Below are 72,089 nucleotides of genomic sequence, written 5' to 3'. Positions count from 1 at the left end.
GGGCGCGTCCTTTGTCGCTGTTCCGACATTGTCTACCTTTGCAGGACACTGTCTGGAGCCTGCATTGCGGGAGGGCTGGCTTGGTTTTCCCAGAGTACTTGAAAGGAGCTCCCCCTTTTTTTCTTCAGCATTTTAACAGTTTTATGCTCTTCGGGAGATCTGATTCTCTTTCCAGCTTCCGTAGAAGTGCTTGGAATGTCAGTTCTATCCCTTCCTACAGGTGCCAAGGCACCCACACCTATAGGTGGGGTGCAGAGGAGAGGGGAAGGGAGGTAGTAAATATTCCGAGATACTAATATTTTTCTTTGAGGAGCGAAATGAAAACACGTCCGCTCCACTCAACGGCTAAATTTGCCAAAATATATTGGGGCAAATATTCATTCTACTGTGGGACCAAATTTTTGAGCTTAAGTGTAATTGAAGGGTCAATTTTCTTCGGGGTCATTTTTCATTATGAAAAACAATCCAAATTTTGGGTATATTTTCATTTTAAATTTTTGGGTTTTGTGCTTAAACTCTCCAGATTATTAAACTTTCCATAGTCCAACTTCAGTTTTTAAGTTGCTATATGGGTGCAAAAAAAAAATGTGCTCTTTAATCATCTGCATGGCTGCATTGCACACTATTTTGTAGAAATTTTGTATTAATTGAACTTTAAAATTTTTATTATTGTTTTTTGGAAAATAAGTACCTTTTCTTAATGCTTTCTTCCTCCCTCAGGCAAAGTTTTTTTTATATTTTTTAAGTCTGCCCTAACTTATGAGACACCAACACAACACAATTCCGTTTGGCAACTCACCGAATGGCCTTATAACTTTTTGTATATAAAATTTTCAAAACTCCAAATCATTTGAGATACAAAATGCTAAGAAGTGTCGGCCAAACTATTAACAACTTGGATGGACTCAGGTGCAAATTGCTGCAAATGAATAATTTGTGAGTTCAGTGTTCAAAATAGTTTTTCATTTTGCCGTGCATCTTAGGTTGGAGACAAGGTAAGGAGGAGAAGGAGCAGAAGGCCTCTTTAAGATGCCGACAAAACTCACCCCTTTGTGTAGTATACTCCTGCTGAACTCTAAATATTATGGCCAAAAGTGGCAAACATTAAAAAGTAATTGCGGCAGAAATCATTTGAAAGTCATTTGCCAAAAAATTCATAAACTCGCAGTTAGAGTCCGAACACCCTTGTTGCAGTGCAATGAATGCAAAACTTTTACGTGCCACATTCGCTGCCATCATAACCACCAACAGCAAAGCCATTTCATCAGCCTCAACGTTAGCACTACAAATATTAAATGGCCGATTACATTAACAGATAAACACTCGACTCAGAGTGCAGTGAAGCCATTTCAAGCGTATCCGTATCCGTAACAGATGCAGCAATGGCCGCATCACATCATCATCACCATCACCCATCGACTACGAAGTGATATTCTAAGCTTGTGGTTATGATTTTTGCATCCATAGCCAATGCATTCAAATTACTTTGGTTAAGTTTGATATGGAGACAGAGTGAGAGGTTTGTACTAGAAAGCGTAGGGATGTTAGTTTGATAGTAAGTCAGAGTGTGGTTGCCTTACATACAGTGTGCCAACATTTTTCCGAGTGTAAAACTGCTTTTCACACAGCCTCTGTTTAGCATATTTTTTCCCATGTTTTTTTTTTTTTTGTTGATTTCAAATGCCAGTTCACCACTTTATAGGCTTCGGTGGTGTGCCAACAAACAAATACACTGGGGATGATTTGAATATGTTAAGCTTAGAATTTTAAGGCAATTTACTGAGATTGGTCTATATGGGGGCTAAATCAAGATAAAAACCTATATAGCCAACATCCGAACATAGCCTGTCGATGGTAAAAAATTCTCCAATCAACTTAATATTAGGGCTTTTAATGTCTAGCAGGAAATTAACAGAGCGACGGACGGAAGAGCATGGGTAAATTCGTCTTTGAATTTACTAAGGGCCAATAATATATATAATGTATTGGGCTAATGGATATTTCGATGTGTTGCTAATGACAGAATAATCTCTTGGCCTTCGGTATGGAATGAGAAACTAGCTGTACCCTGCTCGCTTTGCCGCACCTTCATTAGCACCACTCAAAAAAATAATTTTCTTTCTTACTACCATATGTTTCTTCCCAGTACTATCTGTTTATCTACTACCAAATACCTTTTATTGAACCTCATATATCATGATTGTCAAACATTCACATTGTGGGATATGTTTTTAGGGGTGGACAATCTCTAATCCTCGTACCTTATTTTCAATACCATATTCGTAATATACTCCCGAATATCATTTATTTGAGACCCATATTGTCATGATCGTCTATTATGCTCATTTGGGACGATTTTGGTATGGGGCGGCCCCCTTGGTAATTACAACCAAGATTTAATATTCGATATTCATATTCGCACTCTACTCTAGAATACCCTTCATTCGTGTCCCATATTGTCCCGATCGCTCCACTTTTAATTTTGGTACTTTTAGTGCGGTTTTAGACTTCGGGCGGAGCCCTATGTACGTGGATTCAATTTTTGATATCATACTCGTATTTTTCTCCCGAATACCTTTCATTTGAGTCCCATATTGTCCAGATAGGTCCACATCTGATTTTGGGGCGGATTTGGGCTTGGGACGGGTCCCTAGGAACTTGGACCCAATTTCATATCATATCATATTCATACTCTACTTCCAAATACCTTTCATGTGAGTCACTATTGTCCCGATGGGTGAAAATTTGCAGAGTTTCTTTCTTTGTCCATTAACAGGTTAAGTTCGAAGATGGACTATATCGGACTATATCTTGATATAGCCCCCATATAGACCGATCAGCCGATTGAGGGTCTTAGGCCCATAAAAGCCAAATTTATTATCCGATTTTGCCAGTGGACTTTCTTCTTCAATTTGGCCCCGATCGGTCCAGATTTGGATCTAGCTGCCATATAGACCGATCTCTTAATTTAAAGTCTTGAGCCCATAAAAGGCGCATTTATTATCCGATTTTAACAAAATTTGTGGCAGTGAATTGTGTAAGGCCCTTCAACATTCTTCTTCCATTTGGCTTCGATCGGTCCAGTTTTGGATATAGCTGCCATATAGACCGATCTCTCGATTTAAGGTTTTGGGCCCATAAAATGAGCATTTATAATCCGATTTCGCCGAAATTTGGGACAGTGAGTTGTGTTGGGTCCTTCGACATCCCTCTTCAAATTGGCACAGATCGGTTCAGATTTGGATATAGCTGCCATATAGACCCATGTGCCCATAAAAGGCACATTTACAATCCGATTTCGCTGAAATTTGACACAGTGACTTATGTTTGGATTTTCGACATCCGTGTCGTATATGGTTCAGATCGGCCTATATTTGGATATGGCTACCAAAAAATACCAATACTTTGTTCTACAAATGAACATTCCACTAAGGAACAGGGGCAAACTTCTCACAAATCAATGAGTGCAGTCTGATTCAAGTTTAAGCTCAATGATAAGGGGCCTCCTTTTTATAGCCGAATCCGAACTGCCCGCAGTGCGACAGAGAAGTTTTACATGGCATAGTACCTCACAAATGTTGCCAGCATTAGGAGGGGAAAACCACCGCTGATTTTTTCTTATGGTCTTGCCAGGATTCAAATCCAGGCGTTCACCGTCGTTGGCGAACATGCTCTGCACTACTGTGGCCTCCAACATTGAACAATGACTTGTACTTATTAGACCGTGTCGAATTTAGTCCAAATCGGACATATTTCGATATAGCTGCTATGGTGGCGTAAGTTATGCATTTTTCACCGGATTATGACGAAGATGGTTTATGTATATACCAGAGTTGATGGGTATCCAAAGTTCGGCTCGGCCGTCCTTTTACTTGTTAATGCCATATTCGTATTTAACTCCCAAATACAGTTCATTTGAGTCCCATATTGTCCCAATCGGTAAATATGTCCTGCTGGGGGGTTTTGGGAGGTGAGGAGGCCTTTCAGACATCCAGGAATAAAGTTTTATTTCAGATTTGTACTCTTTACTAAATACCTTTCATTTGATACCTATATTGCCCAAAGCGGTAAAAATGTCATGTTGGGTGGTGTTTTTGGGGGTGGGGGACCCCTAACACTTATGGTACCATTTTTATGCCAAGTGCGCACTCTACTCCTAAATACCTTTCATTTGATACCCATCGGTCCCAATCGGTAAATATGTCTTGCTGGGGGTTTTGGGAGAATAAAGTTTTATTTGAGATATATACTCTTTTTTAAATATCTTTCATTTGATACCCATATTACCCACAGGGGTAAAAGTGTAATTTTAGGTGGTGTTTTTAGAGGTGGAGGGCCCCCGGCACTTTTGATGACATTTTAATGCCAAGTTCGTACTCTACTCTTAAATATCTTTTATTGGATACCCATATTGTCCCAATCGGTAAACATGTCCGTTCGGGTGGGTTTTGGGATGAGGCTTCCCCCTAGGTTATTTGACCACGAAATTGTATACCAATTTCGTGTTTTTGTGCAATCATCTCCGAGATCTGGCGTTTTTTTAAAATGGTAGTATGGGAAGGGTCCGCCCCCCTTCGGCTGTCAAACAATGTAGAACCTTTTTTTACCCGTGTCTCAACCTCTACTATCTGTGAAAAATTTATGAATATCGGTTCAGCCGTTTTTGAGTCTATACTGAACAGACAAACAACTAACTAACAAATAAAGAAAAAATAAAGAAACACACGAACAAATAAACAAAGGCCAACTATTGGGTTGCCCAAAAAGTAATTGCGGATTTTTTAAAAGAAAGTAAATGCATTTTTAATAAAACTTAAAATGAACTTTAATCAAATATTCTTTTTTTACACTTTTTTTCTAAAGCAAGCTAAAAGTAACAGCTGATAACTGACAGAAGAAAGAATGCAATTACAGAGTCACAAGCTGTGAAAAAATTTGTCAACGCCGACTATATGAAAAATCCGCAATTACTTTTTGGGCAATCCAATATTTAATTTTTATACCACCACCATACGTTGGAGGTTCACTAATCTAGTCATTCCGTTTGTAACACCTCAAAATACTGATCTGCTATATCATAGATATATACATTCTGGATCGTCTCGACATTCAGAGTCAAACTAGCCATGTCCGTCCGTCCGTCTCTCGAAATCACGATAGCGGTCGAACACCTAAAGCTAGCTGCATGAAATTTGGGGGTCGTTGGGGATTGCAAGTGGGCCAATAAATTTGGATATAGCCCCCATGTAAACCGATCCTCGAATTTGAATTCTTGAGCCCCTAGAAGCCAAAATTTTATCCGATATGATGAAATTTGGAACAAAGACTCGAGTTGTGATTTCCAACATCCATGCCAATTATGATCTAAATCGGTATATAAACTGATATAGCCCCCATACTAACCCATCTTTGGATGTGACTTCTTAAGCCCCTAGAAGCCAAAATTTTCATCCGATTCGGCTGAAATTTGGAGCAAGGACTTGAGTTATGACTTTCAACATCCATGCCAAGTATGATCCGAATCGGTCTATGAACAGATATAGCCCCCATATAAACCGATCCCCGGATTTGACTTCTTGAGCCCCTAGAAGCCTCACTTTTCGACCGATATGATTGAAATTCGGAGCAAAAACTCGAAATGTGATTTCCAACATTCATGATGTAAATCGGTATATAAACTATATAGCACCCATATTCACCGATCCCCGGATTTGACTTCTTGAGCCCCTAGAAGCCTCACTTTTCGTCCGATATGATTAAAATTTGGAACAAAGACTCGAGTTGTGATTTCCAACATCCATGCCAATTATGATCTAAATCGGTATATAAACTGATATAGCCCCCATACTAACTTTGAATGTGACTTCTTAAGCCCCTAGAAGCCACAATTTTCATCCGATTCGGCTAAAATTGCCAAGTATGATCCGAAACGGTCTATGAACAGATATAGCCCCCATATAAACCGATCCCCTGATTTGACTTCTTGAATCCATAGAAGCCTCAATTTTCATCCGATTTGCCTGAAATTTGGAACAAAGGCCTGAGTTGTGACTTCCAACATCCATGGCAAGTTTGATCATATAAACCCATCCCCATATAAACCCATCCACGGATTTGACACAATTTTCATCTCATTTGGCTAAAATTTGGAACATTGACTTGAGCTATGACTTCCAATATCCATGCCAAGTATAATCTGAAACGGTTTATAAACAGGTATAGCCCACATAGAAACCGGATTTGATTTCTTGAGCCCTTAGAAGTCTAAATATTCACCTGCCCTTGCTCTTTGTGTATTTACACAATGAATCAGATCATAAAATCTCTCCGTATAGTGGACCTAACCAAAAAAAGGTCCATATTACACCAACTTTGTGCTTAATAACCTTATAGGACTGCACCTATTTGATTTATCTACACTGTGCCTCCTTTAAAACCCGAAATATTCCCAAGCCTTCCAAAAAGGATAAAATCAGCAAATTTCAAAAAATGAAAAACTAGAATTTTAGTCATGTTTTCCAAAAAATTTTACTCCAGCCCATGACAGGATAGGCAAAGACTTTGAGACTACCATGAGGGAGGTAACGCAAAAGGGATGCTAGGTTTGGGCATAGAGTCCATGCCATCCGAACAAGTGTTGTGCCAACAGCTGTGGCGTTATTGTCGGTTGATGTTATGCCATCTGAGTGCCGATTGCCTATTGGATGGCATAACTTTGGGATAAACATGGATTTCATTCAACACATCACCACATTGGAACATGGACAAAATTTGGACATATGTGTCAATTTAAATAAAAGTGTATGTGTGTGTGTGAGAGAGAGATTTGTATTTGTGAAGACTTGTCACACACTTGTCGTAGATAACAATGCGTCCAAAATTTGTAGACGTGTTAAAACGTAGTAGCCCTAGTTTTGAAATTTTAAGTTTTATGCTAATTTTAATATCGACACCCTAAATTTTTGTTTTCCAACTTTATGCCTCGGTTATGTTTTCATGTGAGAAAATCACCAACTAATGGTGGAGATGAGATAAAGGACTAATTTGCATACTACAATAATAAAAGGTAATTTTGCAATGTGATTGCCTTTTAAAAGGATGAAGAAGGAAATTTATCGTGTTTTTCTAAAATGGTAACTAATCATAACATTGAATGTTTGAACTACAAATTTTCCCTTGAAGATTCCATTTAGACAACTGGGGCAAACTTCTCAGATGTCAATGAGTGCTGTCCGATTTATGCTCAATGATAAGGAACGGCGCATAGTGGTATAGAATCGAAAAAAGAGTTTGAGATAACTCTTTGGAACGGTAGGTTAGGTTAGGTTGAATGGGTCGCCCACCAAAGGTGAGTTCACCCGGAGGCCAGTTTGGCCCATTGTGATACCCTAGAGAGAGAAAGGGAAGAAAAAGGAAAATGTGTTATACACGAATAAAAAAAAGACCTGTCTTTTGTCTTTGGAGGAGGAGTGGAGAAACCAGAACGGAAAGTGAAGAACCGCCCTTCGCTACGCAAGCACGGACCTACCCACGCCGAAGCCTGTGTTAACATCCCTTCGGAACCATCCTGTTCCCTCAACAAATCTCAGGAGAGATACCAGAGGTACTTTTGCAAATTCACCCAGATCACAGAAGAAACGACTCCCCAGAAAATAGAACCTTCGTCTCTGCAGACCCGGACAGAAACAAAGCAAGTCTCAACCTCCTCATCTTCATCGAGGCAACTCCTGCAGAAGTCATTGTGCAGTATCCCAATGCGCGCCGCCATGCGTCCTATGGCACAGTGTCCGGTTATGACCCCTGTCAAAGTACTCATCCACCTCTTATCGAACGCCAGCAATTCCCTCGTCCTCCCACCTACCATGTCCTACCTCGCCACCGACGCCGCCCTGGCCTTCTGTGTTCAGTTGCTCTGAATACTGGTCCGGCCGGCGCAGACGAACTCCTCCTGGCGCACTCGTCCGCCCTCTCATTTCCTGGAATCCCCTCATGCCCTGGAATCCATGTCAGCTTCACATCATTTCGTTATGACATTTCAAGTCGATCAAGGTATGTCCGTCCGTCTGTCCGTCCATCCGTCTGTCCGTCCATCCGTCTGTCCGTCCATCCGTCTGTCTGTCGAAAGTACCTTAACTTTCGAAGAAGTTAAGCTAGGCGCTTGAATTTTTGCACAAATACTTCCTATTAGTGCAGGTCGGTTGGGATTGTAAACGGGACAAAACGGCCCAACTGGCGAAAGACTGGAAGACCACTCAAAAGAAGACTTGGGCAAGATAATTCAGATTGCCCAAGAATGAAATACATTGACGACAGGATTACGATTTCACTAGTGGAGTCTTTCGAATATAGTTGTCCTCTTCGGGAAAGGAAATCAGCCCACGAAAAAACCCTGGATGACCGGTGAAAGAGGTCCGCAGATTTTATTGGGATGAGTATTGCACACGGCTCAAGGAATACAATAAGAATACCAGAGCGGCAAAACGTGCCTCCTGGAAGCTATTCTGCGGCCAGGTCGATAGCGTTAATGATGCCGTCAAGATGAAAAGGTTTTTCTCAAAAACCCATGTCCAAACTGAAACGTTAGTAGTTAGTGAGAGCAGAAACAACGAAGGACATGTCGAGGCTTTTGATGAAAATGCATTTTCCACAGGATACGAAGGGACTCACGGAGACACCAGAACATTGGAATAATAAGGACGATCAAAAGCTAATCAAAACGGAATTTATGGAAAAGGAAGCTTTGAGGAGTTTCAAACCATTTAAGTCACCTGGACCTGATGCACTATTTTCGGCGTTATTACACAAGGAGGCCGACTATTTGGCGCCTCATCTGGTCACTATTTTCACAGCGTGCCTTGGACTTCCATATACTCTGGAAGCTTGGCAGGAGGCACGGGTGGTGTTTATACCCAAGCCCGGCAAGGCAAGTTTTGCGAAACCAAAAGCCTACAGGCCTATTAACCTCACGTCGTTTCTATTCAAAACCATGGATCGCATTGCGGATACCCTGATATAGAGTAGGACTTTCAGCGAACTGCTCAAATACAAACAGCATGGCTATGTCAAGGGAAGGTCGGTGGAGACTCTGTGCACGAGGTTGTGCATAAAATAAAAGAATCCTTCGATGCCAAAACGTACACCCTGGCGGTATGCATTGACATTGAGGTGGCTTTTAACAATATGCGGCACACTGATCCAATCCTTAGACAAGTGCCGGTTGGACCCGGTCTTTAGAGACTGGATAATCCACATGCTAAGGAACAGATGAAATAATTTGAAAGTGCCACAGTGCACGCCACAGGGGGGTATTTTATCGCCACTCCTTTGAGTCACCACCTTAAATATCTTATTACTTATGCTGACTGAAGAGCGATTTGAAAACGTCTGCTATGCAAACGATGTTATTATACTTCTTAGGGGAAAGGATCCGAACCAGCTATGCAGAAGGGCCGAAAGGATCTTGCATATGGCATATGACTGGGCTAGTCCTAGGGGTCTCAATGTTAACCCAGAGAAGACCGAAATATGCCTGTTCACGAGGAAAGCGAAGGTGGTCCAATTTGACGCACCACGTTTCCTCAACAAAACGATTTCGATATCTGACACGATCAAATACTAAGGAGTGATCTTGGACAGGAAAATTTCGATATCTGACACGATCAAATACTAACGAGTGATCTTGGACAGGAAATTGAATTGGATGTGTTATAGTCAGGAGCGTACCGAACAGGCTTATAGATGTTGGGCACTATGTAGAAGGGCCATAGGCTCGAAATGGGGCCTGAATCCGAGGATAGTCCACTGGCTCCACAGAAGCGTGATTAGACCAATACTTACTTACGCCTCAGTAGTTTGGTGGACTGCTTTGGAGAAAGAGTGCAACATAAGGACCATACAACAAGTTCAGATAAGGCGTTGTCTTGACATAGGCGGATCGATGAGGACCAGGCCCACAAGGGCACTGGAGACTATTCTAGGTATCCAACAAATTGACATACAGATTAATTGTGAGGCACCCACTGCAGCTATGAGGCTTAAGGCGATGGGAGAATGGATTAAGGATGGGAGCAGTTCATACTCGTACCATCGCGATATAATCGAAATCTGGAAGAAAAGGAAGAAGTTTCCGATTGGATACCTGAGACGACACTTGAAGTCGAGTGCGAGGAACTGTTGCCAGCGGCACTGTCTTGTACTGACGGAACCTTATCTGGAGGCCACCGTAGCGCAGAGGTTCGCATGTCCGCCTATGACGCTGAACGCCTGGGTTCGAATCCTAGCGAAAACATCATAAAATTTTTCATCGGTGGTTATTCCCTCCTAATGCTGGCGAAATTTCGGAGGTACCGTACCATTTAATATGACAGCCATGTAAAAACTTCTCCACAAAGAGGTGTCTTATTGTGGCATGCCGTTCGGACTCGGCTATAAAATGGAGGTCCCTTATCATTGAGCTTAAAACTTGAATCGGACAGCACTCATTGATATGTGAGAAGTTTGCCCCTGTTACTTAATGGAATGTTCATAGGCAAATTTGTATTTTTAGATGATCATATTACACGGATAAATCAAAGCTGGGGGACAGAGTGGGCCTGGGGTCTACATTGAGAACCTAAGGACTGAGATCTGTTTTAGACTGCTTGACCATAATACGGTCCTGTAGGTGGAGATCCGGGGGATCACGGAATGCGTTAGGTGGTGTTGTGCACTTTTCAACCTAACCAAATCTATACCCTCCACCACAGGATGAGGGGTATACTAGTTTCGTCATTCCGTTTGTAACACATCAAAATATTCATCTAAGACCCAACATGGTGTTTGTATTCTTGTTCGTTTTGACATTCTGAGTCGAATTTCCATGTCCGTCCATATGTGTTATACCCTTTTCCTTGCGAAAAAACAGTTTTTTACACTTTCCTTTAGGGAAGGGTGGTTTATTGCCCTTTTCCTTGGGGAAATGTAGTTTTATTACCCTTTTCCTTGGGGAAAGGGAGTTATTTACCCTTTCCCTTGGGGAAAGGTAGTTTTTTTACCCTTTCAGTTGGGGAAGGGTAGTTTTATTGCCTTTTTCCTTGGGTAAAGGGAGTTTTTTACCCTTTCCTTTGGGGAAAGGTAGTTTTATTACCCTTTCACTTGGGGAAGGGTACTTTTATTCCCCTATCCCTTGGGTAATGGTAGTTTTAATTCCCATTCTCTTTTGCGAAAGGGTATTTTTATTGCTCTTTTCCATGGCGAAGTGTAGTTTTTTCTTTCTCGGGGAGGGATTGTTTTGCAACCCTTTCCCTCGGTGAAGGGTTGTTTTATAAACCTTGCCCTCGGAGAAGGGTAGTTTTATTACCCTTTTCCCTGGGAAAGGGTAGTTTTATTACCCATCCCTTTGGGGAAGGATAGTTTTATTACCCATCCCTTTGGGAAAGGATAGTTTTATTGCCCCTTTCCTCAGGGAAAGGGAGTTTTTTACCCTTTCCCTTGGGGAAAGGTAGTTTTATTACCCTACCACTTGGGAAAGTGTAGTTTTTTTGACCTATCCCTTGGATAATGGTAGGTTTAATACCCATTGTCTTTTGCGAAAGGTATTTTTATTACCCTTTCCCCATGGCGAAGGGTACTTTTATTGACCTTTCTCTTAAATAACGGTAGTTTTATTGCCCTTTCTCCTGAATAAGGGTAGTTTTATTATTCTTTCCTAGGGGAAGGGTTGTTTTGTAAGCCTTTCCCTCGGTGAAGGGTTGTTTTATAACCCTTGCTCTCGGGGAACGGTAGTTTTTTTTTACCCTTTTCCTTCGGAAAGGGTAGTTTTATTACCCATCCCATTGGGGAAAGGTGGTTTTATTACCCTTTCCTTTTCGAAAGGGTAGTTTTATTACCCTTTCCTTTCGGGAAGGGTAGTTTCATTACCCTTTCTCTTAAAGAAGGGTTGCTTTTTAATCCTTTCCCTCGAGGAAGAATTGTTTTATAACCATTGCTCTCGGGGAAGGGTTGTTTTGTAACCCTTTAACTTGAGGAAGGGTTGTTTTAAACCCTTTACCCTGGAGAAGGGTAATTTTAATACTCTCTGTCTGGAGAAGGGTAGATTTATTACCCTTTCCCGTGCGGAAGTGTAGTTTTGTTACCCTTTACATTAGGGAAATGTAGCTTCCTTTGGGGAATAGTAGTTTTGTTACCTTTTCCCTTGGGTAAGGGTAGTTTTGTTACTCTTTCCCTCGGGGAAATTTTGTTTTATAACGCTTTCCCTCGGGGAAGGGTTGTTTTATAAACCTTTCCCTCAGCTTATACTGCTAAGGCTTATACTGCTAAGGCTTATACTGCTAAGGCTCTTTTTTATGCACGGGACAGAGCAGGGTGAGTTTTTCATCTTTGGATTTGCGTTATTCTTGTCAGATTGCACAGAAGTGTTTTCAGGTATGCCGCATCAGCGCTTGAATTTCAATCTTAAATTAGTTTGCTGCTGGCCCATCGACTCCTTCTGCCTTGTTTTTCTTCCACAAAGTTATTACTAAGTGTAGTTTTGTTACCCTTTACATTGGGGAAGGGTAGTTTCCCTTGGGGAACGGTAGTTTTGTTACCCTTTCCCTTGGGTAAGGGTAGTTTTCTTACTATTTCCCTCGAGAATTTTTGTTTATAACCCTTTTCCTCGGGGAAGGGTTGTCTTATAACAATTTCCCTCAGGGAAGTGTTGTTTTTAGTAACCCTTTCCCTTGGACACATTAACATTAGGAGAAATTTAGCTAATCGCTTGAACTTTTGCACGGATACTTCCTATAAGTGAAGGGTATTTGGAATTGTTAATGGTCTACATCAGTCCACGTTTTGATATAGCTGCCATATAAACAGATCATGAATGTTGACTTCTTCAGCCTGTAGAGAGAGCATTTCATATCCCATTTGTCTGAAATTTTGCATAAAGTGTTTTGTTTTGAATACCAAAAACTTTGCAAAGTATGGCGTACATCGCTTTATAACATTGTGTACGTAGTGTTTTTGTTATGACTTTCAACAACTGTGCCAAGTACGGTTCAGATCGGTCAAGAACCTGATATAGCTCCCATACAAACCGATCTCCCGATTTGACTTCTTGAGCCCTTGGAAGCCATAGTTTTTATCCGATTTGGTTGAAATTTTGCAAAGAGTGTTATGTTATGACTTCCAACAGCTGTGCCAAGTATGGTCTGAATTGGTATATAACCTGATATAGCTCCTATATAAATCGATCTCCCGATTTGACTTCTTAAGCACCCACATTATTTATTCGATTTGGCTGACATTTAGCATGCGATGTTCTGTTTTATCTTTCAATAACGGTACCAAGTACGGTCCAAATCGGTCTATAACCTGATATAGCTCCCATACAAACCGATCTCCCGATTTGACTTATTGAGCCTCTGGAAGCCATAGTTTTTATCCGATTTAGCGGAAATTTTACAAACAGTGTTATGTTATGTTATGACTTCCAACAGCTGTGCCATGTGCGGTCCAAATCGGTCTATAACCTGATACACACTCCCATACAAACCGATCTCCCGATTTGACTCCTTGAGCCTCTGGAAGCTATAGTTTACATCCAATTTGGCTGAAATTTTGTGCATAGTGTTATGTTATGACTTCCAAAAGCTGTGCGATGTACGGTCTGAATCGGTCCTTAACCTGATGTAGCTCCCTTATAAACCGATCCTGTATCTTGACTTTGTGAGGCTTTAGAGGACGCAATTCTTATTCGATATGGCTGACTTTTTTTTTTTTGCTACGACTTGTTTGATATACGTGCTAAATATGGTCTGAATCGGTTCATAACCTGATATAGAGCCCATATAAGCCTATCTCCCAATTTACTTATTCAGCCCCTATAGGGTTGCAATTTTGCACAATGTGTTCTACTATGGTCTCCAACATCCTAACCAAGTATGACTCAAATCGGTCCATAACCAATTTTTATCCATTATCCTTTATTTGTTCATCATTGAACATAAACTTGAATCGGACAACACTCATTGATCTGGTGGACATTTGCTCCTGTTTCTTAATGGAATGTTATGGGAAAATTTGCATCCTTTGTTTGCCTATAAAGAGATATCGGCCAAAGACCTTTACAAATGTGATCCATGATGGTGAATATATGTGATTCGGCCCGACCGAACTTAGCACTCTTCTTTCTTATTTTTACTTTATTGGGAAAAACTATATGTATTTTGATTTGTTACAAATGAAATGATTGGCTATAATAATAAACATTATTAGTTGCAACATTGTTTTTATGTCCAATCAAAGGACTCTGACGAACATCTCAACTTTTCTGTTAATCTGCTCAAAATGTTTATTTGATTGAAAACCAAAGGTTCATTCAAACTCTCTTCCTACTGCTGTATTTGATTGTCAAACAAATCACATTTCTTACAAACAAATTAATCATTATGGCAAAGTTCAGGTCCTGTTGAAGTCCCTTTGCAATATATCCCAGCAAATAAGCCAAGCAGTCATCAATCGTCCAACCCCATATCCAAGGTATTGGCCCAAACTTTACCAACTATTCTTGGTGGAGAATACGAACAGCCATACACACAAACATGCACCTTACTATACACTTGTTTACATTATATGCAAGTCTGCGATTATGTTTACCTCAGATTTGCCTTTTTGCCAGGCATGTAAATTGGCAACATAAACAAACTTAAGGGCAAAATATTAGCAAATCAATGAGAATTCCATCATCTACGTCTCCTTGGCAAATGTACAGGCAACTCGTTTGCTGAAAATGAACATGAAACTAAATTGAGGAAAATTGAGTGGTAAGAAAGGAATTTGCTCTCATTCCCCTATCCCTCTAGGCTCTGGCCCGCCCAGCAAAGGGCATCAAATCAGAGGGAATTGAGTAAAATTTTCAGTTTATTCCCCGAGGTAGTTATTCATATTACACTTGACGTGCCTTTGATGAGGAAAGAAGGAAGACTGTGAGCGATGAACATCAGCATATCCATTCAGCAGATGCGAATTCCCCAGCTCAAAGTCAACATCGTTAGTGTCCTTAGAAGCTTTGCTACACACAAACACACACACAAACACACACACACATACATATATTTAAACACTTCTACCTCGGAATTCCTTTTCTCAATGTCTTAACAGCAGACTATGCCGTTAAGGACCTTTTACTCATTGCCCTTTGTAGTTAAGGTGCTGCCGCCTGCTTATCGAGTTGCCTATTTACCTGGCCATGGATATGCTGTTTCCTTTTCCTGCCAACACTTTTCTAACGACTCTAGTGTATGAAAATTTACAAAAGTGAGAAATAAAGTTTTGCCAATTACCTCGCCTTTCTTTGTGTGTTTACACGTGGGAATTTTGTGAACTCTAACATCTGCAGGACTTTCAGAGACATTTTACTGTGTATTTAAGTCAAAGGTCTAAAGTTGATTTTAGTTACATTGTATGGGGAGAAAACTCAATTAGATACAAAAGATAGTTGAAAACATATCAGTGTAGTTAAATTTGTAATAATAATTGAAAACTTTTTTCCTCTGGCCCGAACTTTGGATATATCATATCGGAATTTTGTTGAAATTTAATTGGAAATGTGCACTTTAGACCCCCAAGACGTTAATGCGGAGAGACTAGTTTTTTGCCTTTTCGAAATTGTTCATTTATTGTTCACAATGACCGACCTGAATGTCAGTGGCATAGGCGAGCAGCAGATCTTGTGCCTCTATAGTTGACTTTTGCCGCTAAGTCTCTTTTTTTGTGCACGGAACAGAGTAGGGTGAGTTTCTGGTCTTTGGATATGCGTTATTCTTGTCAGATTATACAGAAGAGCCTTCAGGTATGCCGCATCAGCGCTTGAATTTCAGTCTTAAATAGGTTTGCTGCTACCCCATCGACTCCTACTGCCTTGATTTTCTTCCGTCAAGTTATTGCTATGCTAACATCATTTTTGATAGGCAGTATTCCTTCCATACTGTCGCACAGTGGGCCAAATGGCAAAAAAATTGGAAATAAGTCTACAACTTTTTATCTGTTGATTTTAGCCATACAAAATGTTCTAGACATTTGTAGAGGAGGACATAGGCTTTCAGAAAAGTGCTGTTGTTGGTCCATATCTTTAATACAGGGTGAGCTACAGGGTGTCAAAGTTGACCACTTTTGACTTCTCCAAGCTTCTGGGGGCCATAACTTTTGATCTACTCAACCGATTTACATGATTTAGGACTCTAGAGAAAGAGCTTGACAAGATCTAAAAAACTTATGCATAAAGTACCATGCCATCGTGTACTGTTAAGGAGTTATGAATTGTTTAATTTTAAAATATGAAAATTTGGCCTTGGTTTTTTTCAGTGTTTTTTAAATAACTCCGTCAATTTTAAAGCTATAAACTTCATACTTCACACAAATTATGCCAGCATATGTGTGCATAAAATACAAAAGGAATCACGTGAATATCTTTGGCGGTTTAAAAATGGCATCGTTTTCAATATGAAAAATATTTTTTTTGTCAAAAAATTGCAAAATTTTTCAAAAAAGATACTCCCATTTCCTTTAAGTTTTCGCAAACTTTGGCCGTCAAAGCATTATCATTTCTTTCCATTTTCACAAAGTCGAGGTATTAAGAAAAGTTTTAAGTGCTAATTTGGCTAATTTCGATATCAAACAACACCGTTATCTTAAGACCAAAATGGCCAATTTTTTTACTAAACTTCAAAAGTTTCTCACTGGAAAAAAAGTTCCACGGGGATTTTTTCGCTTTTTTTGAACTTAAATGAAAGCTTAAAATGTTCCCAACATTTTAAGGTATGTCTCGCCATATCCTAGCCATAAATGAGATCGTAGCGATCAAAATACTGAAAAAAGTCAATTTTCAAGTAGTGCTATATTCATTGCTAAAAAACAAGTATTACGTCACATTTTATTGCAAAGATGTTAAATAAACTTTTATTTGGTAACACTTCTTCTACAAAACACAAAAAGAATCATGGAAATATCTCTATTCTATTCCATTTTATGGAACCGGCAATAAAAAAGTCAATTTTTCAAAAAAGTCGAATTTCCCAAATTTTGTTTTTGTTGTCCTAATTGCACATGACACACTATAGCCATATTTACGCAACATACCTTATCGTAAAGGAAATTTTCATACCTTTCCAACGATGTATAAAACATTTCTCAACTCGGATTCTATCTACTCTAAAATTCATTTACACTTCATTAAACTCTATATAAAAATGTCTATTTGTGAAATGGAACCTTATATGGGGCCTACACTAAAACATTGATAGATTTGCCCAGGGTTTACAATACAAATGTGTTAGAATAAAAAAAGGTCTCCTGCCAAAGTTTAAAAAAATTGGAATAAAAATATGTGTTTTAGAGCGAAAACACTTCGCATCGGCGTGCGTTTATATGTATATTAGCTACTCCCAAAATAAAAAAGCATTTTAGTTTTGTATTATTTGATTTTATTCTCTACCAAATAATCTAAGGTATCAAAATTTAAAAGCTCTTTAATTTGAATGGCATCGGGATCGTCCTTATCTATATCGTCACATATTTTTGGTAGCCATTTAGTTCTGATGCTGTATAGTAACGGATCAGACGATAACAATAAATATTGAAGTAAATCATAATTTTGGTTAAATTTGGTGCTCTTTCGGGTATTGAAAAGCCGGAACTGTTTAACATCTCTATTACGGGATTCCTGAGCTTCTTCTGTAAGTTCTCCTAACGGAAGTATGTTGTATTCCACAATTTCCTTGCCATGATGTAAGACTTTATGTACTGTCGGTGTTAAAGCTTTCCACGAATATAAATCAGATAAAATGTTTTTTGTGTCATTACTATAAGCTTCAAATTTGGTTGAATTTATCATCTTTTTGCTATTGATTACAGCCAAAATCACTTTGAATCGTCTTAGCAAGTGTTCATCAAGACCGGTTATTTTAGATGTCGATACGGGGTCCTCAAAAAACCGCCTTGCCGAGTTGCCATCATTTGTGCTTCCGTATCCGTAAAGAGGTTTATCTATTATAAGTCCCTTTTGTTTAAACTCCAACTGGATTCGATTCTTCTCTTCCTGCCTCATTTTGTGAAGATCTTGGTTGTTTCTAGCAGAGACATCGCGGTTTCCAGGGCTAGTCCGATATTTAAGGTCATACGATAAATGCAAACAATACTCCATGAATCGAATTCTACAGTGCAGGGGCGAAATACCGAAATTGAGCGCATTTTCGTTTACTAAATTTTCATCAGACTTGTCCTCGAATTGCCCATTCTTCTTGCCACAAATATTGCATCTCCAATTGGACATAACGCCAGTTAATGCGTTTGCCACCTTTCCATCGATCATAGTGAGTTGTAGTTGAAACGAAACTTTTATATTTCTTCCCAATTGGTTTATAACAATCATGGGTAATGCAGCAATTTCTTCCTTTATTTCGTTCACCAAAGATCGTGTTGTGTTCCGGTCTTCCTTTGTATACTCAAACCGAATTGGGCGACATAAATATTTTGACCCAGGTGTTCTATTTATCCATATATCTTGAAATGCATTTTCTTTCGATGATGAAGATTGGTCCTTGTACAATCTCATTCTCAATGGTACTAATGATGCCATGAAAATTGATGCGAAGTTGGTATCTATTTCTGTTTGTTGCTTATATTCGGAAAATCCAGATGATCCATCACAACCCCATTTGCTGATCAAAACCACTTCGGAATTATTACATGTGTTCAACTGTTCTTCAGTAAAATTAGAAATAATTCTAACAGCTGTATTTTCAACAAGATCAGCAAGTTTCACTCTTGCTTTTAATTCGTCCACGTATATATTTGATGGCACCATTTTCGTCCTGGTGTTGTACAATTTATGTTTTGAGGGTAAACAACCCCATCCTTTTTCACGAAGAGCCTTCCTCATTGTTGAGTATTTGTTTCTTGAGAGGCCTAGGTTCAAAATCAGGGCCAGTGCATCTTCCTCCGTGAATTCTGTAGTCGATTTTGGAGTTGGAATACTTTCTACCATTCTCTTTACCCTTTTCGGAGATGCTAATGGTAAAACATCGACAATTCGTCCAACATTTTTTGGTTGTGTTTTTAACAATGCTGTTTTGAACGTATCTTTTATTAAATTTGGCGGATGTGCCGCCAATAGTTCCTCTTGTTTTTTCTTTTTGGTTTTCTCCGTAACTTCGTCGTATGCTTTGCTAGGCCGGCCGGGAATCAGCGGTTTAATTTCAATAAGTAGATCCGATTTCAGCCACTTCTCATACATTTTGAAAAACTTGATTTTTGCGAATGAACATTCTGGCAACCTTCTCTCAAATGATTTGTAGAATTTTTCAAGTTTGTCTAAAGCGTCTTTATTTAGCCTTATTCCATATATGTGGTCCAAAGTGTAAACAAGTTCCTTAAATGACTCCGTGTATGATTTGGAATCATTTTTGATGTCCCATACAATTTTCGAAAGAGTGGGATACTTCAGTATGACTTCCATAACTTATAAATGTCCTTTACGCCTCTACAAAATATAATGAAGAAAATTTGGATTTTGTTCAAATATTTATGCAATATATTCACAATTAATGACCCATTTCAGGTATCAGACGCAATCGTAAAAAGGGGTCCAAAGTGCCTCTTTTTACTTACTCTTCTATAATTATTTACCTGGACTCGAATTTGGTTAAAAAAAATGACAATGAATTTTTTATGGGTAGGTTTTTTCACATTCATTGATACGGTGGATTTCCTGGGAATTCGACATAGCGAAACAGGTAACATTTGTCTGCATCAAATCTTAACACAAATATATATATATATGCAGGTATATTTCTAGGTTACTTTTTATTCAAAAATCATCAGCTTACATTAAAAATAGATGTAGGTACTATACAAACGCACGCCGATGCGAAGTGTTTTCGCTCTAAAACACATATTTTTATTCAAATTTTTTTAAACTTTGGCAGGAGACCTTTTTTTATTCTAACACATTTGTATTGTAAACCCTGGGCAAATCTATCAATGTTTTAGTGTAGGCCCCATATAAGGTTCCATTTCACAAATAGACATTTTTATATAGAGTTTAATGAAGTGTAAATGAATTTTAGAGTAGATAGAATCCGAGTTGAGAAATGTTTTATACATCGTTGGAAAGGTATGAAAATTTCCTTTACGATAAGGTATGTTGCGTAAATATGGCTATAGTGTGTCATGTGCAATTAGGACAACAAAAACAAAATTTGGGAAATTCGACTTTTTTGAAAAATTGACTTTTTTATTGCCGGTTCCATAAAATGGAATAGAATAGAGATATTTCCATGATTCTTTTTGTGTTTTGTAGAAGAAGTGTTACCAAATAAAAGTTTATTTAACATCTTTGCAATAAAATGTGACGTAATACTTGTTTTTTAGCAATGAATATAGCACTACTTGAAAATTGACTTTTTTCAGTATTTTGATCGCTACGATCTCATTTATGGCTAGGATATGGCGAGACATACCTTAAAATGTTGGGAACATTTTAAGCTTTCATTTAAGTTCAAAAAAAGCGAAAAAATCCCCGTGGAACTTTTTTTCCAGTGAGAAACTTTTGAAGTTTAGTAAAAAAATTGGCCATTTTGGTCTTAAGATAACGGTGTTGTTTGATATCGAAATTAGCCAAATTAGCACTTAAAACTTTTCTTAATACCTCGACTTTGTGAAAATGGAAAGAAATGATAATGCTTTGACGGCCAAAGTTTGCGAAAACTTAAAGGAAATGGGAGTATCTTTTTTGAAAAATTTTGCAATTTTTTGACAAAAAAAATATTTTTCATATTGAAAACGATGCCATTTTTAAACCGCCAAAGATATTCACGTGATTCCTTTTGTATTTTATGCACACATATGCTGGCATAATTTGTGTGAAGTATGAAGTTTATAGCTTTAAAATTGACGGAGTTATTTAAAAAACACTGAAAAAAACCAAGGCCAAATTTTCATATTTTAAAATTAAACAATTCATAACTCCTTAACAGTACACGATGGCATGGTACTTTATGCATAAGTTTTTTAGATCTTGTCAAGCTCTTTCTCTAGAGTCCTAAATCATGTAAATCGGTTGAGTAGATCAAAAGTTATGGCCCCCAGAAGCTTGGAGAAGTCAAAAGTGGTCAACTTTGACACCCTGTAGCTCACCCTGTATTAAAGATATGGACCAACAACAGCACTTTTCTGAAAGCCTATGTCCTCCTCTACAAATGTCTAGAACATTTTGTATGGCTAAAATCAACAGATAAAAAGTTGTAGACTTATTTCCAATTTTTTTGCCATTTGGCCCACTGTGTGTCGTCGAAGATTCTAAATTGCGTAAACGCACTGACACATATGTCATTTCAACGCTTGCATCAGCTCCAGCTCGAAATAGTTAGCAGGTAACCTGTAGGTTGCTGCTGCCTTATTGTTCTTCAGCAGGGTAAATTTGTGCTCACCTAATTCTAACTAAACGGAAGACATGCAATAGCGTAGTCAGAATTAAATATGGAAAAGACAACATGATATAGGCGCACGTAGCGCGGAGGTTGGCATGTCCGCATATGACTCTGAGCTACTGGGTTCGAATCCTGGTAAGAACATAAGAAAAAAATGCCCAGCGGTGGTTAGTCCCTCCAAATGCTGGCGACAAGGTAGTAAACGATTTCGAGAGGAGATTTTAAGTAAGCGGCTGATGGCAGTGACTCTTACCTAAATACTGAGGAATTTGAATAACCAATGGTCAAAATCAGGGTTCGAATCCTGGTAAGAACATAAGAAAAAATGCCCAGCGGTGGTTAGTCCCTCCAAATGCTGGCGACAAGGTAGTAAACGATTTCGAGAGGAGAGGAGTAAGGGACTGATGGCAGTGACATTTACCTAAATACTGAGGAATTTGAATAACCAATGGTCAAAATCAGCGTATGTTCCCAGTTAAGGGACGGCTAGAAGCTGGCGTCGGATCTTGAAGCAAGTGGCTCGCTGCATGGAGGGATACATGTGCGATCCCACATAAACCATGCGATTAAGGCGCTGGGTCTGTAACCCACACGAAAAAGTGAAAAAATTATTCTGAGAAACAAAAGAATAGTAAAAATGAACTCCCCGAAGGAATAGTAAAAACGGACCCTCGTTTTACTGGGCTAGACCTAGGGGTCTCAATGTCAACTCAGAAAAGATCCAAAGTTTCTTGTTCACTAGGAAGACAAAGGTTAACCAATTTAACGCACAACGTTTCCTCAATAGAACTTTTTCGATATCTGATACGATCAAATACTTAGGAGTGATCTTGGACAGGAAACTGAATTGAAAGCGTCATATTCAGGGGCATGCCGAGAAGGCTTAAAAATATTGGGCCGTGGGCTCGAAATGGGGTCTGAATCCGAGGTTAGGCCACTGGAGTATGACTAGACCAATACTTCCTACGCCTCAGCAGTTTGGTGGACTGCTATGGAGAAAAAGTGCAACGTTAGGACCATATAGCAGGTTCAGAGAACACGTTGTCCTGGCATAGGCGAAGCGATGAGGACCACCCCCACTAGGTCACTGGAGACTACTCTAGATATCCGAGTCATTGACATACAGGGTCTACATTGATAACCCAGGGACTAAGATCTGCCTGATCATAATAGGTCCTGCAGGCAGAGTTCCGGGCAATCATGGAATGCGTTAGATGATGTGGTGCTAACGTGAGGACGTCGAGTGTGATTATCTTTAGGGACAGTAAAATGGCAATAAGGGCAATAACAACCAGGACGATAAAGTCTCGAACAGTCTTAGAGTGTAAGAAGGAGATTAACACCTTCTCTGAGAATGGCACAATCCTCAACATTTGGGTGAAGGCCCATTGCAGAGTAGGGAGACATGAAAAAACAGACATTTTGGCAGGCCAGAGAAGTGCAGCAAACAAGATTGGTTAAGCCGAACCCTTGCGGCGGGTCAATGCTGTCCCAGTTATGAGCGTGAGCTACTAACGCGCATGTAACACTGTGGAACAGCGAAACGGTCGGCAGGACGACGAAAATCCTATAGGGAGATCCGGATTGTGGGAAGATCCGGATTGTGCTGAAAAGAAGTAAGAATTAGGTCAGTATAGCTTTTGATATCATAACGGCACACATAGAACTATGAGCTCACTTACGCAAAATCGGTGTGGCAAGTGTAGGGCATGTGGGGAAAAGGATGAGACGTTGGAGTTTTTTTTTTATGTCATATCCCGGCTTTCGCTACTAACGGTACTTAGGTAAGAACACTATACCAGACATGAGTGGCATGGAAAACAATTTCTAACTTAGATATCGTTTTTCGAGGTTACTTTTTTGTATTTAGAGTGCACAACAAGCCGATTACTGGCTTATATGTATGTCCATAGTGGCATGGAGCGGATCAATATCCGCAACCTATTTTCTACGTAACCTAACCTAACCTAGGTCATGCAAATCGTTTGGGTAGATAAAAAGTTATATCCCCTTGAAGGTTGTAGTGAATTAAAACTATCCTCAAGACTTAAGAGATGCGGTCAATAATTCCTCAGACAAGAGTTCAGCAGCTACTGCTTACTCGTCTCCTCCAGTCTGCATCGTTCATATTGCTGTTGTTCGCCTTAGTTTTTTCGCGGATGGGATGCTCTGGAGATGGCTGACTGCTAGGATAAAATAGATTCGCCCTTATCCTCAAAAATCGAACCAGGTGACTTCCTGATAAGCCTACCTATTGTTCGGCGGCTAGTGAGCTGCACCAGGCTTCACATAGATACTCTAAACAAATTAAATTTCCCAAAGATTCCCTTGCCACCTTCCCATGGCCCCAAATTTTTATTATTTTTAAAATTAGACAATTATTTGCAGTTTCCAGCTAACCAAAACCTGCTCAGAAATTGTTATCTCATATGCCATACCAACAGGCAGCAACAACCATGAAAAAATAATTGGCCCACAATGATTTGATTGTTAATATTTAAATGATGTCACAGCAACGTTTAGGACCTTAAGAAGACAACAAGGAAATACGTTTTGTTGCTGGAGAAAAACGAAAAACGAAAAAAAGAACCATTGCCATGAAGCCAACGACAACGGGCATCAGGTATGGTCGAAAACAAAATGTCTTCTAAGATGGTCTAGACACTATGGCGCGTTCCTTGCTTTCTTGAAGAGGCAAATGAGATCTAACAAGGTAATTATTTTGCACAGGCACCGGATGCAAGGCAATGCCATGTGTCTTGCAGCCAACCAGCATATATCCTGGCAAAAAGTTGCGGCGACATGGCAGAGGGGGTTTAAGAGGCATAATGTTGTCATGGAATATCCAAAAACGGTTTCATTTTTAATGATTCCTTATCCTACACATCCTATCTCTGTTGTGGCCTCTCAGGGGATTTAAGCTGAATGCTGAGCGAGTAGTAGTCCCATACCAAATTGCACGTGTCCTGGCTGGCTGTAAAAGGGAGCTAAAGTATATGAACACTATCCAGAGTTGCCATTAGGTGATTTTGAGAATCAATAAAGATTTCAAAATGTAAAACAAAAATTCGATAAAATTAATTCTTGGGTAAAGCAAAGCACTTCGGGCCAGTTAGTGGTGTAGCATATGCAGAAATCTCTCAGTTTTTCACTTCATTTGTAATTTTACCTTCCATGCATTTTGGCAACATTGAAGCTAACCCCCACCTTAACATACTTACAGTTTTACCATTTTTCCATGGAAACACTCATGCCAAGCTCTATTTAGAGCAAAAGCCTCAAGGATAAACACGACTTGTCTCTGTGTGAATATGAAAATCTAGAATTGTTTATTTTTTTTTTTTCTATCTCGCACTCTCTATCTATACTCTCGTTCCACTCAACACCATCCGCAGCACGTATGACTTTGTGTTGTGCAAGTCTAGATGTGTGTGTGTGAGTGTGTGTGTGTAAGTGAAACTACACAACGAAGTCAGCCGTTTCCGTTGCTAGCTCGCTGAGGCTGTTGAGGGTGAATGGCATGGCTTGCTGCTGCATATCTTTGAACATCTCCGGCCGGGTGTCCTTGTGTATATCTCTCGTTGACTGGGACCTGTGTAAATGCTCTTGTTAAGGCAAGAGGAAAAATCATTTAAAATCTTTATTTTTCCGCAAGGATTTTTTTCGAGAGAGTTCAAGTGCATGTGTATGTGTAGTTTATAACTAATTGCTTTGGCTTTTGCCTTTTCGGCAGTTGATAGGCCAGAGCTTAAACTTTTCTCGGGCGCTTGTTTTCTTTTTTTGGGTAGTTGCCTGCCTGCCTGCCTTCAACTTCTCCAAATAATTACTTGGCCATATGGTGGCTGGTGCAAGGCAGTCAAGTGATATATTGCCGAGAAAATAATTATCGCCTTAGGAGCGGCAACGGTGAAATTGAATAAAACAGGATTTTAGTTAATCGCCTAAATGGGATGGGCAAATGCGTTGCGTAGCATCATATATGAGTGTATGTTTGTGTGCCATGCCAAAGTGAATATGAATAAATTGCAATTTTTAATTTCCCCCCCAACCCTTATCGCACGGCAACCAATTTACCTAAAGTTGAGTTAAGTGAAAAATAGATTTATATTAAATCTTTAATTACTGCTCATGAAAAACGGAAATAATTGCAGTTGACTTTAGGATAATGTGATAATTTGAAATTGATTGAAACTTTCTACAAACACAAGCACACATAAATACCCATTATGGATTCCAAAAGCTATAAGAGGAGAAGTTATATGTTGGAAAAAAATTTACTTAAATAGACTGGAGGTAGAGGAAATATTTTTTACTGCATTTCTAAGCCCTGCTAAAAACTGCAAAAGAAAGTAAAATTCCCCGACATTACAGATAATTAAAAATAATTCCCATAACTCCAAATGAGCAACGGAATGGGATACCGCAAAGACCCCACACAAATAATGTAAAGAACAATAAAAAACCACAAACAAGATGATGAGATTGCTTTTGGTCACAGCTTGAGGGTGACGTAAGGGATATTACAATAGATAGGTTAGGTTAGGTAAGAGTGGTAGTCCTTTACAAACTCACTTTGGCAATTTTAAGTCCATTGTGATACCACAGTAGCGAGAGACCAATGCTTCTGGCGGGAAACGAACCACGCACTGGTAATGCAAGCACGCTACCAAGGGATATTAGACAACAAGTAATGGTTTGTAACAAGTAATTTGTTTTTGAGGTAATAGTAGAGTGACAGAGGAAAGCCCGAGAGCAGCAGTAAAACGAATGAGACAAAGCACCTCGAGCCGAACAAAGAAAACAAAAACACCACCAACCACCATCCGAAGCAAAGCACATGCGTTGGCAGGTTAGATGGTTTTTTTGCCTTGGTTATGGATAAATCGTTGTTGTTATTATACGTTGGCTCAAAAACCAATTTTTACCTCGAGGCGTTGAGATTCAATATAAATTGTTGCAGGAAAATAAACAAATTTCATAGTTGTTTTTCCGACCAAAGTTGTTGTTTTTCAAAATTATTTTTATCTGTATAACCATTATCGGATACCAGCAGATGGGAAAAGTGTTATTTTTCATATCCTCAGCACACTATGTGTTTCAGTTACGAGATTTCCTTTTTTGTGTCTACATGAGGATGTGCATGCACCAATGGTTTCTAATCGGTTTGATGTTTAATTCTTTGTAGAATTTTCGGACTTTTTTCTGGCTCCTAAACATCTCGATTCGCTCACGCCTATCCATTTCCTTTTTCTTTCTGCGAAAGAGACACTTTTCCTCTCTCCTTTTCTCCCGATACCTCTCCTTCATCTGGCGCTTAGCTGCAAACTGCAAGGTTTCCCTGTATAACGCATTCTTGGCTTCATCAGCTTTTTGGTCGTACCATAGGCAAGCAATTGGCTCAGCCGAGTGGAGTATGCCGTGGCCACCTGTTATGTTTGCAGTTTTCCAATGTCCAGCTTCCGTGCAGTGTCAAATCGCACTTTTCTCGGCACACTAAAACGGATGCGAACCCTTTGCTGCAACAAGGTAATGATCCGCATCGATGATCGCCCTCGGATCAATCGTACATCAAACACGCTAGTTGAATGCCTTCTATGTATCCCAATATGATCTATTTGATTTCTCGTGTTTTGATCGGGTGACAGCCATATGGCCGTGTGAATCCTTCGATATTGAGTCTTTGCCGCAGCGAAGTCTATTAGCCTGAGTCCATTGTCGGAATTTTCCTCGTGTAGGTTAAATTTTCCGACTGTTAGGTCAAAGATATTTTCCATCCCTTTTTTTCGCATTTAAATCTCCCAGAAAGATTTGAATGTCATGGGAGGGACAGAGGTCATATTCTCTTGCTAGGCGCTCGTATAAAGTATCCTTGGTCTGTTCGTCCTTGTCTTGCGACAGGGCATGGACGCAAAAAAGTCTGATGTTGAAGAAATTGACCTTTTTGCGGATTGTGGCTACCCTCTCATACACCGGAGTAAACCCGGAGACAAGGTATTTCATTCTCCGACCAACCACAAATCCACACCCAAATTCATGCCTCGTCTCATGGCATTATTTTTGGAAATAAAATTTAAGTCACTCAAGGATAGCTGCGATAGAGGTATGCATTAGGCGGTTTGTTTCCAGTGGAACGGCAGATCTCGGGAGTAGGTTTAGAATGGACTCCAAAGACCCAACAACTGCGATGGTGGTATCAGGACAAAAATGTTGTTTGCTACTTAAACCTCGACTGGTGGAGCGGCTGCTCCAGGCTCCACTAGTCAAAAGACGACTATTCAGCAGGGGCTTTTGACGAAGACACCTGGTTTTAGTCTTAAGGACAAGGCCGAACCTATTCTTTCTTCATCTGCCTATCATTTACCTTGGCCATCGGCCTTCCCCGGCAAACCAACATGCTCTTTCAGAGCTTGGAATAATGGAAGACGCATCGCTCTCAGGTTTATTGAGAGGCTTGGTGCGAATGATCCTAAGACTCGCACTAATAGGGAGAGAGACTCCCTAATTTGGGCTCGGGAATTCGCCGCACAGACTACCCCAAAGACTACACGTCTAGATTCGGAAACTGCCCCTCAGTTAGCCAAAACGCTGCGGTCACCTGGAGGTCATCCCATACCTTAAAGAACTAGGGCGAACAATAGTAAGATGGGTCCAAGAACCTTTGCTAATTTCGCTAGGGACAGTTTGGTGATGGCAGTTGTCGAAAAGGAAGATGAACAGGGTAGCATACCTAGGAACCATTGGAGTGGGATAGTCGATGGACAGTGTCCTTGAGGAATTACCTGGGCCTCCTCCAGTCTGCGACTATGCAGGTTGGTACCGGGGCCGATACAAACTAATTGCTTTCGGGGATCAACGCTCAATTTAAATGTATCGTCCCGCCCTAAAAAGGAAGATTGGCGAGATCTGGCCAGGTGCAGCGCTGAATTTAGTCAAGAAGGACCTTCTCGACCAATGAACCACGCTTGGATACAAAGGATTCTCTAAGATCCTAAATCCATACTTGGATGACTAAGGGAATGTAATCCCAATATTTCAGTCACCGAAGGTCTAGAAAAGCGGTGGGTTGGGGAATCAGGAGACGACTCAGAAGTTGTTGCTGAACCCTTGCCTGAGGAACTATCGACCACATCGATAAAGTCTGGCGGATTGCAGGAGACTGAAAATCCCCCTGTCACTATCGACACAGAAGGGGATGGCATCGAAACGGGAACTGACAAGCCCTGTGCGGGTGGGTCACAAAGTTAGACTGGGCTTAAAGTGTGCGCCGGCGGGGAAGCACGGAACTCAGAAAGTACTTTGACAGCAGCAGTTAGTGAAATATCTGAAAATAAATCGTCCACACCGCAAGTGTCCAGTGTCCTGGGGAAGAGTGGTTCCACAGCTTTCTCACCTGCCCCTGGATGCGTACGGAAGCTCATCATGACCAATTCTAAAGAATCTTGCGCGGATGAACTCCTGGTGGAATCAGAAGACGAGGCTAACACAACAGTGGTGGAAATTCTGAATCCCGACTATGGTCCGGTATCTACAGATAAATCTCCACCATTGTAAGGCCGCTTCGGCACTAAAGGTCCTCCTGATGCCAGGAGGATTTGACGTGGTTCTTATCCAGGAACCATGGGTGTGTGGAGGAATGGTTCGTGGACTAAGAATTCCGGGAATTAAACTTCTCAAGCATACGGGGAATGGAAGACACAGAGCCTATATTCTTGCAAAGAGTAGTCTAAATGTTTTTCTTCTTCCGTCGCTTAGCACTGAAGATTCAGTAGTAGCCAAACTTGAAATGAATAAGTCTCATTACTGGCTGGCTTCCCTATATATGGCACCCGATTTAGAGATGCCCCCTTCAAACATAAAGTTGCTGATTAAAGCCGCTACTACAGGAGAAAGAGCCTCACTATAGGAAGTGATGATAATGCACGTCACCAGATATGGGGAAGTTCGGAAAGCAAATATAGGGATGAGCTGCTTATCAAAAAAATTACAAATGCAATCTGGCGAATTTGTAAGGGGATAAATCGACCTTCATTACTAGAAACAGGCAGGAGATGCTAGATATTACCTTTATATCGGAAGATGTAAGTGGAAGAATATGCGACTGGGAAGTGTTGGATGACCACAGCTTCTCCGATCATCGTTGTATAAGTTTGAGCCTTGGAGAAAATACTGCAGGAGTAGTCCCTCGGCTAAACAGAACAAAGGCACAAATTCTGCCCGTCTATCCCATCTAGACTAGAAAACGGAAGTGGAATTTGAGGAAGACATAAACTTGATGGTCAAGCGGATCAAAAAGTCCCTGAATGACTCGCTTGTGTCAGCATGTCCTAGTGCCAAGCCAAGGGGCAAACAGCGACCGCCATGATTGACCCCAGAGCTGGTTGGTCTAAGTAAGGACTGCAGAAAACTCTTCAAGAGAGCAGAAGCCACTTGAGCACCACATGATCGGGACATCTGTAAAGCTGCGCTAAGAACATACAAATGGCGAGCTGAGAAAGCCTCAGAATAAATAATGGGTGGAATTCTGCAGCTCCGTGGAAGATACATTTGAGGCCTCTAGGCTAAGGAAGATTCTCTCCACGCGACTTATTACGGTGGGGTATATTCAGAAATTAGAGAATATATGGACAATGTTCAGTGAGGAAACACTAGAACTACTCGTTGATACACATTTCCCGGGAAATTCTCCAACATACAACGAGGCGCCAGGAAAGGGTTGTCACAGACATGCTTTCGTCGGAGGTTATTGGGAAATTTGTGTCTGAATCGAAAATTCTTTGGGCTATAAGAAGTTTCGACTCCTTTAAGTCGCCAGGCCCTGTTGATGAATCACCGGTTGAATTACAAACTGTGTCTGATAGACTAGTTCCTTGAATTAGAAAGATAAACACAGCTTGTATCAGCATGCCACATATAAATGTGGAATGGTGGTACACAACGATCATTCCTATTCCAAAGGCAGGAAAAACTTACCTCACAAATGCCAAAGATTTCCGTCCTATTAGTGTTTCACCATGATGAATACTCTTGAGAGGGTGATAGAAACATATCTTAGGTCTAAGATTCCTCCTCGGCAATTGCATGCATAAAGTAAGGTAAGTCCACTGAAATAGTCCTTCACGATCTCTTTCTGTCAAGGAATATACAATGGTAGCATTTCTTGGCATTGAAGATGCAAAACCTACGTCAATCATGAAGAAGTTGGAGTTTCTAGGCATCAACTCTGCCGTAAGAAAGTTTATTAATAACTTACTTACTAAACGATGCATTACGGCAGGCCTGGGATCTCTACATCTAAAAAGAGCGGTCAGCAGAGGAACAGCTCAAGTAGGTGTACTGTCTCCTCTACTTTGGAATATAGCCATTAACAATTTATTATTGTCTCTGTCAGAAAAAGTCACAAAAGTGGTCGCGTATGCCGATGATGTGACTATTGCGGTTAGGGGAAGTTCCCAAACACTCTTAGAGATATACTACAGGAAGCTCTTAGTGCAACAGCAAAGTGCGCTACGGAAAGTGGTCTAGGCGAAAATCCGTATAAAACAGAAATAGATGTTTTCAGCAGGAGATTTCAGTTACCTACAATGGCACCTGTCTCCTTTGGAGAAGGAATGTTCCATTTACTGAAAATGAAAATTACCTGGGTGTTTTGCTGGGCAAGAAATTTAACTCAAAATCCAACATTATGGAAAGGGAAAGAAAGACAACTCTTGCTCTATATACCTGCAAGAGAGCTATTGCCAAAAGTTGGGGGTGTAACCCGCGTGTCATGCATTGGGTACATACTGCAGTTGTAAGACCTATAATGCTATATGGTATTGCGGTCTGGTGGACGGCACTTCAAAAGTCCACCTACTGTTGAATAGTAAACCGGATCTAAAGAATGGCTTGTTTGTGCACCACAGCCACATTGAGGACGACACCATCTGATGCACTGAATTTGTTTTATGCCCAAAAGAATGCCTCGGGGCGAAACCCTATGGTCTTTTGTCGGCTACGAACACTGGGTTATGCTTGATACAATGCCCGATGTTACAGGCAGTACAATGCCCGATCTCAGTCCTATTAGGAATAGGATTGATTGGAACTGCGATATCCCTTGTAATAGAAGTTACTTAGACTTCTATACGGATGGTTCCAAACTAGACGACCAGTTGGGCTTTGGGGTCTACTCTGAAGATATAGCACTTGCCATGTTGAGAAGGTTACCAGGCCAATGCCGCGCAGTGGGAGAAAATCGATAAAGACCAATAAAATTATGCCATTTGAAAATGGATAGAGATAACTCTTTGAAAGGTTAAAGCTTAGATGTCATCGAGGTCATTTTTATACCCTCCACCATAGGATGGGGGTATACTAATTTCGTCATTCTGTTTGTAACACCTCGAAATGTGCGTCTAAGACCCCATAAAGTATATATATTCTTGATCCTCATGTCATTTTAAGTCGATCTAGCCATGTCCGTCCGTCTGTCTGTCGAAAGCACGCTAACTTTCGTAGGAGTAAAGCTAGCCCTTGAAATTTTGCACAATACTTTTTATTAGTGTAGGTCAGTTAGGATTGTAAATGGGCCAAATCGGTCCATGTTTTGATATAGCTGCCATATAAACCGATCTTGGGTCTTGACTTCGTGAGCTAATAGAGCGCGCAATTCTCATCTGATTTGGCTGAAATTTTGCATGAGGTGTTTTGTTATGACTTCCAACAACTGTGCTAAATACGATTGAAATTGGTTCAAAATCTGGTATAGCTGTCATATAAACCGATCTTGGATCTTGACTTCGTGAGCCAATAGAGCGTGCAATTCTCATCCGATTTGGCTGAAATTTTGCATGAGGTGTTTTGTTATGACTTCCAATAACTGTGCTAAGTATGGCGTAAATCGGTATAGAACCTGATATAGCTGCCATATAAACCGTTCTGGGATTTTGACTTCTTGAGCCTCTAGAGGGCGGAATTCTTACACGATTTGGCAGAAATTTTGTACAACGGCTTCTCTCATGACTTTCAACATACGTGTCTGATATGGTCGGAATCGATCAATAGCCTGATACAGCTCCCATATAAACTTATCCCTCGATTTTGCTTCTTGAGCACCTAAAAGGCGCAATTCTTATCCGAATGAACTGAAATATTACACAGTGACTTCTACAATGTTCAGCATTCATTTATGGTCCGAATCGGACTACAACTTGATATAGCTCCAATAGCATAACAGTTTTTATTCAATATTCTATATTTGTCTAAAAAGAGATACCGCGCATAGAACTCGACAAATGCGATCAATGGTTGAGGGTATATAAGATTCGGCCCGGCCGAACTTAACACACTCTTACTTGTAAAAATTTTAAGGTCGTAAGTGATCAAAGCGCCTCTTTGTGGGCTCCTAAAGATAGTTACCACGACATTTCAAAAAATTGTTTGGGTTGCCAAAGCGTCATTTGTGTCTTGACGATTTGAAACCAGGCATTTAGCGTAAACGGAGTATTTAATAAACTCTGCTCCATGGTGGCTTCCAAGTTATGATTGCAGAACCCGAACCTTTCCAAGTACTTCAAAAAATGAACTTCAATATCCAAGTAGCCGAAATTGTTAGAAATCAATCATCCAAATTCCAAAAATAGTCTGTTTGTCAACAAAAACTGAATTTATGTTTTCCCTTGTATTCGTATAACCATAATTAATCATGCATTTATTTGATTTTTATCACATTCCTGGGGGAAGGATTGATTAATTATAGGTGACTCAAAAATTACTCTTACCAATTAATAATAATAGACTGTTATAAAAATACTTCCTTAGTAATGGTTTATCGCAAACGTTGTCATTACATGTTAAACTGAGCGGACAATTAAAGATAATTTTCTTACTGAAATAATTTTCTGTTTTTTGTGTAAATAAACGTAATTTGTTGATTAAAAATGAAACATCATGGAATAAAAACCATGAATATTTACAAAAATTCTCTCCATATGGTAAATTTACAAATGTGAGACGCGTATAAACTGAATATAACGACGTGGAGTAGCATGATTTTTATGCATACACCTTGGTTAACCCGGTATGAATAAATCAATAAATGGTCTTTCGTTTTAAATAATGAACAAAAGAAACAGCTGCGTGGCCGCACGGAGGATCTCATCTCATCTCTTGGGGAAGCAAACATAGTGGACGAACGTATTATACTCATCCTCAAAAAAGCATCTACAGTATTCTTTATAAGGGATTTTCAAGTGTGCCGCCACAGTGCCTATCGTACTGTGACCGACTATGACTTTTTTTCATTATGCTTAGTTATCTTTTGCTGAAAGCAAGCAATTCTTCGTCCTTTGGTTAGGTTAGGTGGCAGTCTGCCATTAGACTCACTTAGACGTTTTCGTCCATTGTGATACCACAGGAACAGAAGAAGGAAGATTCCTTCTACTTCCTACAATCGAACCATCCAGATCGCTTTAAGAAGCCCAACAACTTGCGAATGTTCACATCCGCTAAATCAGACAGGTCCTCAAAGATGTGAGAACCGTAAGTGGATCTCCTTTTGACTGCCAATGCGGGACACACACACACCAGATGTTCTAGAGTTTCTTCTTCTTCGATGTCCTCACAGCTTCTGAAAAAGTCGTTACTGGTAACTTTCAGTCTGCCAGCATGTCTTCCGAGTACACAGTAACCCCTTATGATGGACGCAATGACTGAGACGCCTGTTATAGCCAGTGACAGCAAAGCAGTAGACCTCCTCAACACTAGCTTAGGCCACATAGTTTAGGAATGCTCACAGCCCCCTCTTTGTGACCATCTAGCATTCGTTGTCCTTCAGGACTGATCCTGAAAACTTAGCTTACAAGTCGCTAGAGGCATACCCACAGATTCCAGTATCCCTGGAATGTGTAAGGTTGTTCCTCGCAAGCTCGCCCGCTTTACAATTCCCTGGGATATCTCTGTGGCCCGGCACCCAGAACAGTTGAATTTTGAACTGTTCAGCCATCTCGTTGAGAGATCTGCGACAGTCGAGTACGGTTTTTGAGTTCAGAAATACATTCTCCAGGGATTTAATAGCTGCCTGGCTGTCTGAGAAGATATTTATGCCAATCGTTGTTATGACATTATATCTTAGCCATTCCACCACTTCCTTAATTGCAAGTATCTCCACTCGATACACACTGCAGTGGTAGGGTAACCTTTTGGATATGGCCAGTTCTAGATCTTAAGAGTACACCCCAAAACCCACCTGGTCATTTATTTTGGAACCATCCTTATAGATGTCTATGTAACTTCTGTTACCAGGGATATCGTAGTTCCAATCTGTCCTATCACAAAGCCGGCTCAGGTAGAATGTAATCAACACTGCCTGGAATATCGTATATTGTTTCAAGGATAAGACATTGTCCGTAGCCGCCACATGACCAATGAGAAAGCCCCCTTAAACTCACAGCAGTGATCGCTGCAGTTTGGGTAGCCACAATGTCCAGAGGCTTAAGCTGTAGCATTAAATTCAGTGCATTAGACGGAACAAGCCATCGTTTGGATCCGGTTAAATATTGAACAGTAGGAGGACTTTTGAGGCGTCGTCCACTAGACCACAACACCATATAGCATTAAAGGTCTGCCAACTGCAGTATGCACCCAATGCATGATACGCGATCTAAACCCCCAACTTTTGCCAATGGCTCTCTTGCTGGTGTATAGGGCAAGAGTTGCCTTTTTTGCCCTTTCCAAAAAGTTGCTTTCCAGCAAAACATCCAGGCATTTTGCGCTTTCTGTAAATGGAACATTATCTCCACCCAAGGAAACAGGTTCCACTGCAAGTAACTGGTATCTCCTGCTGAAAAGAACTACTTCTGTCCTGCTAGGATTTATACCACGACCACTTTCGATAGACGACTTTGCTGTTGCTCGTAGAGCTTCCTGAGTTATTGTTTTTTTAGAGTGCTGGGAAACTCTCCCCTAATCTCAATTGCCACGTCATCAGCATACATGACCACTTTTACTCCTTTTTCTTCCAGAGACAATAATATTTTGTTAATGGCTATATTCCAAAGTAGAGGAGACAGTACACCTCCTAGAGGTGTACTCTGCTGACCCATATTTTTAGATCCACAGATCCCAAGCCTGCCGTAATGCATCTTTAAGTTGGTTAGGTTAGGTTAGGTTGAAAAGAGGGTGCAGATATGGACATACACCTAAGCCAGTAATCGGCTTGTTGTGCGCTCTAAAATCTATAAAGTAACCTCTAAAAAGAAAAAATCTTTTAGTAAGTAAGTTATTAATAAACTTTCTTACAGTAGAGTTGATGCCTAGAAACTCCAACTCCTTCATGATTGACATGGGTTTTACATTATCGAAAGTACCTTCAATGTCAAGAAATGCTACCATTTTATATTCCTTGACAACGAGAGAGCCCGGTATGTAGCCGACTAGATCGTGAAGGGCTGTTTCAATGGATTTGCCTTGACTATGCTGCTGCCGCGACAGGCGATCTCGAGTAATCTTTACCCTGAAAGTATTTCTAGCAACCTCTCAAGAGTCTTCAGCATAAAAGATGGCAGACTAATAGGACGAAACTCTTTCGCTTTCGTGTGGAAAGGTTTCCCTGCTTTCGGAATGAAAATGACCTTCGTGTCCCTCCATCCCACAATTATATATGGAGAACCGGTCTATCAGACTCAGCTTGTAATTCAACCAGTGTTTCATCATCAGGGCCTGGCGAATGACTTAGAGGAGTCAAAACTTCTTATCGCCCAAAGGCTTTTCGGCTCAGACACAATTTCTCTAATAGCCTCCGACGAATGCATACCAGTGACAACCTCTTCCAGTGCCACGTTATTCGTTGGAGAATTTCCCAATAGATGTGTATGAATGACTAGTTTAACCACTTCCTCACTAGACATTGTCCGTACATTCTCAGACTTCTGAATATGCCTCTTATTTAAGACCCATATTCTCATGGTCAGTAAATAAGTGCTGTTTGGGGGGTGTTTTGGCAAAGGGGTGGACCCCCAGAAACGTGGTCCCACATTTGGATATCAGATTCGTATTCTACTCGCAAATACCTTTCATTTGAGTCCCATATTGCCATGGTCAGTAAATATGTCTGATTTAGGGATTTTTTGTGGCTTCGGGTGGTCCCCCTAACACTTGGTCCGACAATTGGATATCAGATACGTTTTCTTATCCTAAATACCTTTCATTTGAGTCTCATATTGTCGTGATTGGTGTTAATGCATGTTTGTTAAGTTTTAGGGTGAAGCAGCCCACCTAGGTACCCCATCCGAAATTTGAATACCAAATTTTTATTTTTAGGGTACTAAATGAGGGCATACAAAATTTCGTTTAAATCGCACCACCCATCTCCGAGATCAAGCATTTCTGAAAATTAGGGCAAGAGGGAGGGTCCGCCCCCCCACTTCAGATATCAATACATGTAGTACCCTATTTTCACCACGGGGTCATTATGCACCATCTGTGAAAATTTCAAAAAAAATCGGTTCAGCCATTTCTGAATCAATTGGATCAACTAAATCCATTTGAAAACAGCCAGTAGATGGCGCTTGCAAAAATGTTATTGCTACTACTCGCTTGGGGTGGCTTAACGCCTATAACATTGATCATCATGTGGTAAATGACAATATGACTACCTATACCACACCGTAATAGGTCTCGAGCAGAGATTCTTCCTTAGCCTAGAGGCCTCAGATGTATCCTCCACGAAGTTGCATACTTCCACCCAGGATTTGTTTTGAACCTTTCTCAGCTCGCCCTTATATTTCCTTAGCTCAGCCTTATGGACGTCCCAATCGTGTGGTGCTCTTTCGCTCTGTTAAAGAGTTTTATGCAGTCCTTCCTTAGACCAACCATCTTTGGGGTCTGCCATGGCGGTCGCTGTTTGCCCCTTGGCTTGGCACTAGGACATGCTGACACAAGCGAGCCATTCAGGGCCTTCGTGATCCGCTTTACCACTATGTCCATATTCAAACCATACTTGACACAGTCATTGGAAGTCGTAACGGAACACTATGTGCAAAAAAAAAATACAAACGTCTAATTTTTGTCCAATATGGCTATATTGGACAAAAGTTGCGGCTTCCATGGTCTCAAGAAGTAAAATCGGGATATCGGTTTATATGAGAGCTATATCAGGTTATAGACCGATTCGAACCATACTTGACACAGTTATTGGATGTCGCAACGGAACACTACGTGCAAAATTTCTGCCATATTGGACAAAAATTCCGGCTTCCAGGGTCTCAAGAAGTAAAATCGGGAGATCGGTTTATATGGGAGCTCTATCAGGTTATAGACCGATTCGGACCATACTTGACACTGTTGTTGTAAGTCATAGCAGAACACTACGTGAAAAATTTCAGCTATATTGGACAAGAATTGTGGCTTCCAGGGGCTCAAAAATCTAATCGGGAGATCGGTTTATATGGGAGCTATGTCTAAAACTGAGCCGATATGGCCCATTTGCAACGACCCAGATCAATATTAAGTATCTGCGCAAGCGGCTAGTTTTAAGCGTTCGACCTCTATCGTGATTTTGACAGACGGACGGACGGACATGGCTAGATCGCTCACAATGTCGAGACGATCAAAAATTTATATATTATGGGGTCTTAGATAAATATTGCGAGATGTTACAAACGGAATGACTAGATTAGTACACTCCCATCCGATAATGGTGGGTATGAAAATAGCGTTGGCTACTAAAGCCATCAGCTAATCTAACTTTTTTAATCGTGTCATATAACTAGAACCGTATGTCAAGCTGAATTTGATTATATGAGGGTTTGAGGAGGGCACCGTAGCGCAGAGGTTAGCATGTCTGCCTATGAAGCTGAAGGCCTGGGTTCGAATCCTGGCGAGACCACCAGAAAAATGTTCAGCGGCTACATTTGTTATGTACTATGCCATGTAAAACTTCTCTCCAAAGAGGTGTCGCACTGCGGCCCGCCGTTCGGATTCGGCTTTAAAAAGGAGACCCCTTATCATTGAGGTTAAACTTGAATCAGACTGCACTCATTGATAGGTGAGAAATTTGCCCCTGTTCCTTAGTGAAATGTTCGTGGGCAAAATTTGCAAATTTGCTTTTGAGGGTTTTGTTCGATCTCTCCAATCAATGTAAAATTAGGTCCTGCAAGTGTTTCTTGCAGAAGGAGTTATATGGTGAGCCCTGTAGTTTTCGAAGGAAAACTATACTATCTTTTACCCTTCATAGTTACTTATAATTTGTTTTGTGAGCTCTTATCTCACTGAACTATGGCCGATTATAATCATAATCTCATTTATTTAAGAATTATTTATAATTGAAATAATTCCTCTTAAAACTTTTTGTTTCCTTTTGCTTGCCTTTTTATTGACCCTGCTAGGGTATAGTTGCAAATTTCCCATAACTAATAATAATATTTACATAACAATTTTCTTGTAATTTTCCAATTATATTTCAATTTAAACCATAACTCATTTGGAATGTAATTTATTTACCATTACAGTCACAAAGCATTTGCGTAGCAAACAAATTTAAGAATAATTTGGCAAACCAATCAAGACGTACATACACCTCTCGTGCTCATGCCCTCAAACTGGACTATAAAAACCCTGGATGCATTCCAACCACAAAGCAGAGTTTTTCATAAATTCAAAAACGAGTAACATCGACCACAATCAAGGAAGGCAGCAGTGCCAAAGCACAAAATGCCATTGCAAGCAACACCGGCCACCACAGCTCTGATACAATTCCTGGGTAAGCAAAGACTGCATTACACAATTGAAGGAAAAAAAAAATCATAGAAACTGCCATACAAAAAGAATTTTTTAATGAATCCTCAGTTGGATAGATCTCAGTTTCATGTGATATTTCATCAAAAATCAATAAGCGATGACATCCATGACTTGCGGTCCATATCATTTTGAGTTTCTTTGGTCTTTCAGTTGGCTCACATTTTGCCCATTTAGCTTCAGTACTCATAGTCTATGATGGTGCTGCAGTTGCATCTAAGAATTCATTGCAACAACAATACCTGGATGCAGTGCAGCAGGCCTTTGAGATACAATCCCAGCATGGCAAAATAATTGGTCTCCAATGGATCAATGTTCGGTTTTTTAAGTATAACTACGAGGGAGAGCAGCACCAGGACTATGATCAAGAATTTGGCCAACATATACTTAAGGCTGTGGATATTGTTACTGAGGTAAGAAGACCAAATTAAAACCAGTAAGGGAAGGCAAAAGTCGGGCGGTGCCGTCTTTATAATACCCTACACCTACTCTGTAAGTACCAAGTGGCAGCTTTATCTAACTCTGAACCAATTTTGATGGACCTCGGCGGATGTTTGCAGATGGGGTATTAAACCCCGTTTACACTGCTCATTAAATCCTGATTTAAGGCTCTCGTCATACAGGATCTGTGTCTCCCATTTCCCGTTTCCTTGAGTAGGTGGCAAAGTGGCAGTTATATCTAATTCTGAACCAATTTTGATGGACCCCGGTGGATGTTTACAGATGGGGTATTAAACCCCGTTTATACTGCTTATTAAATCCTGATTTAAGGCTCTCGGCATACAGGATCTGTGTCTCCCATTTCCCGTATCCTTGAGTAGTTCAAATCCAGGTATTCTTAGTCCACGAATCATCCCTCCGCACACCCATGGTTCCGGGATAAGAACCACATCAAATCCTCCTGCCATCAGAAGGACTATTAATGCCGTAGAAGCAGCCTTACAATGGGGGTGATTTATCTGCAAAAAACGAACCATGGTCAGCATTCTCTATTTCCACCATTATTTCGTTAGCCTCGTCTTCTGAGTCCGCCAGGAGTTTATTCCCCTCAAAGATTCGTTCGATCTTGTCATGATGAGTTTCCTTACGCATCCAGGGGCAGTTGAGAAAGCAGTGGAACTACTCTTGCTCAGGATACTGGACGCCTGCGTTGTGCACGATTCCTCCTTAGATGCTTCACTAGCTGCTCCTGTCGAAATATCTTTTGAGTTCTGTTCTTCCACGCTGGCGCACAACTTGAGTCTAATCCAACGGGACCCTTTTCGACACCTTCATCTTGTGTTTCAACCATGGTAGTGGGATTCTCAGAGTCCTGGAATCTGCCAGGCTTCAGAGATGTGGTCTATAGTTCCTCAGGCAAGTCTTCAGCAGAATCATCTCCTGATCCCCCAGCCCCACCGCTTTTATAGACCTTCAGTTTCAACTTGTTGAATCCGTAGGATACAACTCCTTCAGACTTTTTGAGGTCCGCCACACAGCCAGAGTTTAGTACAAATACTGAATGTCTCCGGTCACCATCAGCTTCATCCAATCTACCCATCTTCCAGTCGTTAGTTAAAAGATTGGGACTACACTCCCTTAGTCTCCCAAATATGAATTCAGGATCTGAGGGAATCCTTGGTATCCAATCGTATGTCATTGGTCGAGAAGGAATATTTTTCTTCTTGACTAAATCCTGTGCTGCCCCTGGCCAAATCTCGCCAATCTTTTTTAGGACGCAACAATACATTTCAGCAGAGCGTTGGTTTCCGAAAGCAATTGGTTTGTAACGGCCCCGATACCAGACTGCATCGTCACAAACTGTAGGAGGGCCAGACATTTCCACAAGGACATCGGAGTATACAAATAACAGTCCATTGCCAATCCCACTCCAAGTTCTCCAAGAAATATAGCCCTGTTTTTCACCCTATTTAACAACTACCACTGTCCCTAGCGACAAAAGAAATGGATCTTTGGCCCATATTACTATTAATCGTCTCAGTTTTTTTGGGCATAGGATGCTCTTCAGGTGATAGCCTATATATGGGAGCTACATCTAGGTTAGGTTAAGTTTAAGTGGTAGTCTGCCATCAGACTCACTTAGCCTTTTTCGCTCATCGTGATACCACAGGAATAGAAGTATAGTTCCTACCGTCGAACCATCCCGATCGCTTTAAAAAGCCCAATAACTTGCAAATGTTCACATCCGCTAAATGTGATAGATTCTCAAAGAAATGGGAACCTAAGGTGGAACTCCTTCTGCCTGTTTATGGGGGACACACACACAGAAGGTGTTCTAAAGTCTCTTCTACCTCGATGTCCCTACAGCTTCTGCAAAAGTCGTTGCTGGCAACCTTAAGTCTGTCAGCATGTTTTCCGATTAGACAATGACCTGTCATGACGGACAGAATGACTCAGACTTATGGTCTAGCCAGTGACAGCTAAGCAGTAGACCTCTTCAAGTCTAGATGAGACCACATAGCTTTGGAATGCTCACAGTCCCCTCTTTGTGACCATCTATCATTCGTTGACCTTCGGGCCTGTTCTTGAAAACTTAGCTTACATGTCGCTAGAGGCATACCCACAGACAGCAGTGTCCCTGGAGTGTGTAAGGTAGTTCCTAGTCTCGCAAGCTCATTTGCTTTAGAATTCCCTGGGATATGTCTGTGGCCCGGCACCCAGAACAGGTGAATTTTGAACTGTTCAGCCATCTCGTTGAGAGATCTGCGACAGTCGAGGGCGGTTTTTGTGTTCACAAATACATTCTCCAGGCATTTAATGGCTGCCTGGCTGTCTGAGAAGATATTTATGCCAAGCCATTCCATCCTATCCTAGCCATTCCACCACTTCCATAACTGCAAGGATCTCCGCTTAATACACACAGCAGTGGTCGGGTAGCCTTTCCGATGTGACCGGTTCTAGATCTTTAGAGTACACCCCAAATTCCACCTGGTCGTCTAGTTTGAAACCATCCGTATAGAAGTATATGTAGCTTCTGTTATCAGGGACATCGTAGTTCCAATCGGTTCTATCAGGAATAGTGATACAGTACTTTTTATCAAAAAGCGGCTCAGGTAGGGTGAAATCCACACGGCCTGGAACATCGAACATTGTATCAAGGATAACACAGTGTCCGTAGCCGCTACATGACTAATGACAAAGCTCCCTTAACCTCACGGCAGTGGTCGCTGCAATTTGTCTAGCCACAATGTCCAGAGGCATACCATGTAGCATTAAATTTAGTACATCAGATGGTGTCGTCCTCAGAGCGGCTGTGATGCAAAAACAAGCCATTCCTTGGAATCTGTTAAGTATTGAGCAGTAGGTGGACTTTTGAAGCACCGTCCACCATACCACAACACTATATAGCATTATAGGTCTGACAACTGCAGCATATACCCAATGCATGACACGCCTAACTAAGCCCCCAACTTTTGCCAATGGCTCTCTAGCAGGTGTATAGGGCAGGAGTGGAAGTTCAATTTCCTGTCCAGCAGAACACCCAGGTATTTTGCGCAGTAGGTGGACTTTTGAAGCACCGTCCACTATACCACAACACCATATAACATTATAGGTCTGACAACTGCAGTATATACCCAATGCATGACACACGGTCTAACCACAATGTCCAGAGGCATAAGATGTAGCATTAAATTCAGTGCATCAGATGGTGTCGTCCTCAGTGCGGCTGTGATGAACAAACACGCCATTCTTTGGATCCGGCTAAGTATTAAACGGTAGGTGGACATTTGAAGCGCCGTTCAACAGACCACAACACCATATAGCATTATAGGTCTGACAACTGCAGTATATACCCAATGCATGACACGCCTAACTAAGCCCCCAACTTTTGCCAATGGCTCTCTAGCAGATGTATAGGGCAAGAGTGGCCTATCTTTCCCTTTCAAAAATGTTGGAGTTGAAGTTCATTTGCTTGTCCAGCAAAACACCCAGGTATTTTGCGTTTACTGTAAATGGAACATTCCCTCCACCCAAGGAGACAGGTTCAAAGTAGGCAACTTGCATCTCCTGCTGAATAGAACAAGTTCGGTCTTGCACGGATTTATACCTAGGCCACTTTCGGGAGCCCACTTTGCTGTTGTACGAAGAGCTTCCTTTGGAGGGAAACTTTCCCTTTACCGCAATAACCACGTCATCAGCATACTCGACCACTTTTAAAACTTTTTCTTCCAAAGATAATAATATATTGTTAATGGCTATTTTTCAAAGTAGAGTAAACAGTACATCCCCTAGAGGTGCTGCTTTGCTGACCCATCTTTTTCGATCCACAGATCCCAAGCCTGCCGTAATGCATCTTTTAGTAGGTAAATCATTAATAAACTTTCTTACGGTAAAATTGATGGCTAGAAACTGCAACTCCTTCATGGTTGACATCTATTTTACATTATTGAAAGCACCTTCAATATCAAGAAATGCAACCATTGTATATTCCTTGACAGCGAGAGAATCCTCTTTGTAGGCTATTTGGTTGTGAAGGACTGTTTCAGTGGATTTGCCTTTACTATATACATGCTGCTGCCGCGACAGGTGATCTCCATGGATCTTTGCCCTAAGATATGTTTCTATAAACCTCTGAAGAGTCTTCAGCATAAAGAATGACAGACTAAGAGGACGAAAATCTTTCACCTTTGTGTGGTAAGGTTTTCTTGCTTTCGGAATGAAAATGACCTTTGTATCCTTCCACCCCACAGGTATAAATGTCATGCTGATACAAGCAGAGTATATCTCCCTAAGCCAGGGAACCAGTCGATCAGACTCAGCTTGTAATTCAACCGGTGATACATCATCAGGGCCTGGCGACTTAAAGGAGTCGAAACTTCTTATTGGTCAAGGGATTTCAGCTCAGACACAATTTCCTTAATAATTTCCGCCGAATGCACACTAGTGACAACCTCTTCTGGCGCCACGTTGTCCCTTCTCGCGAAATGTGAATCAATGTGTAGTCGAAGTGTTTCCTCACTAGACAATTTCCATACATTTTCTGACTTCTGAATATACCCCATCGCAATAGGTCTCGTGGACAGAATCTTCCTTAGCCTAGAGGCCTCAGATGTATCCTCCACGGAGCTGCAAAATTCCACCCAGGATTTGTTCTGAGCCTTTCTCAGCTCTCCCACTTATATTTTCTTAGCTCAGCCTTATAAATGTCCCAATCGTGTGGTACCCTTGTGGCTTTCACCCTGTTGAAGAGTTTTCTGCAGTCCTTCCTTTGACCAACCAGCTCTGACGTCCACCATCGCGGTCGCTGTTTGCCCCTTAGCTTGACACTAGGATATGCTGACACAAGCAAGTCATTCAGGGCCTTCGTGATACGCTTGACCATTATGCCTATATCCTCCGCAGTTTCCAATTTTTTGGGAATGATTTAAGTCGTAGTCTTTGTATTCCAATCAATGGCAACATTTTGTAATAATTCAAATGTCGCATTTTGTACTACATTTTTGTTACACCTTAACTTCACCTAACAAAATTTGCAAAAATTTCTCGTTCTCTCAATACTCCGCAGGGCTTTATAACAATTCTAGCAAATACTTCAAGATTTCTTCATGCTCGCTACTATGCCACCCGCTATGCAACACTACGCCTCAAGGATAAACTCTATTTGTTTCTGTGTGAACATGAAAATCCTGCAGAACTGCTGGCCTCAGAGCTTTTACAATGTAAGTGAAACTTGGAATTCATAAATTCAGAGCCTCGTTTTCATTTGTTTTGCTTTCTCAGTAGTTCAAGTGTCGTGTCAAGTCATAGTGATGCCCTTATTTTAAACCAAAAATCGCATAGGAAAAAACAAAACAAAAATGGGGTCGGTCTATTTTGTAAGGCTGCCATTGGCGACATAAACTATGTAAGCACAGTAAGTGAAACCACCAAGAAACGTTTGATTCGAAGTTTAAAATTATGGCCTACTAGGTCTTCGTTATCACCATTTGCAATGGACAGTTATTAGAGAAACTCTTAAAAGTATTTCCAGTTGGGATATTCAATAAATAACACAAGCAAAAGATTGTCGTTGAGGGGGCATAGGCGAAACCAAAGTGGATTGCCAAATGTAAAAGATTTTTAAACGGAAATGTTGGTGAAGTCTTACATTTTCTTTGTTTCTGTTCTATGGTTGCTGTGGTTTTGGTCACCCCCCCCCACACAATAAAAACTACATCTACTCCATTTATTTTTATTACCATCACTCTTTGGCAACACTATGACTGCAGAACACTTAACAACAACTTCCTAAATTTGTTTCGATTTAAGTTTTTCCATTTTGCTGCCAGCTCGCGGATGCATGTTAACTAAACAAAAATGGTAATGCCCAAAATTTATTCCAGTTTATCCGCATCACTTAATGGTTACACCAGCAAACGACAACAGTCGCCAGCAAAGCAACCAGGACAACAAGGACCACAATCAACGGCAAAGCAATGCTAAGAACGCTGGCGGTAATAGCAGTGGGATAGGCACTATGAAAACTCAAAAACCAAAAATCCAACAAACTTGCAATGAGCAAAACATGGTGGCTAAGGAAACGCCATATAAAAACTTTGCTCAGTCAAGGGAGACGATTGCCAGGGAGGCAAGCGATGGCAATGCATCTGTGGCATCATCATCACCCACATCGTCTTCGATGAACCAAAAACTAGTCACTAGCATCAGCAAGTACCACAACATCAATTTTGAATTGTGGACACAAAGATATGTTGGAGCCGAGGGCAATTTGAATGCCATACACCTCGATACGTTCTGGGGACTTTGTAGGATATTTGCCAAAAATGTTGAACTTTATCCCAATAAACTAAAGAATCTACAACGACGTGTAATGAGAGTTGGTACGCTAACATATCTGCCATACGTTAAAACTAATTACGTGGTAAGTTTTCCACTATGCCAACAGCCACACACAAACGAGCATTATTGATAATGACAACAACGACACGATAGGATACAGGGCAGCACAGTGGTTTGAAAACCCAGCAAAACAAATTATAGACAATTTTGTACGTAGTGAAATTTTTCTATGAAGATTTTCCTTAGAAATTTTGCTCTACTCCTAAATACATTTCATTTGAGCCCCATATTGGCTTGTTCGGTAAATATGTATGTCCGGTTTAGGGGTGTTTTCGAGGAAGCGGTGGTCCCCAGAGACTTATCCCTGAAAAAAGTACCAGCAACGTGCTCTACCCTCAAATACCATTTTTTTAAACCCCATATTGCCTTTGGTCTAAGGGAATTTTATGGGATGAGGCGTCCCCCAAACACTTGACCCCAAAATTGGTTATCAGATTCATTTTTATACCCACCACCGAAGGATGGGGGTATATTCGTTTTGTCATTCCGTTTGCAACACATCGAAATATCCATTTCCGATCTTATAAAGTATATAAATATATATTCTTGATCAGTGTCAAAATCTAAGACGATCTAGACATGTCCGTCCGTCTGTCCGTCTGTCTGTTGAAATCACGCTACAGTCTTTAAAAATAGAGATATCGAGCTGAAACTTTGCACAGATTCTTTTTTTTTTTTTGTCCATAAGCAGGATAAGTTCGAAGATGGTCTATATCGGACTATATCTTCATATAGTCCCCATATAGACCGATCGGCGGATTTAGGGTCTTAGGTCCATAAAAGCCACATTTATTATCCGATTTTGCTGAAATTTGGGACAGAGAGTTACGTTAGGCCACCCGACATCCTTCCTCAATTTGGCCCAGATCGGTCCAGATTTCGATATAGCTGCCATATAGACCGATCGGCCAATTTAGGGTCTAAGGCCCATAAAGGCCACATTTATTATCCGATTTTGCTGAAATTTGGGACAGTGAGTTATGTTAGGCCACTCGAAATCCTTCCTCAATTTGGCTTAGATCGGTTCAGATTTGGATATAGCTGTCATATAGACCGATCCGCCAATTTAGGGTCTAAGGCCCATAAAAGCCACATCTATTATCAGATTTTGCTGCAATTTAGGACAGAAAGTTATCTTAGGCCACTCGACATCCTTCTTCAATTTGGCTCACATCGGTGCAGATTTCGATATAGCTGCTATATAGACCGATCCTCCGATTTAGGGTCTAAGGCCCATAAAAGCCACATTTATTATCCGATTTTGATAAAATTCGGGATAGTGAATTGTGTTAGGACCGTCGACATCCTTCGTCAATTTGGCCCAAATCGGTTCAGATTTGAATATAGCTGCCATATAGACCGATCCTCCGATTTCGGGTCTTAGGTTTATAAAAGCCACATTATTATCCGATTTCGCTGAAGTTTGGGACAGTGAGTTGTGTTAGGCCCTTCGACATTGTTCTTCAATTTGGCCCAGATCGGTTCAGATTTGGATATAGCTGCCATATAGACCGATTTCTTGATTTAAGGTTTTGCGCCCATAAAATGCTTTATTTATTGTCCGATGTCGCCGAAATTTAGAACAGTGAGTAACGTTAAGCCCCTTTGTCCGATGTCGCTGAAAGTTGAGACAGTGCTTTGTGTTAGGATCTTCGACATTCTAGTGCAAATTGGCCCTAATCGGTCCGGATTTGGATATAGCTGCCATGTAGACCAATATCTCGATTGAAAGTCTTGGCCCCATAAAAGGCGCATTTATAATTCGATTTCACAGAAATTTGATACAGTGACAAATGTTAGGCTTTTCGACATCCGTGTCGTATATGGTTCAGATCGGTTAATTTTTAGATAAAGCTACTGTACTTATTAGTATTTGGTCCAAATCGGAACATATTTTGATATAACTGATATGGGACATAAGGTATGAAATATTCAACGAATTTTGGATGAAAGGTGGTTCACGTATATACCCGAGGTGGTGGGTATCCAAAGTTCGACCCGGCCGAACTTAACGCCTTAATTTCAAATACCTTTCATTTAAGCCACAAATTGCCATGGCCGGTGAATATGTACTCTTTAGTGGGTGTTTTGGGGATAGGACGGTGCGCCAAATTTTCCACATTTGGATATCAGATTCGTATTCTACTCGCAATACCTCTATTTGAGCCCCATATTGCGATGGTCAATAAATAAATACTGTTTTGGGGAAGAGGTTGGCCCCCCAGAAAATTGGTTCCGAAAGTGGGTATCAATTTCGTGCTCTACTCCCCAAAAACTATAATTTGAGCCCCACATTGACATGGTCGGAAAATACGTCCGGTTTAGGGGTATTTTGGGAGTGGGGTGGTCCCCCAAACACTTAGCCCCGAAAATATATCAGCTTCGTGCTCTACTCTCAAATGTAATTTATTTGAACTTTATATTGCCATTGGCCTCTAAATTGTATATCAAATTCGTTTTCTAATCTCAAATAACTTTCATTTAAACCCCTTATTGGAAAAGTCAGCAAATGTATCTGGTTTGGGGTAGGGGCCATAAAAACTGTCAATATCGAGCTTTACTCTCTTTAAGACCCAATTTGTGGCAAATACTTCCTATTTTGGGGGTTTTTATGGGGGTGGGACGTCCCCTTGACAGCTGGTCTTGAATGGTGATATCAGACTCGTGGTCTACTCCCAAATACCTATCATAGTCGTCAAACATGTCCGGTTTGGGGGGTGTTTTGGGGGATGGGGCGGCCACTTAATGACTTGGCTCTGAATATAAATCAGATTCGTGTTCTACTCTACAATACCTCTTATTTCAGCCCCATATTGCAATGGTCAGGAAATTTGTCCTATTTGGGTAGTGTTGGGCACTTTTTCTCAAATATCCAGACAATCTTTTCAGCCGTTTTTGAGTCTATACGGAACACACAAACAAACAAACCAACAAAAGAACACAAATTGATTTTCATACCCTCCACCATAGGATGGGGGGTATACTAATTTCGTCATTCTGTTTGTAACTACTCGAAATATTCGTCTGAGACCCCATAAAGTATACATATTCTTGATCGTCGTGACATTTTATGTCGATCTAACCATGTCGGTCCGTCTGTCCGTCTGTCTGTCTGTCGAAAGCACGCTAACTTCCGAAGGAGTAAAGCTAGCCGCTTGAAATTTTGCACAAATACTTCTTATTAGTATAGGTCGGTTGGTATTGTAAATGTGCCATATCGGTCCATGTCTTGATATAGCTGCCATATAAACCCATCATGGGTCTTGACTTCTTGAGCCTCTAGAGCGCGTAATTCTTATCCGATTATAATGATATAATAATATTATATATTATAATTTTGCACGACGTGTTTTATTATGATATCCAACAACTGTGCCAAGTATGGTTCAAATCGGTTAATAACCTGATATAGCTGCCATATAAACAGAAATGGGGACTTCACTTCTTGAGCTTCTAGAGGGCGCCATTCCTATCCGATTTGGCTGAAATTTTGCATGACGTATTTTATTCTTACTTTTAACAACTGTGTCAAATAAGGTTCAAATCGGTTCATAACCTGATATAGCTGCCATATAAACCGATCTGGGATCTTGACTTCTTCAGCCTCCAGAGGTCGCAATTATTATCCGATTTGCCTGAAATTTTGTACGACGGATTCTCTCATGACCATCAACATACGTGTTTATTATGATCTGAATTGGTCTATAGACCGATACAGCTCCCATATATATCGATCTCTCTATTTTACTTCTTGAGCCCCCAAGGGGCTCAATTCTTATTCGAATTGGCTGACATTTTACACAGGTCTCCAACATATAATTTTATTGTGGTCCAAACCGGACCATATCTTGATATCGCTCTAATAGCAGAGCAAATCTTTTCTTATATCCTGTTTTGCCTAAGAAGAGATGCCGGGAAAAGAACTCGACAAATGTGATCCATGGTGGAGGGTATATAAGATTCGGTCCGGCCGAACTTAGCACACTTTTACTTGCTATATATAAGACTAGCTGGACAGGGCCCGCTCCGCCGTCTTTCACTCTCTAATTTTATCTGAGCCCTATATGGTCACGTCAGGAAATAGGTCCTGTTTGGGGATGCTGGAACGGCCTTTCAGATATTTCGCGACAATGTGGATATTATATTGGTGCTCTTCTCCCAAATGCCTTTCATAGGAGCCCTATATTGCTATGGTTGGTAAATATGTCCGGTATGGGGTAAGGATACAAATTTCGGTTTTTATGTTATTATAAACTAAATTGCACTTAAATCGCCCCACCCATCTCCGAGATCTGGCGTTTTTGCAAATAGGGTAAGGGGAGAGTCCGCCCATTAAAGTTTGGATGTTCTCTTGGATTTGGTGGTGGATTGGAGCAGGCAAACTCTTTGCCCCGAAAGTGGATATCAGATTCATACTCTACTTCCAAAAACCATATTGGAGCTACATATTGCTATAGTGGGTATATATGTATGATATAAGGGGAGTCTATGAGTTGAGGCGTCCCTGAAACATTTGGCCATGAAACAGATACAGATTTGAACCTCTTTTTGCCATAATCCACAAATATGTCCAGTTTAAGGATTATGCAGGGTGGGGTGGCAAACCACGTATTTAGCCCTAAGAAAATATCAGTATCGTTCTCTACTCTCAAATTTTTTTCTTTTAAGCCCCAATTCAAGCATTTTTAAGGAGGCTACCAAGATATTCAGGGTTTCGGGTCTCGTTCAGATTGACACTAATTAATTTTTTTGTATTGGTTATCTACATTTAAAATCATATTTCAAGGCGACCACTTGGGATATCAAATTCTTAAAGATCCACAGGTCCTCCTATGTCCATCCCAATTTGAGGGTAAAAAGTGTACTCTACTACCAAAAATCTTTAATTTCTGTTCTTTTCTATCCTGATTGGCCTTCATATATTATTTCATATTATTTCATATTATTCATATATTATTTGTATTTCCTTTTTATTCTTCGGTAGGATAGGGGGAGGGGGATTGCCCTCTGACACGTATTTTCATTTGAGTACAATATATTGTCGGTCATCGTACATGACAGTTTGGCGTTGCATTTATTGGAACGCTAAGAACCAAACAATTTTTTTGAGTATTTTATTGTCGCGATGGAGGCCACCGTAGCGCCGAGGTTAGCATGTCCGCCTATGACGCTGAACGCCTGGGTTCGAATCCTGGCGAGAGCTTCAGAAAAGTTTTCAACGGTGGTTTTCCCCTCCTAATGCTGGAAACATTTGTGAGGTACTATGCCATGTAAAACTTCTCTCCAAAGAGGTGTCGCACTACGACACGCCGTTCAGACTCGGTACATTGATATATGAGAAGTTTGTCCCTGTTCCTTAGTGGAATATTCATGGGCAAAATTTGCATTTGCATTGTCGCGATCTACTGTCCTGCGGAACGGTAGGAAGTGACCCAGATACTTGAATCCTTATAACAACATTAGATTCGAAATATACTATCATAGACCTTTCTTTTAATTGACATATTATCCCGATCGAACTTCATGTCCTATAGAATCGTATTTATTGGTGGGCCGGTCCCAAATGCTGCCAAAGGTGTATACCAGATTCTTAGTAAACTCCTAAAGAACTTTCATTTGATATCCATTTTGTGATGTTGGACATTCATGCCCGCTTTGGAGTTTTTAATGTTGGTGAGGCCCCGTGGACATCTTGGACCAAATTGTTATAATAAATTTGTACTTATTTTCCTAAAACCCTTCATTTGATACCCATATTGTCCCAATCGGTAAATATGTCCTGTTGAGGGGCTTTGGGGGGTAGGGAGACGCCTCAGGCACCAAAGAATACATTTTTATATCAAATTCGCACTTTACTTTTAAATACCTTTCATTTGATATCCATATTGTCCCAATTGGTAAAATTGCCCTGCTTCGGGGTTTTGGGGTGGGGGAGGCCCCTTAGTCACCAAGGAATACATTTGAATGTCAGAGTTATACTCTACTTTTAAATACCTTTCATTTGATACCAATATTGTCCAAAGCGGTTAAGTGTCCTGTTAGGGGGTATTTTGGGGGTTGGGGACCACCCCGAACACTTAAGGTAAAATTTGTATACCAAATTCGTACTCTATTCTTAAATACCTTTCATTTGATACCCATATTGTCCCAATGGGTAAATATGTCCGTTCGTGTAAGTTTTGGGATGAGGCGTCCCCCAAGTTATTTGACTTCAAATTTGTATACGACTTTCGTGTTTTTGGGGTACCATAGGGAGGCATACAAAATTTTGCTTAAATCGATGCACCCATCTCCGAAATTCGGCGTTTTTGAAAATGGTATTAAGGGGGAGGGTCCGCTCCCCCTTCGGATATGAAAAATGTAGTACCCTATTTTCACCGAGGTCTCAAACCGTACCATCTGTGAACATTTCAGAACAATCGGTTCAGTCGTTTTTATACCCACCACCATAGAATGGGTGTATACAAATCTAGTCATTCCGTTTGTAACACCTCGAAATATTGGTCTGCTAACCCATAAAGTATATATTGTATATTATGGATCCTCTCGACATTCTGATTCGATCTAGCCATGTCCGTCCGTCCGTTTGTCGAAATCACGATAGCGATCAAACGCGTAAAGCTACCCGCTTTAAATTTTGCATAGATACTTAATATCGATGTAGGTCGTTGGGGATTACAAATGGGCCATATAGGTTTAGATTTGGATATAGCTCATATATAAACCGATCTCCCGATTTGACTTCTTGATCCCCTGGAAGCCTCAATTTTCATACGATTTGGCTGAAATTTTGGACATATCATTCTGTTAATTAACTTTGTTAATTACGGTACAAATCGGTCCATAATCTGGTATAGCTCCCATATAAGCCGTTCTCCCGATTTGACTTGTTGTGCCCCTGGAAGCCGCAATTTTCACCCGATTTGGCTGAAATTTTGCATATGGTGTTCTCTAATGACCTCCAATGTCTGTATCATGTACGGTTTAAATAGGTCCATAACCTGGTATAGCTCCCATATAAACCGATCTCCCGATTTGACTTCTTGAGCCCCTGGAAGCCACAATTTTCATTCGATTTGGCTAAAATTTTGCACATCATTTTGTTATGACCTACAACAACAATGCCAAGTACGATCCAAATCGGTCTATGACCTGATATAGCTCCTATATAAACCGATCTCCCGGTTTTGACTTCTTGAGCCTCTGGTCTGTAACCTGGTATAGCTCCCATATAAACCGATCTCCCGATTTGACTTCTTGAGCCCCTGGAAGCCAAAATTTTCATTCGATTTGGCTGAAATTTTGCACATATGATTCTGTTATGACCTCCAACGAATGTGTCAAGTACGGTCCGAATCGGTCTATAACCTGATATAGCTCCCATGTGAGCCGATCTCCCGATTAGACTTCTGGAGCCCCTAGAAGCCACAATTTTTGTCCCATTTGGCTGACACTTTGCATGCGGTGTTCTGCTTTAACTTTCATCAACTGTGCCAAGTACGGTCCACACCGGTCTATAACCTGACATAGCTACCATATAAACCGGTCTCTCGATTGTCCTTGTTTGGTTCCTAGAAGCTTTAATTTTGCTGGTTTGACAGAAGTTTGGTGTGTGAAATAAAATTATGCCCTTCAACTAAATTTAGTTTATATAAATTTTTGGCAGAATCCACGGTGGTGACTTCCCAAGATTCGGCCACACAAACAAACAAACCGACAAACAAATACAAACTGATTTTTATATATATATACGATTTTTTTCCATGAAAAATTTCTTTTCTGAAAATTGTGTCAAAATTCACTTGAGCCACTGTTCTCCTTTTGGCAATTAAAATGCATACAATCGCCCTCACACCACACCTATGTGTGTGCAATGCATAACACTTTTGCATCGCCCCCAACACACATGCACACACGCGTAAACAGCCCAAGGCAGCCCAACAAGAGCGAGTACCATCTCCATAGCGAATTGCAAAGAAAACAGAAAGTTAAACAAGGAAAACTTTTGCCAGAACACTTTATTGCTGGTTAAGTTTCTCGACATAAGTCTGAGGTTGAAGTTTTTCATTTGGTGTTGCAGGAGTCACCAACTAACAGACCATCACTTCGCCTCCACTTCGGCGTCACTCAGCAAACTGTTGTAAGTTGTGTCGTGGTGTCACTTAATTGTAAACATATGTTGTGGCATATGTTTATCTATCGCCAACACTGTTGTTGCTTGATGTTGGGCTCTTTGCCAAACAACAGTCAATTCGTTTCGCCTCGTCCAATAGAGGCTGGCAGGGAGTTAGCAGGGGGCAAGAAAACTTTTATTCACACTCAATTGTCAATACAGGAATAAAGTTCACACACACACACATAGTCACACATCCCAGAACATATAATTGCGGATGGAGTAGTTGTACCAGAATATCGACTGTTTACATTGGGGAGTGAGCTGTAATGTAAGTCTTCTTTTTCTTGGCACCCTAAAGGCAATTGCCATAGCGATAAGTGTGAGATGGCCATTATTGATTTAAATGCTTTTCCCCTCCTTTTACCCCAACTCCAACACAGGGGCGTTCCTAATTGTATACCTCATTTAACAACAAGGAGTCTGTAGAATGAGACCGATATAAATACTTCCATTAGCCAAAAGGACAACCACAAGATTGCACCCCCATTTGTGGTTATGGCAGAAACTGATTGTAGACCGCAAATTATGTTAATCACTTTGTAGCCGTCCAAGTGTCGACTCCATTAATATTCCCAAAAGTTTGTCAATTTTATGCATAAAGAATTGTTATGAGATGGAAATAGGTGAATACAAGTATTTGTGATGGAGACTTGATATGTGATTTCATCAATCACAAATTTTTGGATTTAAATTTTCATTTTAATATGCGGGAAAAAAGAGAAGACATTAGGCCCCAAGTCATGGCTGCACACCAAATGATGCATCACTGCGGCGTTTTTGCCTGCCATAAAAGTTGCTGGTTTATGCCGATGTGTCAGAGCTCCCCTTGTCATGGTGAACAATGATTCGTCTTTTCTTGTTCATTTTTTGAATTTCTGGCAACCAAATTGTGATGTACCACTCACAATTTACCGTCACACAGCGGATAAAACCGAAAAAAAAACTACTGAAAAATATGCCATTTGTGAACGGATAGAGAAAACTTTTTGAAATTTTTAATGGTTAGAGCTGAGCTGTTATCCGGATCACGCGCAAAATAATAAGACATGGTTCGAGCGCCTCTTGGCACGGCACTAAAGTAGGTAACCTCGGCATTTCAAAAAATTTTTTCCGCTTGCTAAATCCTCATTTGTGATCCGATTTGTTGGATAGTGCTGAAAAATCAATAAAAACAAGTAAGAGCGTGCTAAGTTCGGCCGGGGCGAATCTTATATACCCTCCACCATGGATCGCATCTGTCGAGTTCTTTGCGCAGTATCTTTTTTTAGGCAAACAAAGAATAATGAATAAGGACGGAGGAGGAGCTATATCATGTTATACTCCGATTCGGGGCTCAGCAAAGTCGGAAGATCGGTTTATATGGAAGCTGTATCAACCTATAAATCTATTCAGACCATATAGCACACGTATGTTGAAGGCCATGGTAGAAGCCGCTGTACAAAATTTGTGCCAAATCGGATAAGAATTGCGCTCTCTAGAGGCTTAAGAAGTCAAGATCCGAGATCGGTTTATATGGCAGCTATATCAGGACCATTCTATGCAATGTTGAAAGCGATATCAAAACACCACGTGCAAAATTTCAGTCAAATCGGACGAGAATTGCGCCCTCTAGAGGTTAAAAAGTCAAGCCCCGAGATCGGTTTATATAGCAGCTATATCACGTTATGAGCCGATTTGAACCATACTTAGCACAATTGTTGGGAGTGATATCAAAACAATACGTGAAGTCAAGACCCAAGGTCGGTTTATATGGCAGCTATATCAAAACATGGACCGATTTGGCCCGTTTACAATCCCAACCGACCTACACTAATAAGAAATATTTGTGAAAAATTTCAAGTGGCTAGCTTTACTCCTTCAAAAGTTAGCGTGCTTTCGACAGACGGACGGACGGACGTGGCTAATTCGACATGGCTAGTTCGAATGTCACGACGATTAAGAACATATATACTTTATGGGGTCTTAGATGCATATTTCGAGATGTTACAAACAGAATGACGAAATTAGTATATCCCCATCCTATGGTGGAGGGTATAAAACGACACTCGTTTCAAGGATATAAAGGGTGAGTTTTTAAGAGCTATAGGAAAGTTTAAAAAAAAACATACATTTCAGAAAAATGCATGACATCTTTTTTTGAATCATTAGTACGGTCCATGTATTGGGTTGCCCAAAAATTAATTTCGGATTTTTCATATAGTCGGCGTTGACAAGTTTTTTCACAGCTTGTGACTCTGTAATTGCATTCTTTCTTCTGTCAGTTATCAGCTGTTACTTTTAGCTTGCTTTAGAAAAAAAGTGTAAAAAAAGTATATTTGATTAAAGTTCATTCTAAGTTTTATCAAAAATGCATTTACTTTCTTTTAAAAAATCCGCAATTTGTTTTTGGTCAACCCAATAATTTATTTCATGCAAATGTTGACCGCCACTGCGCCAACTAACTAACTTAACATAACCCCCCAAAAAAAAGTCTAAAAAATTCCACGATCTAGGCGGCCAATTGACCGACCCCCAACGTGAAATATAATGTTCACCGAACTCGCCTCTCAATAAGTCCCTTGTTACACGTGCTGCGTGGCATGTGGAACCGTCTTGTTAAAACCACATGTCATGCAAGTCAAGCTCTTGCATTTTGGACAAATGAAAGTTGGATATCATCCCACGGTAGCGCTCACCATTCACAGTTACATTACCATTCGCATCATCTTTGAAGAAGTACGGTCCAATGATGCCACCAGCCCATAAACCGCACCAAACTGTGACTTTTTCTGGATGCATTGGTAGCTCATGCAATGCTTCTGACTGATCTTCACTCCAACATCGACAATTCTGCTTATTTACGTACCCATTGAGCCAAAATTGAGCTTCGTCAATAAAATGGAAGAAGCACGCATTGCACTTTCTTACCAGAGCACTCATTTTGATAATAAAATTCAATAATTTGTAAGCGTTGTTCGTTGGAAAGACGATTCAGGGTTAAATTAAAGACCAAACTGAAGATGTTTGATATTGAAACAAAACACCAACGTTCCTGGACTGTTTATCGAGTTGCTAAAAAATCAACCTTTATGTCCGAGTGGAGGGCGTTCTGGGGCTGGGGCTGGGGTTAGCACTCCACTACGTTGCCCCATAAGAAGATATTGAATTCGTTCTTTACTTCCAAAAACCTTTCATTTGAGGCCCATATTAGTATGTTCGGGAAATAAGTTCAGTTTAAGGGGTAATTTGGGGCTAATCCACAAACACTTGGCCCCAAAACTGTATATCCTTTCTACTCTCAAATACCTTTCATTTAGGTCCCATATTCCCATGAGGGGTCAAAAACCTATTTGAGGTGATTTAAACGCCACCTAGATACCTCAACACCAATTGTAATGTAATTTTCCTAATCAACTCCCAAATTGTTTTTATTTAAATCCCATATAGTCAATGTCGGCAAATATGCCCATTTGGGGGGTTTTGGAGGTGGGAAAACCACCCATTACACTTAATTTTTTGCCATATTCGCAATTTGCTCCTGAATAACTTTCATTTGCTACTCCCGAATACAATCCATTCTACTCTCCAATACCTTTCATATGATACCCATATTGTTCCGATGTGCCCACTTTTGATTTTGGGTAGTGTTTTTGGGGTAACGGGAGAGGGTTCGTCTCCTTTCGATATTAACAAAATATAAAGCCTATTCCGCCTGCCTGACCATATTCGTAATTTACTCACGAATACCTTTTATTTGAGTCCCATATTGTCATGATCGCCCAATAAACCTATTTTAGGGGGTTTTGGGGTTGGGCGGCCTCAGTAACTTGGATCCAATTTTTAATATGAAATTCGTATTCTACTCCTGAAACCCTTTCATTTAAGTCCCATATTAGTATGTTCGGGAAATAAGTTCAGTTTAAGGGTACTTGGACCCAGTGTAAGTACTTGGACCCAATTTTTAGTAACTTATACGCATTCTACTCTTCAATGCCTTTTTTTATACCCATATTGTCCTATGGGTCCACTTTTGATTTTGGGTTGTCTTTTTTGGGGTAACGCCCCTTCCGATATCAACAAAATATAACGCCTATTCCGCCTGCCTGACCATATTCGTAATTTACTCACGAATACCTTTTATTTGAGTCCCATATTGTCTTGATCGTCCAATAAACCTATTTTAGGGGGTTTTGGGGTTGAGCTTCCCCAGTCACTTGGATCCAATTTTTAATACGAAATTCGTATTTTACTTCTCAAACCCTTTTATTTGAGTCCCATATTATCCCGATCGGTAAACTTTTGTTTTTGGGTAGAACTTTTGCGATAAGGGAGAAGATCGGCCCCCTTCCGAAAGCAAAAAATTATACAGTCCGCGAACATTTCAAGGTAATCGGTTCAGCCCTTTTTAAGTCTATATGGTACAAACAAACAAACTTTTAGACTGTTCCACAGCAGTCTAAAAGCTTGTCCCAGGGTAGGAGGGTTAAAACAAATAAAACCGAAAACAGTCAAAATTTAGTTCCTACATTTTATTTATTCGATGGGCAGGCAACTTGTCAAAAAGTAGTGAAAAGCATATGATAAACTTTGAACACTCTTTGCTGTACCTCTCGCGCTCTATATCTTTGTTCGGGTTGGCTTTGGTATTAAAATAATTTATTTTCCCCAATAGATGGCGCTGAATTTGTTGTTGGGAGATGTTCGCCCATCACATTGTCATCATTTTGACTATTTTTGAATTCAATCGAATTACTATTGGGTTGCGCAAAAAGTAATTGCGGATTTTTCATATAGTCGGCGTTGACAAATTTTTTCACAGCTTCTGACTCTGTAATTGCATTCTTTCTTCTGTCAGTTATCAGCTGTTACTTTTAGCTTGCTTTAGAAAAAAAGTGTAAAAAAAGTATATTTGATTAAAGTTCATTCTAAGTTTTATTAGAAATGCATTTACTTTCTTTTAAAAAATCCGCAATTACTTTTTGGGCAACTTTTGTTGGCCTAGTTAATGTCAAAATAATAGTTGCGACAACTGCGAATAATTACCCATTTAATGTTATTATTTTTTCTTTTATACCCTCCACCACAGGATGGGGGGTAAACTAAATATTCATCTAAGACCCAACAAAACATATAAGGATATTCTTGATCGTCTGGACATTCTAAGTCGATTTATTCTCTAGAGTGCGATATTATTATACGATTTGGAATTTAGCACGAAGTCTTTTATTTTGACCATGCCAAGTATGGTTCAAATCGGTCCAAACTTGATATAGCTCCCATATAAGTCGATGTCCTGATTTGACTTCTTGAGCCTCTAGAGGGCGCAATTCTTATGCGGTTTGATTCAACATTATTTTAACTACAATACTTCTGCTATGACCTTCCACATACGTACCAAATATGGTCTGAATCGGTACATAACCTGGTATAGCTCCCATATTAACCGAACTCCCGATTTTACTTTTTGAGTCTCTAGAGGGCGTAATTCTAATCCAATTTCGCTGAAATTTTGCACAATGACTTTTACTATGGCCTGCAACATCTAAACCATGTATGGTTCGAATCGATCGATAACCTTAAATAGCTTCAAAAGCTTGACAAATGATATCCATTATCCTTTGTTTGCCTGTAAGAAAGAGATATCGGGCGAAAAATGAAAAATGAGATCCATGGTGGACGGTATATAAGGTCCGGTCAGGTCGCACTTAGCACGCTTTTACGTGTTGTCACTCGATTCGTTCGCCAAGTCATTGAAAACGGCTTTTTTCCTTTTGTAGAATCAGCTGTTTTCAATGACTCGGCGAAAGAATCGAGTGACAAAAAAAAGTTTGTGCTTATCGGCACGCCACTTGGACTCGACTATAAAGAGGAGGCTTCTTATCGTTGAGCTAAAATTTCAATCAAACCTGCTCCACTACTCTTTCACTGCTCCAAATACCTATCATTTGAGTCTCATATATTATGTTCGAGTAATGTTCCCATTTTGGCGGCTGGGGCGATCCCCAATTACTTGAAGCTCATTTTTATGTCATATTCGTAGTCTACTCCCGAATACTTTTCATTTCAGTTCTATATTGATATGCACGTCCAATATTTTAATGTCATATTTCTAGTCTACTCCCGAATACTTTTCATTTCAGTCCTATATTGATATGCACATCCAATATGATTGATTGGGGGAATTTTGGTATTGGGCGACTCCTTGAACCTAATTTGTAATACCATATTCGTTTTCTATTCTATAAAAACTTTCATTTGATACCAATATGTCTCTATCGGTCAATTTTTGGTTTTTGGTGGTGTTTTTGGGGTGGCGGGGGAAGATTGACTACCTTCCGTTGTCAAGAAATTAAAAAGCCTATTCTTCCTTCCCGACCATTGCTTAATCTACTCCCGAATTCCTTTCATATGAGTCTCATATTGCCATTATCGCCAATAAACCTATTTTAGGGGGTTTTGGGGGTGGGGCGGCCCCCCAGTTATTTGGACCCAATTTTTATACCCTACACCACCACCGTGGCATTTGTTTGTTTGAGGCCACAGTAGCGCAGAGGTTAGCATGTCCGCCTACGACGCTGAACGCCTGGTTTGGAATCCTGGCGAGACCATCAGAAAAAAAATTTTTCAGCGGTGGTTTTCCCCTCCTAATGCTGGCAACATTTGTGAGGTACTATGCCATGTAAAACTTCTCTCCAAAGAGGTGTCGCACTGCGGCACGCCGTTCGGACTCGACTGTAAAATGGAAGCCCCTTATCATTGAACTTAAACTTGAATCGGACTGCACTCATTGATATGTGAGAAGTTTGCCCCTGTTCCTTAGTGGAATGTTCATGGGCAAAATTTGCATTTTTGCATTTATTTGCAACGCTTAGAAGGAGAAGAGCTAGGCCCATTGATGAGTATACCGATCGACTCAGAATCACTTTCTGATTCGATTTAGGCATATCCGTCTGTGAGTCCATGTATTCTTGTAATCAAAGTGCAGGTCGTATTTGTAGTCCAATCATCATGAAATTTTGCACATATCACTTTTGTGCAAGAACGGATGCTTTTGATTTTGGTAAAAATCGGTTCAGATTTAGATATAGCTCCCATATATATGTATAGCCCGAATTGCACTTAAATGGCCGTTGTAGCTACCATTTTCAACCTATCTGCATAAAATTTGGAACAGATGGTTTTCGTGCTGATCTTAACATATATTGAAAATTTAATCAAAATCGGTTCAGATTTAGATATAGCTCCCATATATATTTATCGCCCGATTTGCCCTTAAATGGCCGTAGTAGCTACCATTTTCAACCGATCTGAACAAAATTTGGCATGGACGGTTCTGTTGCTGATTAACATATCTGGTAGATTTCATCAAAATCGTTTCAGAATTGGATATATATATGTATCGCCTGATTTGCACTTATATGGCCGTAGTAACATCAAATTTCTACCGATCTGCACAAAATTTGGCACGGTTTGTTTTCTTACTGATCTTAACATATCGGCGAGATTTCATCAAAATTGGTTCAAATTTGGATGTAGCACCCATACATATTTACCGCCGGATTTGCACTTATATGGCCGTAGTAACAACAATTTTCAAACGTTCTATTTAAAAGTCGGTTAAGATTTACATATAGCTCTCATATACATATATATTTATATTTTGCCCGAGTTTATAATTGTAGGGTTGATGTAGGGTATTATATAGTCGGCTCCGCCCAACTTTTGCCTTTTTTTACTGGTTAATATTATATTCATAGTCTACTCCTGAATACCTTTCATTTGAGTCACTATAGGTCCACTTTTATTTGTGGCTCGTACATTTGGGGTAAGGGGGAGGGTCCGCTCCCCTCCCGACATCAGAAAATTTTTTTATATAAAGAAAATTGTGCTGAAATTTGTGTTTAGAATAAATTTAATATAATTTTTTCTTTCGACAAACAATTTTTTTTGGGTGTGGAGGGATGGCAGGCTATCGACCCCCGAATGCTGGCTACGTCCCTGATAGGGGCTATGTAAGGTTACCGAGCGATTTGGACCGTACTTGGCACAGTTGTTGGAAGTCATAACAAAATACTTTTAGCGGTATCGGCTCACAATTGCGGCTTCCATGGTCTCAGGAAATCAAATCGGGAGATCTAAACCAAATCGGCCCATATTTGGACATAACTAAAAATATAATGGAGTTATACTAATATAGGATATTATATTTATCCATGGTGGTCTGTATCCACCACGGCACGGCCGAACTAAATACATTTGTAAGGATTTTTTAATAGATCATTTTCCTTACAAAATTTCCATTTCTTATTAGAAACACACACATTTTTTCTTCTATAGGAACCTGGGGAAGGTGATGAGGACGGTGTCGATTCACATGGTCCCAATAAAACTGTAATGTTTGAAGGTGCCGAAGCTGATTTGGTGAGGACTTTTTGTCAAATGCGTAATTGTCATCTGAGACTGATACCATGTAAGTATGAAATTCCAAAATGTATGTAATATTGCAAGAAACACTGAATTTACATCTATATCTAGATCCTCCCGATAATTGGGGCTTTATATTTGAAAATGGAACAACAGAGGGTATGCTGGGCGATTTGTATGAACAACACATGGAATTGGCCATAGGTTGTGTTTATAATTGGTATAATAGCCTTACGGAAGTATCAAGGTTTATAGCCAGATCCGCAGTCACTATAATGGGTCCGGGACCATCGTAGGTTTAAGAGGAACTCTGCTTAGTTTTCTTTTTGTTTTTCAACCCTAGTTTTATCACAGACAATATCCTCGTTGGCGCATCAACATAATGCCATTTTCTACTCCACTCTGGATATCTCTTTTCTTGGCCATGATTGCTTGTGCCCTGGTGTTCCAACTTTTCAAATATTCAGCCAATCGTTTGGGTTATAAGTATAGCTCAGGGCTTATTAAGAAGAAAAAATATGGTTGGAAAACTCTGGAAAAGACAATGTTGGATGTTTTCGCTGTCTTCATACAACAATCATCGGCAGATACTTCGTAAGTGGCATATGCCAAAAAAAAAAGAAATTTATATGCACCGTAGTTTGCTTTGACACCAAGAATTTTAATTTTGTCCATGTTCATAGCAAATGCAGTTAAAGTCTACTAAATCACAATCATTTACATCATCATAAGCATTAAGTATTAATTTTTTTCATACCCACCACCATAGTATGGACGAAATTTTGCACAGATACTTCTTAGTGATGTAGGTGTTTAGGATTGCAAATGGGTCCTTTCGGCTTAGATTGGGGTATAGCTCCCATATAAAATGTTGTTGTTGTAGCAGTGTGTTGTGTTCTATCTTTTGTTTGCTTGATTCTTTTGAATATCCATAATATCGACCAGAGGGATCTGGGTCTGAGTCGAAAGGGTTGTTGTTGTTATAGCAGTGTGTTATACACTGAGGCGGCAGCCCTTGCCGATGAAGAACTCCATCGGGTCAATCCGGTACGTACAACCGACTGCCAAGGGATTGCCGAAAAGGATTGTCGAAAGGATCCCTGGTCACAATCGGGACGTACATCCTGCACGTCGGTATCAATCCTTGCTCTGTAGGAGTTGAGGCGGCTGCATCTACCGGATCGTAATTGAACTAGATCTACTATGGTTTGCCGGGTGAGGTCAATAACGACAGGTGCAATGTGAGGCGGTCCTTTCACCTGGTAGCTTTCCACCGCATCTGCTAACATGTCTGCATGAATGTTGGTTAGACCCGTTTGATATGCCTTTTGGTCTAGAGGCACAGTGGTCTTTCGACTTGACGTCTCCAGCCCCTAAAGGTCGCTATTATAATCCGATTTAGCTAACATTTTGCTCGTAGGGTTCTGTTAGGACTTCCAACAACCGTGCCAAGTACGAAAAATGCTTGTATGGTCCAAATCGGTGTATAAGCTAATATATAGAATTTAATATAATTTTGGCCATGAATATTCCATTAAGGAACGGGGTGTAATCATCAACGAGTGCTGTCTGATTCATGTTTTAAGCTTTTGCCGTGGGATTGGATGTTGTGTGTCACCTTGTCTGATCGGGCGGCAGCCCTTGCCGATGAAGGACTACATCGGGTCTACCCGGTACATATAACCATCTGCCGTGGGATTGGTTGTCGTGCGCCACTTCGTCTGACTCGGCGGTTCCTCAAGGGACAGATGGCTGGCCCGCACGACCTGGTACGGCACTTCGCCTGATTTGGGGCGGCTGGCGGCCATGTTAGCGAGACGGTAAGCGGTGGTCAGACCTACTAGGCTCAGGGGTCAATCGAGGGTAAAAAGTCGACTTGGTCGGGAACGGGAGTTGGATCGTGTATGTGTTCAAACTAAGTCTAGGGTCTCGTGTAGTGCTGCGTGAACGATAAGGGCAACTGATACGGTGCTAAAAATCACGTTGCCTCGAAATAATGCGTGAACGGCCTGTCCCCGCGCAAGAGGGCTCGTACGGCACCGGAAGAATCTGGTTAAGGATCGGAAGTTGCTGAATTACCAGACTATGCCGGTGGGTACACCACCATGTAGGAACACTAGAAGACATGGAGAGAATCGCTGTTGGATTGCTTACGAATACGTCACCACGTAAGAAAACTCCAAGATACGAGGAGAATTAATGATATGTTGTTCATGGGTGCGACAACACGTGTAAAGACATGAGAAGAATTGGGGTGAGAGTGCACACGGGAACGTCACCACGCAAGAAGACACGGAGACACGGGAATAATAATCAGAATAATCAACGTTAGGGAGCTTACGGGTACGCGACCACGTAAGAAGACTCGAAGACACGATGTTAGTGTGCTTGCGGGTACATCACTATGCAAGAGGACTCGGAGACACGAGGGAATCGATGTTACGTCTATATTGCACGGAATGGTGTATCACGGAGGTCAATTCCCCACCTCCATTCCTTTAGCGATTGTTGCTTGACCGACTGATCTCACACACGGCGCCTTTTATAGCCAGCTTCCGTTGACAACTTCACCACGGCAGCATCACCAACTCGCTTTGCTTTGGCATAGCCTTGTAACCAGCGGTGTGTATCTCGTTGTACTGCTGTTTGGTCCCCACTCGCATTCAATGTTGTAGTCATCATCAACACTCGCGATGGTGGTAGTTGTTGTCACCCAACGGTTTGTTGATGATCATGGCAGCATCACAGCCACTTGCTATGATGTTTGTTGCTTTCATCGTACGCGTTATTGTTTTCGAACTATTTTGCACAAATGTTGTAAACAACTATGATGTAGGATATTAAAGTTGGGATATGACAAAGGACATGAGAATTATGACGTGGCAAAACCATGGAACGTATTGTGGACACCATGATAAAGAGTAATACACACAGCATGCCTATGTCAAGGGAAGGACGGTGGAGACTGGCCCGCACGAGGTTGTGCATAAAATAGAAGAATCCTTCGATGCCAAAACGTGCATTGACATCCAGGGGCTTTTAACAATGTGCGGACCGACACACTGATCCAATCCTTAAACCAGTACCGGGTGGACCCGGTCCTTAGAGACTGGATGTCCCATGGCATAAATATATGGGAGAAAGTGGCACAGGGCATGCCACAGGGGACATTTTATAGCCACTCCAATGGGTGGCCGCCATAAATGACCTATTACAAATTCTGACTGAGAAGGGAACTTAACCCGTCTGCTACACAGTCGATTTTATAACATTTCTAAGGGGTAAGGATCCGAATGAGCTATGCAGAAGGCCCGAACAGGTCTTGCATATCGTATATGACTGGGGTAGACCCAGAGGTCTCAATGTTAACCCAGAGAAGACTGAAATATGCCTGTTCACGAGGAAGACGTAGGTGGGCTAATTTAACGCACCACGTTTCCTCAATAACACGATTAGGTGTGATCTTGGACAAGAAACTTAATTAGAAGTGTCACATTCAGAAGCGTACTGAGAAGGCTTACAGATGTTGGGCACCAGTGGACGGGCTGTAGTCTCGAAATGGGGCCTGAATCCCAGAAGAGTCCACTGGCTCTACAGGAGCGTGATTAGACCAATACTTACTTACGCCTCAGTAGTATGGTGGACTGCTATGGAGAAAAAGTGCAACATAAGGACCATACAACAGGTTCAGAAAACATGATGTCTTGGCATAGGCGGATCGAGGAGGACCACGACCACTAGGGCACTGGAGACTTTTCTAGATATCCGACCCATTGACATACAGGTTAAGTGTTAGGCAGCCACAACGGCCATGAGACTTAAGGCGATGCAAGAATGGATTGAGGATGGAATCAGCTCATACCATCGCGGTATAATCGAGGCGACGATAAGAAACCTGGAAGGGAGGAAAGAGGTTTCCGATACCTGAGATGAACCTTGAAGTCGAGTGCGAGGCACTGCTGCGATCGGCACAGTCTTGATTAAAGCTAGAGAACAGAGTGGGCCTGGGGGTCTAGACTGCCTGACCATAGTACGGTCCTGCAGGCGGATATCCGGGCGATCACGGAATGCGTGAAGTGGTGTGGTGATATCGCGAAGACGTCAAGTCTGAACATCTTTGCGGACAGTAAAATTGCCATAAGGGCAATAACAACAGGTCGGTAAGGTCACGAACAGTTTTGGAGTGTAAGTAGGAAATTAACGCCTACTCTGAGGATGGGAAAATCCGCATCGTTTGGGTGCCGAGCCATATCGGAGTTGGGGGAAATGAAAGGGCAGACAATTTGGCGGTGAAGGCCAGAGGACTGCCGTCAATAAACTTTGTTAACCCGAAGCCTTTCGGGTCGACGCAGTCCGAGTTATGGGAGTGGGCGACAAATGCGCATGCAACATTGTGGAGCATCAAAACGGTAGGTAGGACGGCGAAAATCCTATGGGGAGATCCAGATTGTGAGAAGGCTATTACTGAAAGGAAGTAAGAAGGAGGTCAGTATAGCTACTGGTATCATAACGGGACACAAGGGACTACGAGCTCACTGATGTAAAATCGGTGCGGCAACTGATAGCATGTGGGGAAGATAATGAGACGTTGGACCATTTCCTTTGTCATTGCCCGGCTTTCGCGTCTAACACATATCGGCACTTAGGTGGGGACACAATACCAGACATGAACCAACTTAGGCTAGTGGTATTGAAAACAATTAAGGATTTTGTACAATAGTTCCTATGTAATTTTCAATTCATGTAATTGATAAAATAGGAAAAAAAAGTTTATGTAAATTCAATAATTTAATGTGATTTCGTTGCAAATGTGTGACCGAAAACGAGCGATGTGACTTCTGGACCTCACAATCTCTTGGCGCAGAAGTTTCTACATGTGCATAGTACGTCACAACCACTTAGTATCGTTGGTGTTAGATTCTGCCAGGCCAAACTTATCGCATTTGTATTTGTTTTATATTCACCTATAGAAGAAGTCATACTAAACCTGGTATAAATTTTAACACATTTACTTTAACACCTTGAACCTCCTCTTTTCACTGCACAAATACAGGATAATCTATGTTTCAAGCAATTCTTTTTTAGCTTCTAACAAAGACTAAAGTCTGTAAAAAAATCAAGTTTATAATTTTTCTCTTTGCTTTTTTGTTAAGTGGGTATACCATATAAAAAATCAAACACAATTTTTTTCTTCCTAACAAACAATGATCAAAACTTCTCTCTTAACTCAAACTCCAAGTCTTAAACGTGTGGCTACCAGGGTGTTCCTGGCCTTTCTACTCTGTGCCACCATTACTCTGGAGAGTACCTACAGTGGGCAATTGAAATCTCTCTTGACCATGCCATTGTTCAACTCTCCCATAGATACCATAGACAAATGGTCACTCACCAAATGGAAGTGGGGAGCACCCTCCATCATTTGGATAACCACTGTGGAACAGTCGGACTTAAAGCATGAGCAATTGCTGACGAAAAGCTTCGAGGTGCGTGATTATGAGTTCTTATACAATGCCAGCTTTCGTAGTGACTATGGTTTGGCTTTGGAACGTTTGTACAGTGGGTCCTTGAATATTGGAGATTATATAACCATGGCGTGTTTAAAAACAAGAATTGTAAGTCTTTGTGATAATAGTTTCCTAAAAGGTTAGATATTACACCAATAGTCTAACAAACTTATTTCAGCTTTTAAGAGATGATCTCTATTTCGATTGGACGCGAGCTGTTGCCATTATGGGTTGGCCCTTAATGCCTTTACTGGATCGCCACATTTCTTTTTGTTTAGAGACAGGTCTATACATTTATTGGGAGAGACATGTAGGTTTACTTTTGTTTTATTCTGAAAGACAAAATCAAACATTTTTCTTCTTTCTTTTCTACTTCTTTCTCTTATTTCGATTCTTTTTCTTCCTTCTTTTTCCCAAGTATAAAATACGTTCCACTAACCTTCATATGCAGGAAATGTTGGCCGAATTATCTTCGGGCCATATACAAAAACCACCACCACAAAATTTATCAATTGAGCACATTTCTGGACCACTTTTTATTTTGTTTTTTGGTCATATCTCTGCCTGTATTGTCTTATTATTTGAATTATTGGGCAATCAAGTGAAAGGGAAATTTGTTCGTTTTGTGAAAATAAAATATTTTAAAGCGTATTCTGTTCTATTTTCTTAATTTTTTACTGTCGCAAAAGTATGTCACAATTACTTCAATAACGATTCACGAATGGGAAAAAAAGGATACAAAAGGGGTGTTGAAAATTCTTAGCAAATTACACTGTCGTAAACAACAAAAACACCAACGTTGAAAAGCCACGCAAACGAAACGGATCTGCACCTGGAATGTCAGCAAACTTTATAGAGAAGGTGCAGTATACGCGCTGGCGGATGTATAAGAGAAGTACAAAGCAGATATTACCGCCTTACAGGAAATGCGATGGAGTGGGAATGGCGTCATTACAACATCAAACGATGATGAACTATTCCATAGCTGCCATAACACGAGGCATGAATTTGGCTGTGGATTTGTGGTTAGTCGGAGACTGAAACTCCTTGTCTTCAGCTTTACTCCGGTGGATGAGAGGCTAGTCACAATCCGCATAAAAGCCAAATTCTTCAACATCAGCCTTATTTGGCCCATGCCCCGACGGAAGACAAGGACGAGAATAGCCTAGAGAGAGAATATGACCGCTGGCCCGCCCATGATATTAAAATCGCTCTGGGAGATTTTAATGCGAAGATAGGGAAGGAAGACGTTTTTGGTCCAACAGTCGGAAAACCTCAGCCAGTAATGGGCTGAGGCTGACAGATTTCGCCGCCGCAAAAAACATGGTATTTAGTAGCACCAGATTTCAACATAAAAATATTCACAAAGCCACGATGAACTAAATTGACCACGTTGGAAGGTGGAAGGCATTCATCCAGCGTGTTAGATGTACGATCGATCCGTGGAGCGAATAAAGATTCGTAGCATTACCTTGTTGCAGCAAAGGTTCGCAGCCGTTTGAACATGGGGCATGAAGTTCGATCTGAGACTGCACGGATGGCACCGGCATACTCCACTCGACTGATCCAACTGCTTGATAAAAGCACTCCTTGTCCCGAGGATAGAACGGCGTAGTGCCAACCAATGCCCACTTCATGGAAAATGCCGCGAAATCCGTACTTGGGTACCGGAAGCCTCCTCCTAGAAACCCATGGTACGACCAAGAGTGTCGAGATGCTACTGAAGCCAAGGTTGCGGCATACAGCGCGAACCTGCAATCAGGAGAGGTACCGGGAAAAAAGGAGAAAGGTGAAACGCCTATTCCACAGAAAGCAAAAGGAAATGAAAGACGTGAGTGTGAACGAATTGAGATGTACAGGAGTCAGCACGAAGTTCGGAAATTCTACTAAAGAATTAAACATCAAACCGATGGCTTTGGTTAGCACATCCTCCTGCAGAGACAAAAAAGGAAATTTGGTAACTGACACATATAGCATGCTGAGGATATGGAAAGAACATTTTACACAATTGCTAGTGTCCAACGTTGGTGGCGATGAGGATACCGCAGAACCTGGTCAAAATAAGGTCGAAGTAACAGTGACCCGACTAAAGAACAACAAGGCAGCAGGAGCCGACGGGTTACCCGCTGAACTATTTCAGACCGGAGGCGACACGCTGACAAGGCGTATGCATAACCTTATCTGCACAATCTGGCTAGAAGAACTCATACCCGATAATTGGAACCACAGCATACTATGTTCCGTACACAAGAAAGGGTAGAAGACGGAATTTGCCAACCACAAAGGAATAAGTCTCCTACCCATCGCATACAAGATACTATGGAGCATATTTTGTGAACGATTAAAGCCTAAAGTCAACGAAATAATTGGGACCAAATGTTTACACTGCGCCAAGTCATGAAAAAGACCCGAGAAAGCGACTTTGTAATCAACACCTACCATTTTTTCGTTGATTACAAAGCCGCTTTCGATAGATCTCTACGTTTAAAGGTATTTCAAACCGTGTCTGAGTTTTGTTAAATCTGAGTTTCTTAAGTTAAAGTGGGAAATAACCTCTCCGAAACGTTCAATACCAATCGAGGTTTCAGACAAGGAGACAGCCTATTGTGTGATCTCTTTAATAACCTGCTGGAGAAGATTATGGGAGAAGTATGTGTGAATAAGCATGACACACTACTCACATGAGAACATATGCTTTTCACCTATGCCGACGATATCTATATTATGGGTCGGTCACCGGAATCAACGAAAGTGGGTTTGGTGGTAAATGGAGATAAGACAAAGTGGATGATATCAACTCCCTGAGATAGTTAACAACTTTATCTACCACGAAACCGCCGTAACCGAAACAAAAGACCCCAGTTTTGAAATAAAACGAAGGACCTCTGCCTTAAAGGCCTCGAAAACAGAATCTGTCTCCAATTAGGAGCCATCTCTGGAGTCCAAGGTTTCATCCTATTCCACCACGGCGTTCGTCTTCCACTCCTTTCTTTCGAGAAAGCAAATTCTGAAGATCCTGTTCTGAATTGTCATCTGTGACTGATAGTCTGAGACCTTCCCCATCCATAATACCAAGAATGGAAATGTGGCCGTACCCATTCTCATCTACTTTATAATTTTCTTACTGCCTTCTAAGCTAGCTATCTTTTTCCTACCGCACACAGGCTTTTCGGCTTCGCTCCTTCGTTTCTCTCTTTCAGGACACATCTGAATCGAGTACCCCGTTTTCATATTTGGCCTCCTTCAGCAACTGCGAAGTCGTGCCGTCTAAGGACGGGACTCTGAATCCCGGTATCTTATATCTCCCAGGAGAGAGCAACAGCTTCGTCTTCCTTGAATTAATCCTCAACCCATTTCTCGTAACCCATTGGGACAGTCTTCTGATTGACCTTTCCGTAATCTCGTTGATCGTCGATAGAAATTTGCTGTAGCATGACGCTTTCGCACATGCGATTAATTTCGTGCAATCCCTGTTGAGATCCAAAGGACTTTGTTTACCACTAGTGTTGTTCCCACTGAAGTTCTACGGCGTCAGTCCCTCCCTTGTCAGCCTTAAAGTGTAGTTAGTGGTAGGGGTTGACGTGTCTGCATGAATGTTGTCCAGACCCGCTTGATATGCAGCTTGATCTAGAGGTTTCTAGTAGCTCTGAAGTTCTTGCTCTAGATCATAAAGATCAATCTTGAGGCCTTTGGGCTGTGGACACCTATCCACGAGATGATGATTTGGATGGTCCCTGCGATAAGAGCCCAGAAAGTCCCTTTTAGACAGCATGTGGTTTTGTCTTCACACGGGTAGGATATTTGTGTCCTGATGGAGGTGGTCCTCATGGAAACTGAGGAGACAGCCCGTAGCAGTTCTGAGGGCGGCATTCTGGCAGATATTAATATTATTCCACTCGCAAAGTGCTGTGACATATAGGGGGAGAATTTGTAAAAGCTGTCAAATGT

General features: G+C 40.9%; 1 protein-coding gene across 1 annotated transcript; it reads left to right on the top strand.

Annotated features, from left to right (window-relative positions):
* The first annotated feature begins 38,946 nt into the window (after window positions 1–38,946).
* LOC106091427 (uncharacterized) lies at window positions 38,947–68,811 on the top strand. Its single transcript, XM_013257947.2, has 10 exons — window positions 38,947–39,183; window positions 39,372–39,631; window positions 44,725–44,878; window positions 45,542–46,080; window positions 62,551–62,683; window positions 62,749–62,929; window positions 62,992–63,231; window positions 67,877–68,249; window positions 68,320–68,451; window positions 68,560–68,811. Exons 1-10 carry the CDS (start codon window positions 39,135–39,137, stop codon window positions 68,809–68,811), a joined length of 2,313 nt encoding a protein of 770 aa, XP_013113401.2. The 5' UTR covers window positions 38,947–39,134.
* The last annotated feature ends 3,278 nt before the right edge of the window (window positions 68,812–72,089 follow it).

Source organism: Stomoxys calcitrans, chromosome 2, assembly GCF_963082655.1.
Source record: "Stomoxys calcitrans chromosome 2, idStoCalc2.1, whole genome shotgun sequence".
Taxonomy (NCBI): domain Eukaryota; kingdom Metazoa; phylum Arthropoda; class Insecta; order Diptera; family Muscidae; genus Stomoxys; species Stomoxys calcitrans.
Note: the sequence above shows the minus strand (reverse complement) of the source record. Positions and strands in the feature narration are given on the sequence as shown.

Excerpts from the sequence above, each read along its gene's own strand:
- LOC106091427 (XM_013257947.2), top strand. The coding sequence starts at position 39,135 with ATGCCATTGCAAGCAACACCGGCCACCACAGCTCTGATACAATTCCTG. Across the intron at positions 39,632-44,724 it reads CTGTGGATATTGTTACTGAG|GGCTTTATAACAATTCTAGC; the intron begins GTAAGAAGACCA and ends AATACTCCGCAG. Across the intron at positions 63,232-67,876 it reads CAATCATCGGCAGATACTTC|TCTTAAACGTGTGGCTACCA; the intron begins GTAAGTGGCATA and ends TCAAACTCCAAG.